Here is a 56,632-nt window from a genome sequence, read left to right as displayed (position 1 = left end):
ATTTAGCTGCCATTGAATTTGGGGTTTAAAGGTGAAATCCTAAAGAAAACCCTTTTAAAGGTTCTCAGTGGTGTTTGTAGCATCAAGGTGGGGTTTAGGTGCCACTAAATTTGGGGTTTAAAGGACAAATCCTAAAGAAAACCCTTTCAAAGGTTCTCAGTGGTGTTTTAGTGCTCCTTCCAACATCAAAGTGGGGTTTAGGACCTTTAGCTGCCATTGAATTTGGGGTTTAAAGGCCAAATCCCAAAAGCCAGCCGGGCAGAGCCTCCCTGGACGCAGAAGGAAACGCCGAGAGCGGGAACTGAAAATCGTGCAAAACGTTCTGCACCCAGGAGAAGGGACCCGAACCCCTCTGCCGAGGACGGGCTGGGGACCCCAAAACGCCTGAACGACCCCCGCAGAGCGGGGAGAGCCCCCCAAAACTCCGGATTTGAGGAGAAAAGGTGGCAAAAAGGGGGTGCCATGCACCAAAGGGGGCGGCACACCCCAAACTCTGCAGGGCGAGGAGGGACACGAAGAGGAGGTGGCAGCGTCAGGATGGGGACACAGAGGGGACACCAGGGCTGATGGAATCCACAGCTGGTCCAAGGGTGGTGACAGCAGGGCACCGGCAGCACCAGGAATGTCCCCTCAGTGCCACCAGGGTCACCCTGGGGACGCTCCTGGGCGTCGCCACCGTGCTCCAGGTCCCGGGTGAGCCCTTCCAGGTGACACGGAGGGGCTGGGACACGGCAGGGCAGGTCCAGGAGGGCGACCCCAATGTCCCCAAGGTCACCCCAGCCCTGAGGTGACACCAAATCCAGGCACCGGCAGCACCAGGAATGTCCCCTCAGTGCCACCAGGGTCACACTGGGGACGCTCCCGGGCGTCGCCACCGTGCTCCAGGTCCCGGGTGACACGGAGGGGCTGGGACACAGCAGGGCAGGTCCAGGAGGGCGACCCCAATGGCCCCAAGGTCACCCCAGCCCTGAAGTGACACCAAATCCAGGCCCCGCAGAGGTCAGGGCAGCACCTCCAGCGACACCAGCGAAGGTGACAGCAGGGTGGCGACGAGGTGACACCGCCAGCCACCCCCAGAGTGGCTTCACCCCCTCGTACCCCATTCCAAAGCCAGCCCCAAAATCGTCACCCGGCACGACACGAGGCAGAGCTCAGCTTCACAACAACACCAACACCACCAATAATAATAATAATATAATAATAATAATAATAATAATTTAAAAAAACCAGAAAAACTCACAAGCTTGCACCAGCTTTAGAAAAGGCACCTGGGGCGCCGCCACGGCTCAGAGCGGCGCCCGAAATTTTTAATTTTGGATTTTCTGGAGGTTTTGTTTTTTTAAAAAATATAAATAGCTCTTCATCTTAAAAATAGATCCTCAGCTCGAGGTATTACAGTAGCCTGTGTCTCGGCAGTGTAAGGACAAGGAGGAGATTTTTTTTTTGGTTTTTTTGGTTGGTTTTTTTGTCGTGTTTTTTTTTGATTTTTTTTTTGGTCTTTTTTTCTCTTTTTTAACTGGAGACAGTCATGATGTAGTTTTTGGAAGGGCTGCTACGGCCCAGCATCATCTGGTTCTTGCAGGTCAGCATGCCCCCGTAGGAGCTGGCGGCGGCGGCGGTGGCTTTGGTGGCCTCGTAGAGGACGCAGATGGAGCCGTCCTCGCCGATGCGGTAGGAGACCTCGTAGGGATCCACCCAGAGCGTCAGCTCGCGGGGCAGCAGCTGGTACAGCTGGGGCACGCTCAGCCCCACGTGCCCCCCTGCCCGGCTGATCAGCGGGTCCATCCTCTGGTTGATGCGGATGCAGCGGTAGCCGGAGCCTTTGGAGGGTTTCTCGGGGAACCAGTGGTGTCTGTAGTGCTCTGGGGAGGGAAAAACGCAGTGAGAAAGGGGCTTGGGGGGCTTCAGATGCCATTAAATTCAGAGTTTAAAGGTGAAATCCTAAAGAACGCCCTTTGAAGGGCTTCTCGGGGAACCAGTGGTGTTTGCAGTGCTCCATCCCCACAGGCAGGTGGGGTTTAGGTGCCACTAAATTCAGAGTTTAAAGATGAAATCCTAAAGAACACCATTTGGAGGGTTTCTCGGGGAACCAGTGGTGTCTGTAGTGCTCTGGGGAGGGAAAAACGCAGTGAGAAAGGGGTTTGGGGGCTTTAGGTGCCAATGAATTTGGGGTTTAAAGTCAAATCCTCAAGAAAAGCCTTTGAAGGGTATCTCAGTGCTCTGGGGAGGGAGAAACAGCAGTGAGAAAGGGGTTTGGGGGCTTCAGATGCCACTAAATTCGGGGTTTAGAAGTCAAATCCTAAAGAAAATCCTTTTTTCTCAGCATTTGTAGTGCTCTGGGGAGGGAAAAGAGCAGTGAGAAAGAGGTTTGGGGGCTTCAGATGCCATTAAATTCAGAGTTTAGAGGTCAAATCCTAAAGAACGCCCTTTGGAGGGTTTCTCGGGGAACCAGTGGTGTCTGTAGTGCTCTGGGGAGGGAAAAACACTGTGAGAAAGGGGTTTGGGGGCTTTAGATGCCAATGAATTTGGGGTTTAAAGTCAAATCCTAAAGAAAACCTTTTTTTCTCAGTGTTTGGAGTGCTCTGGGGAGGAAAAAACACAGTGAGAAAGGACATCCCAAAAGTAGGTGGGGTTTAGGTGCCACTAAATTCAGAGTTTAAAGGTGAAATCCTAAAGAACGCCCTTTGGAGGGTTTCTTGGGGAACCAGTGGTGTTGGCAGTGCTCCATCCCCACAGGCAGGTGGGGTTTAGGTGCCTCTAAATTCAGAGTTTGAAGGTGAAATCCTAAAGAACACCCTTTGAAGGGTTTCTCAGGGAACCAGTGGTGTTGGCAGTGCTCTGGGGCAGGGAAAAACACAGTGAGAAAGGGGTTTAGGGCCCTTAGCTCCCACTACATTCAGAGTTTAAAGGCCAAATCCTAAAAACCCTTTTGTCTCAGTGGTGTTTGCAGTGCTCCATCCCCACAGGCAGGTGGGGTTTAGGTGCCACTGAATTCAGAGTTTGAAGGTGAAATCCTAAAGAACACCCTTTAAAAATGGTTTCTCGGGGAACCAGTGGTGGTTGCAGTGCTCCATCCCCACAGGCAGGTGGGGTTCAGGCCCTTTAGCTGCCACTGAATTCAGAGTTTAAAGGTAAAATCCTAAAGAAAACCCTTTTTTCTCGGTGTTTGGAGTGCTCCAGGGAGGGAAAAGAGCAGTGAGAAAGGGGTTTGGGGGCTTCAGATGCCAATGAATTTGGGGTTTAAAGTCAAATCCTAAAGAAAACCCCTTTTTTCTCAGTGATTGGAGTGCTCTGGGGAGGAAAAAACACAGTGAGAAAGGATATCCCAAAAGTAGGTGGGGTTTAGGTGCCACTAAATTCAGAGTTTAAAGGTGAAATCCTAAAGAACACCCTTTGAAGGGTTTCTCAGGGAACCAGTGGTGTTGGCAGTGCTCTGGGGCAGGGAAAAACACAGTGAGAAAGGGGTTTAGGGCCCTTAGCTCCCACTACATTCAGAGTTTAAAGGCCAAATCCTAAAAACCCTTTTGTCTCAGTGGTGTTTGCAGTGCTCCATCCCCGCAGGCAGGTGGGGTTTAGGTGCCACTAAATTCAGAGTTTGAAGGTGAAATCCTAAAGAACACCCTTTAAAAATGGTTTCTCGGGGAACCAGTGGTGTTTGCAGTGCTCCATCCCCACAGGCAGGTGGGGTTCAGGCCCTTTGGCTGCCAATGAATTCAGGGTTTAAAAGTCAAATCCTAAAGAAAAGCCTTTTTTCTCAGCATTTGTAGTGCTCTGGGGAGGGAAAAGGAGCTGTGAGAAAGGGGTTTGGGGGCTTTAGGTGCCACTAAATTTGGGGCTTAAAGGTGAAACACTAAAGAACACCCTTTGAAGGGTTTCTCGGGGGACCAGTGGTGTTTGCAGTGCTCCATCCCTGCAGGCAGGTGGGGTTTAGGTGCCACTGAATTCAGAGTTTGAAGGTGAAATCCCAAAGAACACCCTTTAAAGGGTTTTTCAGGGAACCAGTGGTGTTTGCAGTGCTCCATCCCCGCATCTGGGGGGGTTCAGGCCCTTCGGCTGCCGCTGAATTCGGGGTTTAAAGGCCAAATCCCACCCCAGAGCCGGGCAGAGCCTCCCTGAGCGCCGGGAGCACCGAAGGAAACGGGGAGAGCACAGGAGCAGGAGCGACCCCAAAGCTCTGCAGCAACGAGACAGGGCCCAAACCCCTTCCAAGGGGGACAGGGAGGTGCTGGGAGGCCACCCCAAAAGGCGTCCCCTCCGTCCCGAACCCCCCGCGCCAGGGGCTGCGGGGTGGCGGGGGCAGATAGGGCACCCCAAAGCTGCCCCCCCTTATCAGAGCCCGGCCACCCCGCCCCGGAGCTGATAACAGCCCGGCCTGGGAGGGACCCCCGAACCGCCCGGAGCGCGGCAGGGCGCGGGGACACCGGCACCGGGGGACACCGGCACCGGGGGACACCGCGGGGACAGGCGGGCACACAAAGGGACAGCCGGCACCAGGATGGCACGGGACAGCCCCGAGGGGTGCCCGACCCCAGGGGACACGGGGCGCACCCCCGAGGGGACACGGGGGGAGTGCCCGAGGGGACACCCGGTCCTGGAGGGGGACATGGGAGGGGACATCAAGTCCTGGAGGGGGACACGGGGGCACTCCGGAGGGGACACCCGGTCCTGGAGGGGACACGGGGAGGGGACATCAAGTCCTGGAGGGGACACGGGGAGCACGCCCGAGGGGACAGCCGGTCCTGGAGGGGGACACGGGAGAGCACCCCGAAGGGGACATCAGGCTGCAACAGGAACACAGGGGGCACCCCGGAGGGGACATCACGTCCCGGGAGCGACATCAGGTCCTGGAAGGAACATGGGGGGCAGCAAGGAGGGACAGCAGGTCCCGAAGGGGACACGGGGGCCACTCGGGAGGGGGCAGCAGGTGCCAACGGGGGCACTCCCGGGCAGGAGACAGCGGGTCCCGGAGGGGACACGGGAGGGGACAGCGGGTCCGGCAGCGATATGGGGGCCACTCGGGAGGGACAGCAGGTCCTGGAGGGAGCACAGAAGGCACTCGAGAGGACCACCAGGTCCTGGAAGGAGCACAGAAGGCTCTCGAGAGGACCACCAGGTCCTGGAAGGAGCACAGAAGGCTCTCGAGAGGACCACCAGGTCCTGGAAGGAGCACAGAAGGCTCTCGAGAGGACCACCAGGTCCTGGAAGGAGCACAGAAGGCTCTCGAGAGGACCACCAGGTCCTGGAAGGAGCACAGAAGGCTCTCGAGAGGACCACCAGGTCCTGGAAGGAGCACAGAGGGCTCTCGAGAGGACCACCAGGTCCTGGAAGGAGCACAGAGGGCTCTCGAGAGGACCACCAGGTCCTCGCATCACCATGGGGGGCACTCGAGAGGACCACCAGGTCCTGGAAGGAGCACAGAGGGCACTCAAAAGGCCACCAGGTCCTGGAAGGAGCACAGAAGGGGAAGCACTCCAGCGGACGCCCGGCCCCGAGGGCCACCGGAAGAGTCCAGCCCCGGGCGGGCTGCCGTCGCCGCGCTCGTCGTCGCCCCGAGCTCACCTGTGAGCGCCTCCCGCAGCGCCCCGCTGAAGACCTGCAGCTGCTGCTCGCTGACGCAGCCCCGCGTCCGCAGCAGGCCGGACACGAAGCCCACGGCGGCGGCGATCTCGGGCACCATGTCGGCCCGCGGGCCGCGGCGCTGGCTGTGGCTGTGGCTCATCCCGGATGGCGGCGACACCCGCGACACCCGCGACCTCCCGGCGGCGCTGCGCCCCCCGCCCCGCGCGCCGCCTATATGGAGCGGCTGCCGGGTGACGTCACGGCGCGGCCGCGGCGTTCCATTGGCCGCGCCGCATGCAAATGAGGGAATGCAAATCCGCCGCGCGGTAATAGAGGCTGAGCTCAGCGCGGTGACGTCACAGCGCGGGGGAACGGGCGGGGGGGGGGGGCGGTTACCGGGGGAGGAGCGGGGGGACCTGGGGGGGACAGGGACATGGGGACAGGGGGACAGGGACACAGGGACAGGGGGACAGGGACACAGGGACAGGGATAGGGACAGGGATAGGGACAGGGGGACACAGGGACAGGGACAGGACAGGGATAGGGGAACAGGGACAGGGATAGGACAGGGATAGGGGGACAGGGACAGGGCAGGTACAGGGGGACAGGGACAGGGACAGGGACAGGGGTATAGGGACACAGGGACAGGGACACAGGGACAGGGACAGAGGGATAGGGACAGAGGGACAGGGATAGGGACACAGGGACGACACAGGGATAGGGACAGGGACAGAGGGACAGGACAGAGGGACAGGGACAGGGACACAGGGACACGAACTCTTTAATATACTTTCTATAAAGAACTTCTTGTTCTGTATTCTTTCATGGAAGAAGGGAAATTTGGCGGACTGTTGGTTTGTCCAGCGTCACTGGAGAGGTGGCACTGTCACCCTCCAATCCTCTGCCGCTTCTAGAAATTCACAAACGTCAGAGTCAGAAAAGAAACTTCCCTTTTTACCCCGAAAACGACAGTGTGTGTCACCTTACTTGTACCCCACAGTAACAGAGGAGTGACAGTGCCACCCCCCCCACCCGAGGAGCTTGGAGGGGACGGCTGAGACCTTCCAGCCCCACGCCAGGCTGGAGGAAGAGCGCCATGCAGGAGGAGGTGACACTGGGGACACGTCCCAGCCCAGGCTGGAGAAGAGCAGGAAGCAGCAGGAGGTGGCACCAGGGACATGTCCCAACCCAGGAAACAGCGAGGACAAGCCAAGGCAGGCAGGGATGGAGCAGAACACGGAGTCTCCAGGTGCTCCAGGCTGGAGGAAGAGTGGGATGCAGGAGGAGGTGGCACCAGGGACGTGTCCCAACCAGGCTGGAGGAAGAGCAGGGTGCTCCAGGCTGGAGGAAGAGCAGGGTGCAGCAGGAGGTGGCACCAGGGCCGTGTCCCACTCTAGGAGTCAAGGACAAGCCAAGGCAGACAGGGATGGAGCAGGACACGGATCTCCAGGTGCTTGGCTGGAGGAAGAGTGGGATCCAGGAGGTTGGACATGTCCCAACCCAGGCTGGAGAAGAGCAGGAAGAAGCAGGAGGTGGCACCAGGGACGTGTCCCAATGCAGGCTGGAGGAAGAGTGGGATTGGGATCCAGGAGGAGGTGGCACTGGGGACATGTCCCAACCCAGGCTGGAGGAAGAGCAGGGTGCAGCAGGAGGTGGCACCAGGGCCGTGTCCCACGCCAGGAATCAGCGAGGACAAGCCAAGGCAGGCAGGGATGGAGCAGAACACGGAGTCTCTAGGTGCTTGGCTGGAGGAAGAGTGGGATCCAGGAGGAGGTGGCACTGGGGACATGTCCCAGGCCAGGCTGGAGAAGAGCAGGAAGAAGCAGGAGGTGGCACCAGGGCCATGTCCCACGCCAGGAATCAGCGAGGACAAGCCAAGGCAGGCAGGGATGGAGCAGGACACGGATCTCCAGGTGCTTCCAGCCAGCCCAGCGGGAGGGAGAGGAGAAGCCCTGATGCTGTGGGAGATGAAGGAGCACCTGGAAGCCACCACAAGCCCGGAGCTGGCCCCAGAGAGCTCCTGCTGAAACTGGCCCCGAGCTAGAGAGCAGTGGGAGGCCGAGCTCTTGGCTTTGATCACCCATGAGAGAGCTCCTGAGGAGGCAGGACGGGATCCGGGGTGAATGCTCCCTGGCAGAGCACCAGCATGGTTCCAAAGCAGCCTCCTCCAGCACTGGGGGAGGACCTCAAGCCACAGCTCTGCTCTGATCCCCAGGAAAACGCCCTCTCCTCCTCGAATGAGGTGCCAGATGCTCACCTGGCATCTCCAGATCAACGGGGGGGGAACGGGCACGCTGGGGTGGGAGGTTTGTGGCGGAGTTTGGTGTTGAAGGTAGAGCTGGGAGATTAGATGAGGCTGTTCAGGGGTTTGTCTGGTTGGGGTTTGCGGATTTTCAAGGTTGGAGGTTGTAGGATTTTTTGGGGAACGGTTGTTTTTGAGAGGGGAAAGGTTTTCTTACATTCGGTCCGAACCTCTCATTTTCATTTGTGTTTTTTTATTGCTATACACGACAGCAGGGTTTGGGTTTTTTTGTTAAGCTCTTCACGGGTATTAAGTTTATTTTAGATATTCTTTTCGACAGAAGTGCTGAGAGCAGCTGGGATGAGGAATCCCACCTCTCTGGGGCTCCTCCTGAGCCCCTCAGGGTCCTGTCCCACAGGAAAATTCTCCTGGGCTTGCTGACCCTCGGGGTCCTGTTCCTCTGGAAATTATCCTGGTCTTGCTGATCCTTGGGGTCCTGTCCCACTGGAAAATTATTCTGGACTTGCTGGCCCTTTCCTGTCCCTCTGGAAATTCTTCTGGACTTGCTGATCCTTTCTTGTCCCTCTGGAAATTATCCTGGTCTTGCTGATCCTTGGGGTCCTGTCCCTGGAAATTATCCTGGGCTTGCTGACCCTTTCCTGTCCCTCTGGAAATTATCCTGGGCTTTCTGACCCTTTCCTGTCCCTCTGGAAATTATCCTGGAGCTGAGCAAGGGGCAGCATCACCCACTTGTACCCCTAAAAATGGGGATGGAACTGAGGTTTTCCAGGTCTCAAATCCCCAATATTTCCCAGGATTCTGGGCTGTCATGGGATTTTTTTGAGGCCTTTGCCTGCAGCTGGTTTTATTCCTGCTCTGCACAAGAGATTTCCCACCCAGGGCTGTGCAGAGCCCGGAACAGGAGCTGGGAATGGGACAGGAATGGGGGGGGGGAAGGAAAATGGCTTTGGAAGCTGTGGGAAAGGGGAATTCAGAGCTCCTGCCCCAGCAGGGCTCTACCCTGACCCCATTTCGTGCCCCGGGTGCAGCAGGCCCGGGGCAGGGCCAGGTTTGAGAGGAGACACAGCCGAGTGTCCCCAAATCCTCCCCTCCCCATCTGCCACGCCGTTCATCCCCAGAGCAGAAGAAATCAGGCAAATCTCTTGCCACAAACCAGATTTGCCTTTGTAAGCTGTGAAATAAACCCAAGGATTAAAGTCGAAGGACTTTTTTTTTCCTTCCTATTTTTTTTTTTTAATTTTTTTAATTTTTTTTTTAAGTCAGCCCCACAGATGAAAGAGGCCCGGGAGAGCCCAGCACGCTGCAGGGGGAGGGGGTTGGATATTCCAGAGGCCCCTGGAAGAGGCTGGATAAACATCCAGAGCTCTGAACACACCTGGGGCAGCCACGCTCAGGCCACGTGGCTCAGCAGGAAAAATGGGAACCCAGCAAAACCACCCCGGTGGGAAACATTCCCCCATGTGCAAAACCAGCCAGAAAAAAACAAATTAAAAAAAAAATCATTTGATTTCGCTGAGCTGAGCTTGGCCATCCCAGCTGGGAGCGGGGCTGGTCTCCCTCAGCCTGAGGAATTTTGGGATGGAATCCTCCAGCCCTGAGTCACTGGGTTGGAGCAGGAGGTCTGCTGCAGCCTAGCCTCCAATAGCTCTAATAACCAGGGCTATTAATTAGCCATTAGGGGCTAACTGTGCTCATTAGGCACTGATGATGATGAGGAGGATGATGAGGATGAGCCAACCCCACCGGGCAGGTTCCCCTGGTCCCCCCAGGATGGGGTCAGTGGTGGCACCATTCCCCAAATTCCCATTTATTCCTGCTCAGCTCCGTGTCCATCCCGCTCCTCAATCAGCTTGGCCCCGTTAAGCCCTTCCTAGAGGAGATTTCCTGTGGGGCTCGGGGCCCTCTAAGCGGGTTACGTGTCCCCAGTTTCTGCCCTTGGGGTTTTTAAGGCAGAGCTGGAGCTCAGTGCAGCCTTTCGAAGAGCTCCGAGGAGTTCCAGAGCAAAGAAACCATCAGAAAATCAAATTTGGTTTCAGAAGAGAGCTGAGTTTGAGGCTGTTCTGGCTGGGTTAGTTTTCTACCCTGCATTTAGCTGAGAGCATTTCGATTTCTATTAAAAAAACAAAACAAACCAAGAAGCCAAACTCAATAAATTTGTGCTCAGGGATTGGCCAGGCTGGGGCTGGAACTGGTCTGACAGGAACCAGGAGTTCAGATAGGCTCCCCAACCCTCCTGGCTATCCAAACGAGGCTCCAAACCAGTCGAGCCGGAAATTTTACACTAAAATAAAAATGAAAAAAAAAAAAATTTAAATAATTTTTTTTTTTTCTTAAAGGGAGAACATTTGGCATTCAACCAAGGGTTAAAACCCGAGCTGCTCACAGGGACTGAGGTTTGCAAGTCAGCAGCTTGGGGTGTTTCATGTTCACCCAAAAGGCAGCAGTTCCCACGCCACCCTTGGACTCGTTGTGGTTTTGGTTTGTTGTTTTTTTTTTCCAGGGTGACGACACCCTGCAGCCTGCAGTTTATAGGGCATGAGGCACAAAACCCCGACCCCAAACTGTCCTGCAATCCCAGCAGAGCCAGCTGCCCACGCAGCCAGACTCCGCACCCCCTTCCCCCGGCAGGAAAACAGCCCCAGAATTAAGAATTAACATTCAAATCCTGCTCGCCAGCCGTGTGCCACTTGCTGAATCAGCTGTCACCTCCCCAGGAGGTCCCTGCAGCCGCCCCAAGCTTTGGGGAGGATTTAAAGTCCATTTGAGCAGCCAAGGGCTGCTTTTCTTTACGTTTGGGGGGGGACAAAGTCGCTGGGAATGATCCAGAGCTGTAAAAATAATGGATGTATCGGCCTGGCTTAAATCTCATTATGGGCCTGTGGCGGAGGAGGGACAGAGGGACGGACAGCTGTGCTGGCAGCCACCCGGCTGGGGACACCAGTGGAGCACAATCAGTGGGAATTGAAGGGGGAGAAGGCCAGGGGTACGGCGGGTTTCAGATGTTTCATCCCAGCTGTCATTGGTAACCGGGGGGTGACCCCAGCAAGGGGCCTGGCGGGCAGGGCGAACAAGGCCCGGCTTAAAGCCCAGCCTAGACTGAGATTTGGGCTTCCCAAGTTGGGTTGAGCGACGAGGGGACCCGCGTGTGAGACGGGACAGGGACACCAGAGCAGCCCTGGGACCGTGTCCCAGCATTCCAGGGAATTCCTGGAGTTCATCCCCACCCCAGCTCTGCTCCTCCACCCCCATTCTGGGGGCTTTGTCAGCCCCACCCTTGGTTTGTCACCTTTAAATCCATCTTGGGGACTTGGGGGTGGTGTGTGGACAGGACATGCCCGGACACATTTGGGGCATGTCCAGGCAGCTTCCCTCATCCCAGGAAGGAGATTGAAATATTCCCCAGCAGCTCCTGGCTGCATTTGTGTGGCTGGGGGCTGGATTTCCACACACAGGAAATGCTGGACTCCCAAAATTTGGATTTTTGGTCCCTCCCCGTGCTCCTCTTCCCTTCCTCCATGCCCCGTTCCCTCCTGTCAATGTCCCATCTGCTCTGGGGTATTTTGGGAAGCAAAAATCAGTTTATCTTCAGCAGGCAAGAAAAAGAATATTAGAAATATATTATAATAGTATATTATATTATAGCAAGGTAGTCTATATTGTTCTAATAATGTATAATAATAATATAATATTATAAATAATGTTCTTATGGGAACAATGGTGGACCTAAGACCTGCTTGGCCTTTAGGAATCCTCTCTCACCCGTTGGTGAAGAAGGGACCAATCTCGTAAACTCTGTCGAGCAGGGATTGCCTGCCAGGTGTGGAGATGGAGAGAATAAACATTTCAATTCCTTCTGTGAGCTTTCTCCCAGCTCCCCGGGATCCTGCCGTGCCTCTGTGATTACCACAGATGGGACAGAGGGACACTGCCAGCAGCCAGCCCTGTCCTTGTCACACCTGGGGATAACCAAAGGGGCATCAGGGGCAGCCAGAGGTGATACAGAGACTTTATCTTCAGAAGGCAAGAAAAAGAATATTAGAAATATATTATAATAATATAATATATTATAGTAGGGTATTCTATATTGTTCTAATCATGTATAATATTATATAATATTATTATAATGTTCTTATGGAAACAATGGTGCACCTAAGACCTGCTTGGCCTTTAGGAATCCTCTGTCACCCGTTGGTCAGAAGGGACCAATCTCGTAAACTCTGTCGAGCAGCGATTGCCTGCCAGGTGTGGAGATGGAGAGAATAAACATTTCAATTCTTTCTGTGAGCTTTCTCCCAGCTCCCCGGGATCCTGGCGTGCCTCTGCCCCACAGGGGACAGAGGGGACGTGGAGCAGAGCTGCTTGCACGGGCAGCTCCAGGGAAAGCTGGCAAACTGCAGCAGCAGCGTCGCTCGAGGAGATAAAAGCCCTGGGAGCAGAGCAGGGACCGAGGTGAGACGTGCCCTGCTGCCCCACCCCAAAGGCTGCTGATAAAATCTGCCCCGGCCCAGGGTAAACAGCACGTGGGGACACAGCCGGGCACAGGCAAATCGCCCCTCGGTAATTCCTCCTTATCGGGGTGGGGCCGCCCAGCCAGGCCTTGCTCTTTCCCCTCTGGAAACTCCCAGGATAAACACAGAGCGCAGTCAAAACAGCCACTCCCTGCTGCACACACCTGGGGACAGGTGGCGGTGACGCCGAGCCCTGGGCACCGCCACGGCCACGCCCACAGGCAGCAATCCATGGAAAATCTGGGGGTCCAGGATGGAGAAAACCAAGCCTGGGAGATGCCACCTCCTGTTCCAAGCCAAAAATAATCAAGGACACAGCACTGGTGGGACAAGGGACACACCAAGGCCTTGTCACCATCACAGACAGGAATCCGTGGAAAATTTGAGGGTCCAGGATGGAGAAAACCAAACCTGGGAGATGCCACCTCCTGTTCCAAGCCAAAAATAATCAAGGACACAGCACTGGTGGGATAAGGGACACACCAAGGCCTTGTCACCATCATAGAGAGGAATCCATGGAAAATTTGGGGGTCCAGGATGGAGAAAACCAAGCCTGGGAGATGCCACCTCCTGTTCCAAGCCAAAAATAATCAAGGACACAGCACTGGTGGGATTAGGGACACACCAAGGCCTTGTCACCATCACAGAGACACCCACAGGCAAGAATCCATGGAAAATTTGGGGGTCCAGGATGGAGAAAACCAAACCTGGGAGATGCCACCTCCTGTTCCAAGCCAAAAAAAACCAATCAGGACACAGGAGGAATGTGCAGGAGCAAAATTCCTCCCCTTTCCCTGAATTTTTATGGCCAAAAAACCAATCAGAACCCTGCACTGGTGGGATAAGGGACACACCAAGTCCTTGTCACCATCATAGAGAGGAATCCATGGAAAATTTGGGGGTCCAGGATGGAGAAAACCAAGCCTGGGAGATGCCACCTCCTGTTCCAAGCCAAAAATAATCAAGGACCCTGCACTGGTGGGATAAGGGACTAAAATTCCTCCCCTCTCCCTGAATTTTTTAGGCCAAAAACCAATCAGGACACAGGAGGAATGTGCAGGACCAAAATTCCTCCCCTCTCCCTGGATTTTCCAGGCCAGAAATCAATCATGACACAGCACTGGTGGGATAAGGAACTAAAATTCCTCCCCTCTCCCTGAATTTTTTAGGCCAGAAACCAATCAGGACACAGCACTGGTGGGATAAAGGACACACCAAGTCCTTGTCACCATCACCCACAGGAATCCATGGAAAATTTGGGGGTCCAGGATGGAGAAAACCAAGCCTGGGAGATGCCACCTCCTGTTCCAAGCCAAAAATAATCAAGGACCCTGCACTGGTGGGATAAGGGACTAAAATTCCTCCCCTCTCCCTGAATTTTTTAGGCCAAAAACCAATCAGGACACAGGAGGAATGTGCAGGACCAAAATTCCTCCCCTCTCCCTGAATTTTCCAGGCCAGAAATCAATCACGACACAGCACTGGTGGGATAAGGAACTAAAATTCCTCCCCTCTCCCTGAATTTTTTAGGCCAGAAACCAATCAGGACACAGCACTGGTGGGATAAAGGACACACCAAGTCCTTGTCACCATCACCCACAGGAATCCATGGAAAATTTGGGGGTCCAGGATGGAGAAAACCAAGCCTGGGAGATGCCACCTCCTGTTCCAAGCCAAAAAAAAAATCAAGGACACAGCACTGGTAGAATAAGGGACTAAAATTCCTCCCCGCTCCCTGAATTTTTTAGGCCAAAAACCAATCAGGACACAGGAGGAATGTGCAGGACCAAAATTCCTCCCCTCTCCCTGAATTTTCCAGGCCAAAAACCAATCAGGAACAGCAATGGTGGGATAAGGGACCAAAATTCCTCCTTTCTCCCTGAATTGTTCAGGCCAAAACCAATCAAGACCCTGCACTGATGGGATAAGGGATCAAAATTCCTCCCCTCTCCCTGAGTTGTTCAGGCCAGACCTCCCTCCTCGGGTCCGTCTCACACCTTTCCTTCTAAGGCAGCCTGGAGGGGTGGATTGAAGGATTTCCCCCTTCCCTGCTGCCACACAGCTACGAAAAAGGGATTTTTTTTTCTTTTCTTAGAAACGAGAAGTACAAAAAAAAAAAAAAAAAACCAACAAAGAAAAAAAACCCCCAGACCTCTTTGGCTGAAACCACAAGACAGGAATTTTAGTTTTTATATATATTTTTTTTTTAAGGTGCTGAAAATGTAACTGGGCTGCCAAAGTGCAGCTCAGCCAGGCTGGGAGGAGCTGCCAGGGCAGCACATTGCCCAAAATCTGCATTTTTTTGCCCGTTTGGAAGAGAGGGGAGCGTGTGGTGCAGCTCCATGGCAACCCCAATCCCTCCCATCAAAACAAGGCCAAGAGCACCAAAGCTGGGGCAGCTGGGAAGGGAATTTCCTGACCCTGCTGGGCTTGAAGGTGATTTTTTAAAAGGTTGTGGAAAGCAGTTTATTCTCCCCGTTTCAGAGGGGAAAAGCTGGAGACGGCCACAGATGAAAGGATTTTTATTGGGGCAGCACCAAACTGAGCTGCTGCCCAGGCCTGCGGGGTTCTGTGGGATCCACGGTGTCCATATGGGATTTTTGGGGATGTTCTGGCCTTTCCCACAAGGCTGAGGGGATCAAGGCAGTCCCAGCTGTGGCAGGTGCTGATCAGGAGGCTCCAGACTCCAGATTTGGGGCAAATTGACCCATGCAGGCCTGATCCCAGACCTCATTCCCTCCACAGGCCCTGGATCTGTCCAGGTGGATCCACCAGCCCCTTTCTTCCTCCACTTCATTTTCTTCATGCAATTCATCCAGGGCTTCCTTTCCCTGCCATCCCTGCTCAGGGGTTGTTCCCGTTTGGGATCAGGGACACTGGGGATGGGAATGGCCCAGCAGAGCAGGGGAAAATAAAAATCCCCCATAAATAAAGGGCTCTGAGGCCCCTGATCCTGAGCTGAGGATCTCACAAATCACAAAAATCCCCCGTAAAGGGCTCTGAGGCCCCTGATCCCTGCTCAGGGGTTGTTCCCATTTGGGATCAGGGACACTGGGGATGGGAATGGCCCCGCAGAGCAGGGGAAAATAAAAATCCCCCATAAATAAAGGGCTCTGAGGCCCCTGATCCCTGCTCAGGGGTTATTCCCATTTGGGATCAGGGACACTGGGGATGGGAATGGCCCCGCAGAGTAGGGGAAATAAAAATCCCCCATCAAGGGCTCTGAGGCCCCTGATCTCGAGCTGAGCCACCAAAATCCTTCCTGAGGAGCTGCTCCATCACTAAAAACACTGATAAAGAAATTCCGTGAAGAGGGATGGACGGGGAAAGGGAGCATTGAATGGACTGCATGAAGAAAATAAAGTGGAGGAAGAAAGGGGCTGGTGGAACAGCCCAGCAGAGCAGGGGAAAATAAAAATCCCCCATAAATAAAGGGCTCTGAGGCCCCTGATCTTGAGCTGAGGATCTCATAAATCACAAAAATCCCCCATAAAGGGCTCTGCGGCCCCTGATCCCTGCTCAGGGGTTGTTCCCATTTGGGATCAGGGACACTGGGGATGGGAATGGCCCAGCAGAGTAGGGGAAAATAAAAATCCCCCATAAATAAAGGGCTCTGAGGCCCCTGATCCCTGCTCAGGGGTTATTCCCATTTGGGATCAGGGACACTGGGGATGGGAATGGCCCCGCAGAGTAGGGGAAATAAAAATCCCCCATCAAGGGCTCTGAGGCCCCTGATCTCGAGCTGAGCCACCAAAATCCTTCCTGAGGAGCTGCTCCATCACTAAAAACACTGATAAAGAAATTCCGTGAAGAGGGATGGACGGGGAAAGGGAGCATTGAATGGATTGCATGAAGAAAATAAAGTGGAGGAAGAAAGGGGCTGGTGGAACAGCCCAGCAGAGCAGGGGAAAATAAAAATCCCCCATAAATAAAGGGCTCTGAGGCCCCTGATCTTGAGCTGAGGATCTCATAAATCCCAAAAATCCCCCATAAAGGGCTCTGCGGCCCCTGATCCCTGCTCAGGGGTTGTTCCCATTTGGGATCAGGGACGCTGGGGATGGGAATGGCCCAGCAGAGCAGGGGAAAATAAAAATCCCCCATAAATAAAGGGCTCTGAGGCTCTCCCCTCCCTCTTCCCTTCCCAAGATAACCCCACGGCCGTGCCCTTGGAGCCTGCAGAGGCTGGAAGAGCAAACAGAGCTGAACAAGGGTCTCAAATTCCAGCTTCCCTCCTCCTCCTCATCCTCAGGAGAGCTCCTGAGCTGCTCTCACAGGCCCCAGGGCAAGCCAAGGCCTCTGGAGGAGAAAAAAAACCAGCTAAAAATATCTGCTACCCCCTCACCCTGCCGGATCCAGAGCCCTGGAGGGTTTTCCTTGGCCTCTGGCCACGTTTGTCGGCCATAAATGGGATTTTTTCTCTTTATTCCAGCAAGGCCGTGTTGGAATTCCAGCTCTGAGCTCCTCAAATCTCCCTCTTTTTGAGGCCTTTTTTTGAGGCCTTTTTTGCCCCCTGTGAGGGGTGAGGGTTCATTGAGGGAAGGTTTTGGGCGAGGAAAAAGCTGGGAATAAGAATATGAATTTATTAATGTTATAATAATGGGAAATATTGATATTTTGATCATGGAAATATTAATTTATTCCCATTCTTAATGGGAATCAGCCGCTGCTGATCCACAGCAAAGCCTGAAATGCAGGAATCAGCTGGGGGAAGAAGGGAATAAGGAAAAAAAGCCAGGTTTGATTTGCTTCAGGGCTGAAACGAGAGACAAAATTCCTTTTTTATTTTTAAAACAAGAAGGAAGGGGAAAATTGGGGAATTGGAGCTGTTCTCCTCCAGCCCCGTCCCAACAGCAGCAGCACAACAAGGTCCACTTCAAAGGTGTCACCTGAGCCACACCTGACCTGAGAAAATCATCAGCAGGGCCACCTTGGGCTCTCAAAACGCCCCTGGGGATGCTAAAAATTGCCCCCAATTACTCCGTGGGCTGCTAAAATTCGGCATAATTGCCTTCATTACACCTGATGACACCTGGGCTATGCAAAGAAAGGCAGCACACGTGGGATAAAAAAAGGCTCTGACCACATCTGGCCCAGGGTGAGGAGCTCCTGCTGGCCCCACCGTGCTCCTGGCCCGGCCCAGCAGGTTCCCAGCTCCTCGAGAAGATGAAAGCTCTGGGTGTGATCCTCCCTTCTGGCTCTCTCCAGCTCGGGATAAAGGGATTTTCCAGCCAGGCAGCATCTCCCAGTGGCCCTGTCCTTCAGCTGGGGCCAGCTCCTCCTCTTGCCTCTGTAATCTGATTTTTTTCCCCCGCTGATTTCTTTATTTTCTGCTGATTTATTCGTTTTTTAGAGCAGGGCTCGCCTTATCTCCCCAGCACCCACACCAGAGGAGGGACTGTGCAGCCGGGTCAGGGAAAAGGGGCCTTGCCTTGGATTTGGGGTTTTTCCAGGAGCTGAGGAGGAGTCAGGTGGGGATTCGACTTCAGCCGGGCTGAGAGGCTTCTTGTCAACTGCTCACACTGCAAATATTTGTGCATTTGTGTAAAATTTATCCTTTTGGGATAACACACCACCGCCAGCATGCTCTGATTTTATCCCCAATTTTTTGTCCCCCTTTTTTTTCTCTGTCCCCTTTTTTTATCCCTCTATTCTTAACCCCTTTTAATTCCTCTTTATTTTTACCCCCTTTAGCTTTAGCCCCATTTTCTTGTCCCACTCTTTTTTATTCCCCCTTTTTTACCCCCCTTTATTTTTACACCTCTTTTTATAATCAACCTCTTCCTTAACCCCTTTTAATTCCCATTTATTTTTACCCCTTTTTTATCCCCTTATTTTATCCCCCTTTATTTTTTATCCCCCTTTATTTTTTATCCCCTTTTATTACCCCCTTTATTTTTTATTCCCCCTTTTTTACCCCCCTTTTACTTTTACACCTCTTTTTATAACCAACCTCTTCCTTAACCCCTTTTCATTCCCATTTATTTTTATCCCCCTTTATTTTTACCCCTTTTTTTATCCCCTTATTTTATCCCCCTTTATTTTTTATCCCCTTTTTATCCCCTTTTTATTCCCCCTTTTTTACCCCCCTTTATTTTTACACCTCTTTTTATAATCAACCTCTTTTTTAACCCCTTTTAATTCCCATTTATTTTATCCCCCTTTATTTTTAACCCCTTTTTATCCCCTTTTTTTCCCTTTATTTTTTACCTCCCTTTTTATCCCTCTTTATTTTTTATCCCCCGTTTTATCCCCGTTTTTTTATCCCCTTTATTTTTTTACCTCAATTTTTATCCCCCTTTATTTTTTACCTCCCTTTTTATCCCCCTTTTTTTATCCTCCTATTTTTCAATCCCCCTTTCCCAGGCATTTGAAGTCCCCAATTCTCCTTTACTCCCCCCCAAACCTTCTGAACCGCCCCGAAAAGTGCCCCAGTTCTGCCTCAGGACTCGAAACTCCCACTTTTTTTTTTTTGGGGAGCCAAAGGATCTTTTCCCTTTCCAAAGGGGTCACAGCTGCTTTGGAGAGGCTGGAACGGGGGAGGAAAAAAACCAAATTTAAAAAATATTCCGGCGAAGAATTCCACCCTCGGCAGCGAAACGCTTCCTAAAGAGAAAGGAAAATATTGTGCACAGAGAGGGGGGGAAAAAAAAAAAGCTCTGGAGTGTTTATCCCTGGAGCTCAGAGTGCTGAACTGCTGACAGAGCCCAGCTGTTCCCAAATCCCAAATTCCCAAAAAAGGGCCGCGCTTCCCTCGCCGGCGCCTGACGCGGCCCCACGGACGTCAGCGGGAGCAGCAGGAAGCTCCAAAACAGGGGAACGGGACAAGGGACAAAACAAGTGACGTGGGAGGCAGAAGAGATCCCGTGGAGGGCTCTGGAGCTCGGCCACGCTTCCAAAGATGGAGATTCCCCCCAGGAGAGCCCCGGGAATGTCGGGGGGCTGCTGGAGATGGGCCGGGGGTCGTAGGGGTTGAAGGGGTCCCAGGGAGAGGAAGAGCCTGGGAGAGGGGGGTGAATCCAGGCTGGAAGTGGGGAAGGAGTGGGAGAGATTCAGTCCAGGGAATTGGGGAAAAACTAGGGAATATCTGGCAGAAAATAGGGAATTTTCAATAGGAAAACAGATCCCGTTCCGTGCCCCACTTATGTTTTGTTTCCTGTGGGAGAAATAAAGGATTGGGAAAGAGGAGAGAAGAACGTCAGGGATGTGTGGAAGAGGGGGGTGAATCGAGGCTGGAAGTGGGGAAGGAGTGGGAGAGATTCAGTCCAAGGAATTTGGGAAAAAAACAGGGAATATCTGGCAGAAATTAGGGAATTGTCAGCGGGAAAACAGATCCCGTTCCGTGTCCCAGGAATGGACAGAAGCAGGGGGTGGGAGAAGTAAAGGATTGGGAAATAGAGGAGAGAAGAATGTCAGGGATGTGTGGAAGAGGGGAAGGAGTGGGAGAGATCCAATTCCAGGTATCGGGGAAAAAACAGGGAATATCTGGCAGAAATTAGGGAATTGTCAGCGGGAAAACAGATCCTGTTCTGTGTCCCAGTAATGGACAGAACCAGGACCTTATAACAAAAAACAGTTAACCGTTTTTACCTTACTAATTAAAAAATGAGAAAACTCATCGTTAAAGGACTGTTTCACTAATAAAAAATGATCAACACCTCAATGCAAACATGAGCTACCATCCCAAATACCTTCAATCCCAACCTCAACAAACGAATACACCCTCAAGAGCCATGATCCCGAAAAACCCTCCCCTCAAAATATTCCCAATTTCTGGTTCACTTCCCTATTTTTCACTCGCTATTAAAAAATGATAAACACCTCAATGCAAACATAAACTACCATCTCAAATACCTTCAATCCCAACCTCAACAAACTAATAAAAGCCATGATCCCGAAAAACCATCCCCTCAAAATATTCCCAGTTTCTGGTTCACTTCCCTATTTCCCATTCAGGTTTTTAGGCTCGCCCCTCTCTGCTGACCTAAGCGCTGCTGAGGGAACGGGAAATGCTGTCCCAAAAAATAAAACCCTTGAGGGGGATAAAAGGGTGGGAGATAAACCCCATCCAGCGAGATTTGGAAGGAAAATTTTTGTCCTTTCCAAACAAGGCCGAGTGGCTGGCACAGCGTGGGGACAGAGGTAATGTCCCTGCCCAAACGAAGGTCACACTAAACCCCGCTCAGGAAAGCTGAACTGGGGGCTCAGCCTGACTCCAGAGCTATTTTAAGCCCAGGGAGGTTGAAGGGCACCTGCTCCAGCAGGGAATGTTTTATTTAAAGGCTATTTGGTTGCTCAAGCTGGCCCCAAAATATCATTAAATTATTAAAAATCCTTTATTTTAACGAGCAGGAATTTGCGGATGGGAATGAGAGGAGCTCACACCCGGGGCTGGGGGGGTTCTGATGATCCACACCCATTTTTAAACCCTTTTATTTTATTTTTGGGGGTTTTTTTTTGCTGGAAATGTGGGATCAGCTGGGTTGTCTCAGCAACATGTGGCTGTAAATGTTTCATGGGAAGCTGATCCAGCTTCCCTGCCCAGATGGTTCCAGTTCTGGGGCTGGGGACAGGGATTAGGGGGCACAGGCAGATGTTGCCTCAGCACAAGGGTTTAAGCTGGAATTAGATCAGCTGGGATGGGGCTGGGGGGGCAGAGCATCCTAGGAGGCGTTCAGGGGGATTCCTCTCCCTAAAGGAACCAAAAAAAGACTATTCTGGAAAGATAAAATATATAGAAGTATAAAAGATATATATTCTAAAGTATAAAAAATTTAGGTTTTGTCTCTTTACGTTGTCAGTAAGAAAGAAAAGGTTTTGGGGGAAGAGAAGAGGTTTGTTCTAATTCTTATTACTCTTTCTTTTAGTTACTGTTAATAAATTTTTGTTCTAATTCTGGAGCGACGGGAAAAGGGGGAGGGCCTGAGGAGGAAGGAGGGCAGGGTTAGATGGCATACTAGGGAGAAATTCTTCCCTGTGAGGGTGGGAAAGCCCTGGAACAGAATTCCCAGAGAAGCTGTGGCTGCCTCTGGATCCATGGAAGTGTCCAAGGCCAGGTTTGGAGCGCCTCGGGACAGGGGAATGTGTCCCTGCCATGGCAGGGGGGTTTTGGGATGAGCTTTAGGGTGTCTTCTAACCCAGCCCACTCTGGGATTCCATGATTCCATGCCTCCCGCAGGCTTTAAAACCCCGGAGAAACAAACTGCCTTTATCCTGGGGGGGGTTTAACCTACCAAAGTGCTCCATTTCTATAAAAAACTGCTAAAAAAAATTCCTCTTCACCTCAGATCTCGATTTGCGACCGAAAAAAGAGGAACAACAACTCTGCTCTCTGGCCTGCAACCGCTTTTCTTCTCCAAATGTTGCTGGAAAATCTCCCCACGGCTGGCAAGAGCAGGCAACGTTGACACCTGCCGTCGGGAGTTTGAACAGCCACGCGCTCCAGGATTCCCGGAGAGCCAAGAGCATGAAAACATCCCCCCCAGAAAAAAAAAAAAGAAGTTGCAACAGAGAGGATTGCTTTCAGGAAGCTTTATTTAATCATCGTTATTGCACACAATTAAATCCGAGGGATGGATTGCCTGGAAAAGGGTTGGGATCACTGGGGCCAGTTGCAGCAGGAGCAGGTGGGGTCGAAGACCAGCCCCTCCTCGCAGCTCTGCACGAAGGTCTGGCCGTTCAGGCAGCTGTAGAAGTTCCTCTTGTTGTTGGGGTCCGCGTAGATCCCGTTGGGTTTCCCGGCGCAGAATCCGGAGCCGCCAGAGCCGCCGGAGCCGCCGGAGCCGCCGCCGGGGGTGGTGGGAGCCTCGGTAATGGGAGGCAGAGGCTCAGCGGGGGGGAACGCAGTCTGGAATTCAAGAATTCAAGCAGGAGAAGGTTTATTTTCATGCTCCCGGTGTCTCATCCCTCCCGTGCCTCCACAGGAAGGTTGGGGGTCTCCATGAAGGAGCTGCTCCTGCTGGTGGTGGTGGTGGTGGGAGCCTCAAATGGCAGGAAGGGGGAACACAGTCTAGAATTTAGGCAGGAAAAGGTTGAAAGTGTTTGGTTCCTCCCCATCCTTCATGGGGAGCTTGGGAATCTCCATGAAGGAGCTGCTCCTGCTGCTGGTGGTGGTGGGACTCTCAGAGGGGGGAGCACAGTCAGGAATTCAGGTGGGAAAAGGGTTGAAAATGTTTCATCCCTCCCACACCCCCACAGGAATTTTGGGAGTCTCCATCAAGGAGCTGCTCCTGCTCTCCTGGAGCCACTCACCGCCGCTCTGCAGCCCCAGGCCCTTCTTCAGGCTGGAGATCAGCGGGTATTTGCCTTCCTTGCAGAAATCCCCAGTGAAGTCATCCATGTCCAGGGCCCACACCATGGCTCCTCCAAAGCTGTTCTTCTTCAGCCAGTCCACCTGTGGGGAGGAAAGTCCCGCTGAGCCCCAGGAACTGATCCCGCACGAGGCTCCAGCCCCGTCCCAGCACGGCCCCGCTGCCCCCAGACCTTGAGGCCGAAGCTCTTGACGTTGTCATAGCCGACCCATTCGCTGCCCTTGTAGGCGTAGGGGACATCCTGGGGTTCATCCCAAGCCTGGGTGGCTCCGGAGCTCAGGAGAGAGCAGATCTAAGGAGAAGGAAGCAGGAATGTTATCCACAAAAAGGGAAAAGCCCAGGCTCTGCCCTTGCCTTGGCTTCATCCTCTGGTTTTGTGCTGCTTCCCCGTTCCCTGAGTGCACAACTCCTCCCTGGTGAATCCATGGCTAGCTCTGTGCCTGAGCCATGCAGAGAACTCCATGGGAGCTTCCTGATCAATTCCTTGAAATGATTTGAGCAAGGAACGTGACGGGAACATCCATACCTCGTAGTAAGCCAGAGTTCCAGCCTCCCTGGTGTAGGGCCCAGCGGGGCCAGGGCCGGATGCTGGAGCTCCAACAGAGGTGTCAGATGGGTTCTGCAGGGTGAAGCTCTTTCCATAGGTCGGGAATCCCACAAGGAGCTTCTCAGCTGGGGCACCATTGCTCTTCCAATAATTCATGGCGTATTCCTGCAAGGAACCATTCCCGCTCGAGTCTTTGCCGGGATTTGTAGGATGAATTCCTCAAAATCTCACCAAGGACGCGAGAGCCGCGAGCGTCCCACAGAAGCACTCACAACGTTGAAGTATTTGTAGTCGCCGCTGTCAGCAGGGCCGGCGTACAGGGGGCTGTTCTCGCCGGTGTTCCTCTCCCAGGAGCCGTGGAAGTCGTAGGTCATGACGTGGATGTAGTCCAGGTACCTGCGGGGAGCCACGCTGTGTCCTCACCTGAGGAGCTGGGGCTGCCCATCACCCCCCCCTCAGGGGCTCTTTCTCTTCAGTGCTTGCAGGAAACCCCTCAAATCCCACCAGGGACCCCAGGGTGCTCACTCACTTGCCAATCTCAGCGATCTCGTAGCCAGCCTGGATGGTGGAAAGTCCGGCAGCGACAGCGGCGGTGACCATGAGCCGGGGCTGGTTGGTCTGTTTGGCTTCCTGCTCGAAGGCTTCCAGCATTTCCTGAGGGATCCAAGGGACAGGAATCACCCGGGGGCTCTCGGATGGGGCTCTGCAGCCACCCAGGGCTCACGGGCCAGAGCTGTGGCCAGCAGAGCCTGGAGCCAGGCCCACCTTAACCAGGACGGTGAAGAGAGACTTGTCCTGGGCAGGGCTGCCCCTGGAGCCGGGGTATTCCCAGTCCAGGTCCAGCCCGTCAAACTGATACTGGCGCAGGAATTTGATGACAGACTTGATGAAGGTCTGGCGGTTCTGGGGTGTGGAGACCATGGTGGTGAACCTGGGCAAGCAGAGCAGGACCAAGGTGGGGTTGGAATCCAGCCTCTGCCTGCTTTTCCTCCCTCTCCCAGGAGTCATTATGGGAAAGAGCTGGTTTGAACTCACTTCTGTGTGCCAAAATTCCATCCTCCAATGGCCAGCAGGGTCTTCAGATCTTTGTTCCTGTAAGGGAAGAGGCAGGACCCTGAGTTATTGCATGTCCACAGCACCCCGAGCAGCTGTCCCCGAGCTCAGAGGACGGAGCTGTCCCCATGTCCTGCCTTGGCTGTGTCTCTGTCCCTGTTCACTCAGCATCCTTGTCACCGAGCTGAGAGTGAACCAGAGGGAAGGGCTGGGAGGGAACAGAGAAGGGAACAGGAGGGAGCAGAGAAGGGCAAAGGAGGGAGCAGAGAAGGGCACAGAAGGACAGGGAGGGAGCAGAGCCCTGCTGAGGCTCCCGGCACTCACTGGTTCTTGAGGCCATTGAAGGACTTGTAGAGGGTCTCGTCGTTCCACTCGTAGGTGGTGATCTCGTTGTTGTTCATGCCGGCGAAGGCGTAGATCAGGTGGTTGCACAGGCAAGGGTCGACATTTTCGGGGGTGAACTTACCCAGACCGGGCCGGTACTGGGCCCAGTTGGTGAAGTAACAGGTCAGCACATAGGCAGTGCCTGCGGGCAGACAGCGGCCATGGAGGGGCTGCGGTGCCCGGGCACAGCGCGGCCCCTGGGCACGGCCGGGCCCCGGGCACGGCATCCATCCCCCCGCTGCTGCCGGGCCGGCGCGGCCGCAGCTCCCCGTGCGGGCCGGCGGCTCCGGGAAAGGCAGCGGGGGAAGCGGCACCTACCGAGCTGGGCGTTCAGCAGCAGCGCCAGGCCTGCCAGGGCACAAGGAAACAACACAGGGTCACTGCTGGCTCGCACGAACGCAAACCCCTGCGGCAAGGAGCTGCTCCCAAGCTCAGGCAGAGGAGATCCTCTACGATTTCGCCAAGCACTTCCAGGAAAATTTGGCAAACGATTTCAGGCAAAAGCACAGAGAAGAACCCAAACAGGTGCCAAAGGAATCATCTGGTTTTTACATGCCAAAGGAATCATCTGGTTTTTACATGCCAAAGGAATCTCATGGATTTTAGATGCCAAAGGAATCTTTTTGCTTTTCGGAATCATTTTGCTTTTAGGTTCAAGTTGTTGAAAGCACATTCCAGTTGCAGCCTGCAACGAACTCAGCCCATGTCCAAAGCAGAACACATCCCCAACCGCAGCAGCGCCAAAGGAGAGACATTTCCCTCCCCAAAGGAAATTGAGCAATCTTTGAGAGAAAAGAGAGAGCAGCATTTTCATCCCTGCAGCCCCCCGGACAGGCAGCAGAGCGGCAGTGCCAGAGCCTCCAGCCCTGCTCAGGAGGGCAGAGAGCTCCAGCCCAGCAGCACTCACCGGTGAGCAGAGTGAGCTTGGCCATCTTGGACCAGACTGATGTGCTCGGGCTCTCTCCCACTTTTATACCCTGCTTCTCTCTGCTGCCAACGTGGGATCAACAGCGATGGACAAACATTACGAAACCTGGCAGAGAGCAGCGTCACCAAATCCAACACCAGCACAATGGGCCTGGGCACTCCAGCTGGAGGGGTCACTGCCGTGGGGCTGTGCCACGTCCTGGTGCTGCAAGGGCAGATAAAGAACGGGATTAGATTGCTGGGATTGTTCAAATGTTGTTTTAACAACACCTTTGTGTCCCCGCTGGCCGCTGCGCGGGGACCGATGGCTGCAGGCCGTGACCTTGTGCTGTCCTTGAGCCCTTCCCAGGGGCTGGCGCTGCCAAAGCCAAGCTTTGGCCTTTGCCTGCCTTGGGTGTCCCTGGTGCGAGCGGCCCAAGGCAGGACTGAGGGGCTCTGGCTCCAGCTCTGGCCCTGCTGGAGGCTCCGGGCTCACTCGCTGTGGCACACAGGCCCCTCGGTGCTCTGAGCTGTGTCTGGCCCCCCAGCTGAGCTGGGCTCTCCTCGGGAAGCACACAGGAGGAGTCCCATCACTAGAGAAAAACCACATCGGTTTTACTGAGTCATTCTCCACCGGAGAAAGAAAAATCCTTCTGTAGCAAGCGTTGTTTTTGTCATCTTCTTTCCCTCATCTCCTGACACCCATGGTCACAAGAACAAGTGGGAGGACAACGCAGCAAAGCTGACTCTGATTCACTTTGTTTCCACCAACCCTTGTGTAATTTCCAGTGTTGATGATCCCAGCTGACATGGAATTGGCAGGGTGAGAGTTGTAGAGGGGAGATGAAGAAGCCCAGAGTGGTAAAATCTCTCTGCAACCCAACCCTGGAATAGATGGTAGGTCCCTGTCTGCTCTTTTTAATGGGAATTCTTTCAGCAAGGATCAATTTTTGTACTGTTTGTTACCTCCCAGCACTCCCAGGGAACCCACGGCAAACCACCTTCATTAGAACAGGAAAAGTCCTGAAGGAAATCTCCAGGATTTGTTACCCCCACATGAAAACAAATCAGTGTCCTTGAGCCTGCCCCAAATGTTCTCATTTCCACACCCAAACGCCTTCCCTGGATAACGGAGCTGAAAATGCTCCAGAGGTCACTGAGGGTGGGATTTTCCAGATCCATCCTGGTTGAATTTGTACCTTGGGACTTTATCAACCAAGAAAAACATTGGAAAAATACTCCTTGAGGATGTTGTCCTGTTATCAGCCATATCCCACCCCGTGCCTGCACCAAGTCCCAAAGCTCAGGCTGGCACATTTTGATCTGCAGCTCAGCCAGCATCTGATACCAGGCTGTTTTCCAGGCTTCAATCATCCAAGGCTGGGTGACCTCCTGGAAAGTCACCTTCATGTCACCCCACAAGGAATGAAACCTCCCAGTGCAGGGACACAGCAGTGTCACCATTCCTGAGCGGGGAAAAGGGAAGGAATCCCCAGTTTCCTCACACAGGGGGAGAGCTTGGAGTCTCCACCAGGACAGAAGATGGAAATGAAATGTGGAAAGGATATTTTGAGGTATTCAGCTGGTGGGGCTTCACTCAGGGAGAACTGGGAATGCTCAGCAACACGGAGGTGTCTCAGTTTGGGAAAGAGCTGGGCAGGAAGAGGAGGGGAGAGATGAGAGAGGAAAATTAACTGGCCTCACCGTCCGGGGTGCCCCTTGTGGAGTTAAACCTCAAAGAAATAAAGAAACTTCCTCTGCTCCCCTGGGGAGACCCGAGCTCAGCTCAGAGCACCAAGGCGCCTCTGCGTTGTCCTCCCACTTGTTCTTGTGACCATGGGTGTCAGGAGATGAGGGAAAGAAGATGACAAAAACAACGCTTGCTACAGAAGGATTTTTCTTTCTCCGGTGGAGAATGACTCAGTAAAACCGATGTGGTTTTTCTCTAGTGATGGGACTCCTCCTGTGTGCTTCCCGAGGAGAGCCCAGCTCACCTGGGGGGCCAGACACAGCTCAGAGCACCGAGGGGCCTGTGTGCCACAGCGAGTGAGCCCGGAGCCTCCAGCAGGGCCAGAGCTGGAGCCAGAGCCCCTCAGTCCTGCCTTGGGCCGCTCACACCAGGGACACCCAAGGCAGGCAAAGGCCAAAGCTTGGCTTTGGCAGCGCCAGCCCCTGGGAAGGGCTCAAGGACAGCACAAGGTCACGGCCTGCAGCCATCGGTCCCCGCGCAGCGGCCAGCGGGGACACAAAGGTGTTGTTAAAACAACATTTGAACAATCCCAGCAATCTAATCCCGTTCTTTATCTGCCCTTGCAGCACCAGGACGTGGCACAGCCCCACGGCAGTGACCCCTCCAGCTGGAGTGCCCAGGCCCATTGTGCTGGTGTTGGATTTGGTGACGCTGCTCTCTGCCAGGTTTCGTAATGTTTGTCCATCGCTGTTGATCCCACGTTGGCAGCAGAGAGGAGCAGGGTATAAAAGTGGGAGAGAGCCCGAGCACATCAGTCTGGTCCAAGATGGCCAAGCTCACTCTGCTCACCGGTGAGTGCTGCTGGGCTGGAGCTCTCTGCCCTCCTGAGCAGGGCTGGAGGCTCTGGCACTGCCGCTCTGCTGCCTGTCCGGGGGGCTGCAGGGATGAAAATGCTGCTCTCTCTTTTCTCTCAAAGATTGCTCAATTTCCTTTGGGGAGGGAAATGTCTCTCCTTTGGCGCTGCTGCGGTTGGGGATGTGTTCTGCTTTGGACATGGGCTGAGTTCGTTGCAGGCTGCAACTGGAATGTGCTTTCAACAACTTGAACCTAAAAGCAAAATGAATCCGAAAAGCAAAAAGATTCCTTTGGCATCTAAAACCCATGAGATTCCTTTGGCATGTAAAAACCAGATGATTCCTTTGGCACCTGTTTGGGTTCTTCTCTGTGCTTTTGCCTGAAATCGTTTGCCAAATTTTCCTGGAAGTGCTTGGAGAAATCATAGAGGATCTCCTCTGCCTGAGCTTGGGAGCAGCTCCTTGCCGCAGGGGTTTGCGTTCGTGCGAGCCAGCAGTGACCCTGTGTTGTTTCCTTGTGCCCTGGCAGGCCTGGCGCTGCTGCTGAACGCCCAGCTCGGTAGGTGCCGCTTCCCCGCTGCCTTTCCCGGAGCCGCCGGCCCGCACGGGGAGCTGCGGCCGCGCCGGCCCGGCAGCAGCGGGGGGATGGATGCCGTGCCCGGGGCCCGGCCGTGCCCAGGGGCCGCGCTGTGCCCGGGCACCGCAGCCCCTCCATGGCCGCTGTCTGCCCGCAGGCACTGCCTATGTGCTGACCTGTTACTTCACCAACTGGGCCCAGTACCGGCCCGGCGAGGGCAGATACACCCCTGAGAACATCGACCCCAACCTGTGCAGCCACCTGATCTACGCCTTCGCCGGCATGAACAACAACGAGATCACCACCTACGAGTGGAACGACGAGACCCTCTACAAGTCCTTCAATGGCCTCAAGAACCAGTGAGTGCCGGGAGCCTCAGCAGGGCTCTGCTCCCTCCCTGCCCTTCTCTGCCCTTCTCTGCTCCCTCCTTTGCCCTTCTCTGCTCCCTCGCCGTCCTTTCCTCTCAGCTCGGTGACAAGGATGCTGAGTGAACAGGGACAGAGACACAGCCAAGGCAGGACATGGGGACAGCTCCATCCCCTGAACTTGGGGAGAGCAGCTCCAGGCGCTGTCCATTGCCCTTTCCCACCAATGGGATCCAGGCTGTAAAGGCCACGGTGACACCAAACCCTTGAGGTCAGTCTGGTTCCTGTCCTTTCCTTTCAGGAACAGGAACCTGAAGACCCTGCTGGCCATTGGAGGATGGAATTTCGGCACACAGAAGTGAGTTCAAAGCAGCTCTTTCCGCTAATGACTCCTGGGAGAGGGAGGAAAAGCAGGCAGAGGCTGGATTCCAACCCCACCTTGGTCCTGCTCTGCTTGCCCAGGTTCACCACCATGGTCTCCACACCCCAGAACCGCCAGACCTTCATCAACTCCGTGGTCAGGTTCCTGCGCCAGTACGGATTCGACGGGCTGGACCTGGACTGGGAATACCCCGGCTCCAGGGGCAGCCCTGCCCAGGACAAGTCTCTCTTCACCGTCCTGGTTAAGGTGGGCCTGGCTCCAGGCTCTGCTGGCCACAGCTCTGGCCCGTGAGCCCTGGGTGGCTGCAGAGCCCCATCCGAGAGCCCCCGGGTGATTCCTGTCCCTTGGATCCCTCAGGAACTGGTGGCAGCCTTCGAGCAGGAAGCCAGACAGAGCAACAGGCCCCGGCTCATGGTCACCGCCGCTGTGGCCGGAGGACTTTCCACCATCCAGGCTGGCTACGAGATCGCTGAGCTGGGCAAGTGAGTGAGCACCCTGGGGTCCCTGGTGGCACTGGGGTGGGCTCCGTGCAGTGACAGCTGCAGAAAGCTGAGGGAGCCCAGCTCCAGGGGCTGTGGGGGTGATGGGCAGCCCCAGCTCCTCAGGTGAGGACACAGCCCGGCTCCCCGCAGGTACCTGGACTACATCCACGTCATGACCTACGACTTCCACGGGCCCTGGGACGGCTCCACGGGCGAGAACAGCCCCCTGTTCAGCAGCGGCAGCACCCTCAGTGTTGTGAGTGCCTTTGGGGCCTCTGGCCTGGGCTCCCTTTGCCACAGCACAGCCTGAACCGAGCTGCCCTTTCCAGGAATACGCCATGAACTACTGGAAGAACAACGGCGCCCCGGCTCAGAAGCTGCTGGTGGGATTCCCGACCTATGGAAAGAGCTTCACCCTGCAGAGCCCATCCAACACCGGCATCGGAGCCCCCAGCTCCGGCCCTGGCCCCGCAGGACCCTACACCAGGGAGGCCGGGCTCCTGGCTTACTATGAGGTGTGTGAGGGACTCCCCCGTGGTCTGCAGGGACAGCCTGGACACTGCTGGCACTGCCAGGACAGCCTGGACACTGCTGGCACTTCCCAGCACGGAGTTCCTAACGTGGCTCACGTTCCCACTGCTCTCTCTCCCAGATCTGCACCTTCCTGAGCTCCGGAGCCACCCAGGCTTGGGATGCCCCCGAGGATGTCCCCTACGCCTACAAGGGCAGCGAATGGGTCGGCTATGACAACGTCAAGAGCTTCGGCCTCAAGGTCTGGGGGCAGCGGGGCCGTGCTGGGACGGGGCTGGAGCCTCGTGCGGGATCAGTTCCTGGGGCTCAGCGGGACTTTCCTCCCCACAGGTGGACTGGCTGAAGAAGAACAACTTTGGAGGAGCCATGGTGTGGACCATCGACCTGGATGACTTCACCGGCAACTTCTGCCACGAGGGCAAATACCCGCTGATCTCCACCCTGAAGAGGGGCCTGGGGCTGTGACCGTGCCGTGAGTGACGGGGAGGGACACGGGCTGGGGGCCCCAAGGGACACGGTGAGGGGTGCAAGGGGGCATTGCAAACATCATCCCTTCCCCAGTGTGGAAAACAATACTCACTTCCCAGAAAATTTGAAAGTTTTATCAAAACCTTATCAAAAATAGAACACAAAGATTGAATAGAGAAAATATTAAAGGCTTTTTTCCCCAGCATGTGCTCATCTACACAATGGAGGTTTCACCTTTTAACCCTTTAGTCCTTCCCAAGGTTCTGTCCATGGACTCCTCCTTCCCTGTCCAGTGGTGGGGATCACTTCCTTAAATCTCGATTGGAGGTCAGCTGTTGCCATAGTAACAATCCCACCCTCCCAAATGTCCCAAACCCAGGCCACCCCATAACAACACCACCAGGGGAGGGGAGTAAAACACACCTATAAATCTGTGAAACTTCTGACAGATACACGTGATATTTGCCTTTTAATTGTGAGAGTCAGCCGTGGCTTTACTCGTCTGTCAGACCAAGGAAAATCCTGTTTGCTTTTCAGGCTGCACAGCACAGTCCGCACCTCGCTGCGGCTGCTGGAGGTGCAGGAGGAGCTGCAGTGCCAGTGACAGACCCCGATCCTGATCCTGATCCTGATCCTGATCCTGATCCTGATCCAGATCCCGATCCAGCCCAATGATCCCTCTGATCCCATTGCACACAATGACAATGATTCAATAAAGCCTCACCCAAAACCAACAACTTCCTGTTTCAACTTTGTATTTTGTCACTTCCTGATTCTCTCAGGAGAATCTTTTCACGCCTCGGTGTGAAAAACACCTTCAGTCCTCTGTGAAAAGGTGAACAGCTTAATGAGGGACAGGAGGAGACAAGGACTGCAGAGCAAAGGTGTGAAGAACATGGTCACGCTCCTGGGGAAAGGTTAAAAGTTTAATAAAGGACAATGGGAGACAAGGACTGTGGAGCAAAAGTGTGACAAACACTTTCACTCTCCTGTGGAAAGGTAAAAAGATTAATAAAGGACAATGGGAGACAAGGACTGTGGAGCAAAGGTGTGAAGAACATGTCTTATCTATAACACATATCAGTCATTTCACCACTGTGTCTAAGCTTAATTAACAACAGAAATAAAAACTTTATAACAAAGTTACTTTAACATCACACATATGAAATCAATTTTAATATTTTCAGAAAGTCAATATGACAATATGTATCTAGAACACGTATCAGTCATTTCACCACTATGTCTAAGTTTAATTTACAACAGAAATGAAAATTGTATTTTTATAACAAAGTTACTTCAACATCACACCTATAGAATCCACTTTAATATTTTCAGAAAGCCAATATTATGTATCTATAACACATATCAGCCATTTCACCACTGTGTCTAAGCTTAATTTACAACCAAAATAAAAACTATATTTTTATAACAAAGTTACTTTAACCTCACACATATAAAATCCACTTTAATACTGTCAAAAAGCCAATATTATAATGTGTATCTATAACCCATACTTATATCAGCTATTTCACTACTATGTGTAAGTTTAATTAACAACTGAAATTAAAATTATATTTTTACAACAAAGTTACTTCAACATCACACCTATAGAATCCACTTTAATATTTTCAGAAAGGCAATATTATGTATCTATAACACATATCAGCCATTTCACCACTGTGTCTAAGCTTAATTTACAGCTGAAATAAAAACTTTATAACAAAGTTACTTTAACCTCACACAAATAGAATCCACTTTAAAATTTGCCAAAAGCCAATTTTACAGTGCGTTTTCTACCCTTCACACTCGTGCTGAGGGAAGGGCTTGGATTTCATCCCAGCCGGGGATTTTTTGCTGCCCCACCCCGGCGGTGACATGGAAACCGGGACACAGGAGCTGCTGTCCCATCGCCAGGGCTGTGAGCTCACAAGGCACATTCCAGGGGGAAATGCCCAATGCTGGCCTTCTCCCGCTCCCTGCCCCTGCTGCCACCCCCCGTGTGCCAGGCCAGGATGGCAGCGCGGCACGACCCCAAAGGTGAGAGCTGGGGGCACCCGGGGGCTGGGGTTCCTTCTCCTTCACCCCCCATCAGCTTCTCCAGGATCTTCTCAGATCCCAATTCCCTGCTCAGGATTCCCTGCTCGGGCTGGGGAAAACCAGCCCTGGCGCGAAAATGAATCCGCAAACAGCAGAGGTTTGTGTGCCAAGAGGAGACAGAGGAGCCCTTTTGCTTTATCCCAATAAAGGGAGCGGCCCTGGCGCGTTCCCCTGGGGGCTCTCCAACTTTTGGAGGGCGCAGCCTCCTTTTTATCCCAATTTCCCTCTCTCTTCCCCCATTTCTGAGGTACTTCAGAGGTACAGACTTCCCAAAACGCCTGACACCAAAGATTCCCCTCTAATGCACAACCCTCCCTTTTCATTTGTAATTCTCATGGAACTTTGGGTTTTCCCCCCGTTGTTTCTTTCACCTTCCAACATCCAATTTCATCTACCAGCAAACCCACAGCTTATTTGTGAAGACAAATCTCTTTCTTTTTCCCCTTCATCATCCAATCCATGGTTGGATTTCCTTCCATGGGAATCCTTCCCGTCGTTTCTTGTCTCTCCCGGTGCTGGTCTCACCCACCAGCAGCCCCACAGCTTGTTTGGAAAGACCAATCCCTCCTTCCCCTCAGCCCCTCGTGGCTTTGAAGAGGCAGAGGCAAAGGGCAGAGACCCCCCCAAATATCCGGGGCAAAGACAAATCTGCCATTCCTCGGGAAAGACAAATCTGCCATTCCTTGGGAAAGACAAATCTGCCATTCCTCGGGAAAGACAAATCCATTTGGAAAGACAAACCCCTCCTTCCTCTCAAACATCCCTCCCAAACGCCCAGGACCAGGGCGATGAAGGCACGGAGCAGCTCGTGGTCACCCTTTTTCCTCTTTTCTCTCTTTTTTTCCTTGCTGGTCTCTCTGCTGGCGTTTCCCTGTGCCCGTCCCCCAGCCGGGGCCAAGCTCATCTCCTTTGGGACGACTCAAGAACGGAAAATGTTCCCCTACGGCTACGCCCCAGACAGGCTGGGCATCGAGGTGCTGGGGGTGAGGGGCAGCCCTTCCCTGGGGCCAGGCTCCTACCTGGGGCCAGAGGTGAGCTCCTCCTTCGCTTCGGGCTCTTTTGTAGCAGGGACGGGAGTTATGGGGACACTCCTGCCCGGAAAACCCGCTGGAAGATGCCCCACATCCTCCTGGAAAAAGGAATTTTCTCCTTTCCCAACCGATCCTTGAGGTTCTGGAATAGTCAGAAATTAAAGGAATAATTAGGAATAAGTTTATTAGGAATCGTACCAAGCACTCCTGCCCTGCAAACCCACTGCAGGATGTCCCACATCCTCCTGGAAAAAGGAATTCTCTCCTTTTCCAACCAGTCCTCGAGGCTCGGCAGTAGTGACAAATGAAGGGAATTATTGGAAATAACCCTATTAGGAATAACCCTATTAGGAAGAACATTTGCTGCTCAGATAATTCTGCCCTGCCAACCCACTGGAAGATCCCACATCCTCCTGGAAAAAGGAATTCTCTCCTTTTCCAACCAGTCCTCAAGGCTCTGGAATAGTGAGAAATTAAGGGAATTATTGGGAATAAGTTTAATAGGAATCGTACCAAGCACTCCTGCCCTGCAAACCCACTGCAGGATGTCCCACATCCTCCTGGAAAAAGGAATTCTCTCCTTTTCCAACCAGTCCTAAAGGCTCTGGAATAGTCAGAAATGAAGGGAATTATTAGGAATAACCCTGTTAGGAATAACTTTCGCGGCTCAGGTGGCTCTGCGCTGCTCACGATGCCTTTGGAGAATGTCATGGGTGGTTTTTGCGTGCAGAGTCGCGCCCTGCAGCCCGGGAGCAGCCGGCCCGTGAGCACCTTGGGCTACGCGATGGGAGCCAGGACGGCCCCGCGCTTCCAGCGGACGGCCCAGGTGAGGGGAGCGCCAGAAAACGGGAAAAGCAGCAAAAAAACCCAAAAAAAACCAGGGAAAAGCAGTAAAAAACCAGGGAAAAGCAGGGGGAAAAAAGGGAAAAGCAGCAAAAAAACAGGGAAAAGCAGCAAAAAAAAACCCCCAGGGTAAAAGCAGCCAAAAAAGAGGAAAAAGGAGAAAAAAATAAGAGGGGGAAAAGGACCCCAAAAGCAGGGAAGAAGCAGAAAAGAACAGGGAAAAAGCAGCAAAAAAAAAGAGGGAAAAAGTGGGGAAAAGCCGCCAAAAAAAAGAGCGGAAAAGCAGCCATGCCCTGGCTGCTGCCACGGGAACGTGGAATTTTGGGGGTGGGAATGTAGAATTTGGGCTGTGAATGCAGAATTCTGGGTGGGAATGTGGATTTTTGGGTGGGAATGTGGAATTTCGGGTGGGAATGTAGATTTTGGGGGTGAATGCGGAATTTTGGGAGTGAATGCAGAATTTCGGGTGGGAATGGGGAATTCTGGGTGGGAATGTGGATTTTGGGGGTGAATGTGGATTTTTGGGAGTGAATGCAGAGTTTTGGGGGTGAATGTGGAACTCTGGGTGGAAATGTGGATTTTTTTAGGTGGGAATGTGGAATTCTGGGTGGGCATGTGGAATTTCAGGTGGAAATGTGGATTTTTCGGGTGGGAATGTGGATTTTTCGGTGGGAATGCAGAATTTCAGGTGGGAATGTGGAATTCTGGGTGGGAATGCGAATTTCGGGTGAATGCGGAATTTCGGGTGGGAATGCAGAATTTCGGGTGAATGCGGATTTCGGGTGAATGTGGAATTTCGGCTGGCAATCCCGGGAATTCCCCGCAGCCCGAGACCCCCGGCCCCGCCGCCTACGGGCCCTTCCCGGAGCCGCGGCGCCCCCGGCCCGGCCCGGCCCCGTTCGGCTCCAGCAGCCCCCGGTTCCCGCGGCGCATCCCGGACCAGGAGCGCTTCCCCGGGTGAGGGAAATTCTGCACTCCTTAAAAAATAAATAAATTTTAAAAAAATCGGGGTTTATCTCCAAAAAGATGATTTTTATCTCCGAAAAAAAAAAAAAAAAATTATGTCCCAAAAAAGAAGATTTTTATCTCTGAAAATAATTTTTTTTATGTCCCAAAAAAGAAGATTTTTATCTCCGAAAATAATTTTTTTATGTCTCAAAACAGAAGATTTTTATCTCCGAAAATAATTTTTTTATGTCTCAAAAAAGAAGATTTTTATCCTCCAGAAAAGAAGCTTTCTAGCTCAAAAAATATTGGTTCGTATCGGAAGATTTTGGATAATTTGGGGACTGGGATATTTTGGATAATATTGGAATATTTAGGTTAACATTGGGACATTTTGATTAATATTGGAATATTTAGGTTAACATTGGGATATTTAGGTTAACCTTGGAATATTTTGGTTAACACTGGAATATTTTGGACAATATTGGAATATTTCAATTAACACTGGGATATTTAGGTTAATATTGGAATATTTTGGTTAACATCAGGATATTTAGGTTAACATTGGGATATTTTGGTTAATATTGGAATATTTTGGTTAACATTGGGACATTTTGGTTAACATTGGAATATTTTGGATAACATTGGAATATTTTGGATAATATTGGAATATTTTTGATAATAATATTGGAATATTTTGATTAACATTGGAATATTTTGGTTAACATTGGAACATTTTAATTAATATTGGAATATTTAGGTTAACATTGGGACATTTTGGATAACATTGGAATATTTTGGATAATAACATTGGAACATTTTGATTAACATTGGGATATTTCAATTAACATTGGGACATTTTGGTTAACATTGGAATATTTTGATTAATATTGGGATATTTTGCATAATGTTGGGATATTTCGATTAACATTGGGATATTTTGATTAATATTGGATTATTTTGCATAATATTGGAATATTTTGCATAATATTGGGATATTTCGATTAACATTGGGATATTTCAGTTAACATTGGAATATTTTGATTAATATTGGAATATTTCAATTAATATTGGGATATTTCGATTAACATTGGGATATTTTGATTGATATTGGAATATTTTGCATAATATTGGGATATTTCGATTAACATTGGAATATTTCGATTAACATCGGGATATTTCGATTGATATTGGAATATTTTGCTTACCATCGGACCATTTCCATGACCATCGGCCTATTTTGGACAATATCCCCACACTTTTCTCCCCACCGGCGCGTCGCGTTTCCGCCGGGCCGTGTTAACCGCGGGTCGCTCCGTTCCCCCCGGCTGGTTCCGATCATCCCAGCCCCAGCCCCAAACGCTGTAAACCCCCCCTGTCCCCAGGCCTGGCACCTACGATCCACAGGAGCCCGTGCCCAGGGGGGTCTCGTGGCCCGGCCGCTTCGGGGCCCCCGAGCCAGGGGCGCTGCCGCGGCCGCCGCCGAGGATGCTGAGGATGCAGGTGCAGAAGGTGAGGAAGGCCCAGGGGTTCAGAGACTGCCATTCCTTTTGTTCTTCCTCTTTTATTCTCCTTTCCTGCTTTTCAGGCAAGAAATTTCCATATTTTCCCTGTTTCGTTTTCCTTTCCTGCTCCTGAGACAGGAAATTTCCTTTTCACTCCAAATTTTCACTATTTTCTTGTTCTTTCCTGCTCCTGAGACTGGAAATTTCCTTTTCACTTCCCATTTTCACTGTTTTGTTTTCCTTTTTTGCCTCATTTTCCTTTTCACTCCATATTTTCACTATTTTCTTGTTGTTTCTTGCTTCTGAGACAGGAAATTTCCTTTTTATTTCCCATTTCCTCCACATTTTTTCCCCTTTCCTGCCTCAAAGCTTCTGAGAGAAATAAAAATTCCCTTTTTACTTCCCATTTTCCCTGTTTTATTTTCCTTTCCTGCTCCTGAGACAGGAAATTTCCTTTTTTCCCTTCCAGTTTTCCCTGTTTTATTTTCCTTTCTTGCTTCTGAGAGAGGAAATTTCCTTTTAACTTCATATTCTCACCATTTCATTATCCTTTTTTGCCTCAATATTCTGAGAGAGGGAACTTCCTAATTCCCTTTCTACTCCATATTTTCCCTGTTTTGTTTTCCTTTCCTGCTCCTGAGACAGGAAATTTCCTTTTTTCCCTTCCCATTTTCACTGTTTTGTTTTCCTTTTTTGCCTCATTTTCCTTTTTACTTCATGTTTTCCGTGTTTTATTTTCCTTTCTTGCTTTTCAGACAGGAATTTTCCTTTTCACTCCATATTTTCACCATTTTCTTGTCCTCTCCTGCTTCTGAGACAGGAAATTTCCTTTTTATTTCCCATTTCCTCTACATTTTTTCCCCTTTCCTGCCTCAAAGCTTCTGCGAGAAATTAAAATTCCCTTTTCACTTCCCATTTTCCCTGTTTCGTTTTCCTTTCCTGCTCCTGAGACAGGAAATTTCCTTTTCACTCCATATTTTCACTATTTTCTTGTTCTTTCCGCCTTCTGAGACAGGAAATTTCCTTTTCACTTCCCATTTTCACTGTTTTGTTTTCCTTTTTTGCCTCATTTTCCTTTTCACTCCAAATTTTCACCATTTTCTTGCTCTTTCCTGCTTCTGAGACAGGAATTTTCCTTTTTTCCCTTCCCATTTTCACTGTTTTATTTTCCTTTCCTGCTCCTGAGACAGGAAATTTCCTTTTCACTCCAAATTTTCACTATTTTCTTGTTCTTTCCTGCTCCTGAGACAGGAAATTTCCTTTTTTCCCTTCCCATTTTCCCTTTTTTGTTGTCCTCTCCTGCTTCTGAGACAGGAAATTTCCTTTTTATTTCCCTTTTCCTCCTTCCCTGCCTCAAACCTTCAGCGAGAAAAAAAAATTTCCCTTTTCCCTTCCCATTTTCCCTCTTTTTATATTTTTCCCCACTCCCGAGAGAGAAAATTTCCTTTTTTTCCCTTCCCATTCCCACAATTTCCTGCTGTTTTCCCCTGCCTGGGGCACAAACCCCAAACTTCTTTTCTCTCCAACAAAAAAAACCCCCTTGAATTCAGAATTTTCCCCAATTTCCACCCCAAAACGAGCCCAGCGGGGCCTCCCCTGCCTCGAGGGGCTCTGCTGGCTTAAAAATCTCATTGAAATCCTAATTTTAGGTCTCGTTTCTGGTGTGTTTTTAATGCAAATTTGGGGTTTTTTTTTAGATGACTGTGGATAAAAAATTCCAGAAAAACCAGGGCAGGGAGGCGTACCTGAAGCTGTACCACGGCTGAGGAGAAATAGCTTTATTTGGAGCCCCTCAGCTGCAGCACCAGGCTGAATAAATGGAATATTTTCAATCTTTTTAAGTGGTTTTCATTCGCTCTGCTCCTTCTCAGCCTCTTGGGAAGGAATTTGAATGCCCAGAATTCATTTGAAAAGAGTTTTTAAATGTTTTAAAGCATTTGAAGAGGTTTTAAAATGATTTTGTGGTTATTAAATTGAAATTTATGACATTTTTAATTCGATTAAGAAATGAATATCATAATACTGAACGCCTTTATTTAATAATAATAATAATAATAATAATAATAATAATAATAATTATTATTATTATTATTATTATTATTATTATTATTATTATTATTATTATTATTATTATTCCTCTCTTCTGAGCACCAAAAAAATCCCAATTTGCTCACGAGGACATAAAATTTCTTTTATTATCAACATAAAAACTGCAATTTTCATTCCATTTTTTTTTTATTTTAATTGATTTTTTGTCCCCTACCCAGCCAGGGATTTTTCTCCTTGCGGAAAACAAAAAAACAAAGTTAAAAAAAGATAAAATTCGGGATATTTACAAACATTTACAGCTCTGTACAAGCAAGGCACCAGCAGAGGGACGGCAGCACACGCAGGGGAGGAGGTGGAGATTTAATTTCAGATTTTTTTGGGCAGGAAATCATTGAAAAAAAATCATTTTTTAAATTCTTTTTGCCCTCCCCGGGTGATGGGGGAAGAGGAGGGATCCTTTGAGCAGCGTGGAGGGGAAACTGGAATTTTTGGAAGGTTGGATCAAACCTCAGGAGCCTTTGCTGGTGGAAATTGGAGCCTTTTTTTGTTTTTGGGGGTCAAAAGAAAACACAAATGGGTTTTCCCAAGAAACCTTTCTTTTGTTTTCTTTAACCACAAAAATAAAAAAGATTTTTCTTGTTTGTTTTACCCAAGAAAATGCTGAAGGGAAATGAAAGCAAAGCCCTCCAGAAGCAGGCAAGGAAAGAACGGAGGCATGGGAATGGGGGGGAGAGAGGGAATAAGGGGGGAAAAAGGGAATAAAGGGGGGAAATAAAAGGGGGAAATAAAGGGAATAAAGGGGGAATAAAGGGGGGAAATTAAGGGAATGAAGGGGGGAAATAAAGGGAATAAAGGGGGAATAAAGGGGGGAAATTAAGGGAATGAAGGGGGGAAATAAAGGGAATAAAGGGGGAAATTAAGGGGATAAAGAGAGGAAATAAAGGGAATAAAGAGAGGAAATACAGGGGGAAATTAAGGGAATAAAGGGAGGAAATTGAGGGAATAAAGGGGGAAATAAAGGGAATAAAGGGGGGAAATAAAGGGAATAAAGGGAGGAAATAAAGGGAATAAAGGGGGGAAATAAAGGGAATAAAGGGGGGAAATAAAAGGGGGAAACTGAGGGAATAAAGGGGGAAATAGAGGGGGGAATAAAGGGGGAAAATAAAGGAAATAAAAGGGGGAAATAAATGGAATAAAGGGGGGAAATAAAGGGAATAAAGGGAGGAAATAAAGGCTGGGTCCTCCAAATCCAAATCCAACCCAGGGTTCTCCAGATCCAACCCTGGGTTCTCCAAATCCAAATCCAAATCCAGCCCTGGGTTCTCCAGATCCAACCCTGGGTTCTCCAGATCCAAATCCAACCCTGGGTTCTCCAGATCCAACCCTGGGTTCTCCAAATCCAGCCCTGGGTTCTCCAAATCCAACCCTGGGTTCTCCAAATCCAGCCCTGGGTTCTCCAAATCCAACCCTGGGTTCTCCAGATCCAACCCTGGGTTCTCCAGATCCAGCCCTGGGTTCTCCAAATCCAACCCTGGGTTCTCCAGATCCAACCCTGGGTTCTCCAGATCCAAATCCAACCCTGGGTTCTCCAGCTCCAGCTCCAGCCCTGGGTTCTCCAGCTCCAGCCCTGGGTTCTCCAGCTCCAGCCCCTCCAAGCTCTGTCTCTCAGCTCTCCAGAAACTGAATCCCCCCAGAGTGGAAGCCAAACCCCAGAGATCTCCCCGGTGGTTTTCCCGGAGCACGGCGGAGAGCAGAGGGAAAGCAGGATGGGAGGGAGATCCCTCCTCAGCTGGGCTGCCTCTCCTGACCCCTGGGTGAAGCTCCCGGGGGAATTTCGGGTCCCCCCTCACTTCTTCCTGCGGATTTTGGGTTTCTTCACGGGCCTCAGGTAGGGGTTGTCGATGACGTTCTCCTCCCCGTTCCTGCTGCCTGCCAGGGAGCTGCTCTGCTGCAGCACTGAGCTGTTCTCCTTCTCGGGTCCTGCGTCATCCTGGCATGGAGAAAACAACCAAAAAAACCAAAATCAGGCTTGGAAATCCTTCTGCTCGCAGAATCCCTGGCTGCTCCATCCCTGGAAGTGTCCAAAGCCAGGCCGGAGCAGCCTGGGCTAGGGGAAGGTGTCCCTGCCCATGGGACAAGATCTTATGGGCCCCCAAACCATGGCAGGATTCCAAGGTCAGAGCCCAGAACCTGTGGGCTGGAGGGACAACCAAGCACACGAGGAGCTGCATTAGAGCTCTGTGAGAGAGGAAAATCCCTTGGGAAACTGAAAACTGGGAGCTCCTGCTCCAGCCTCGCTCTGCTCTGGACTCTGCAGGGAGCTGGAGAACCAGGACAGTGCTCAGCTCCACTTCCCAGGAGGCACAGCCAGGATTCCAAGCTCAAGAACCCTGACACTGCTCAGCTCCATCTCCCATTTCCCAGGAGGCAGAGCCAGAATTCCAAACTGGAGAACCCTGAAAAAAGTTCAGTTCCATTTCCCAGGAGGCAGAGCCAGGTTTTCCAAGCTGGAGAACCCTGACACTGCTCAGTTCCATTTCCCAGGAAAACAGGGCCAGAATTCCAAGCTCAAGAACCAGGACATTGTTCAGTTCCATTCCCCATCTCCCAGGAGCAGAGGCAGTTCCCAAGCTGGAGAACCCTGGCAATGTTCAGTTCCATTCCCCATTCCCCATCTCCCAGGAGCAGAGGCAGGTTCCCAAGCTCAGGAGCCCTGGCACTGCTCAGTTCCATTCCCCATTCCCCGTTTCCCATCTCCCAGGAGCAGAGGCAGGTTCCCAAGCTGGAGAACCCTGACACTGCTCAGTTCCATTCCCCATTCCCCGTTTCCCATCTCCCAGGAGCAGAGGCAGGTTCCCAAGCTGGAGAACCCTGGCAATGTTCAGTTCCATTCCCCATTCCCCATCTCCCAGGAGCAGAGGCAGGTTCCCAAGCTCAGGAACCCTGACACTGCTCAGTTCCATTCCCCATTCCCCATTCCCCATCTCCCAGGAGCAGAGGCAGTTCCCAAGCTGCAGGAGCCCTGACACTGCTCAGTTCCATTCCCCATTCCCCATTCCCCATCTCCCAGGAGCAGAGGCAGGTTCCCAAGCTCAGGAGTGGCCCCCGGGAGCCCCCAGCGTGGCCCCACCGTGCTCATGTGCAGCGGGAGGTTCTCGGTGTCCGTCTGCTCGTCCTGCTCCGAGGAATCCGTCTCCTCCATCTGCTGCATCTCCAGCTCAGAGGGGAGCAGGGCTGTCAGGTAGGGCACAGTGAAAGGCCTGGCAGCAATCACTGGCAGCAGGGAAAAGAGCAGACACAGTCAGGGAGCTGGGAGAAATTCCTGCCCTCAGAAATTAAGGATAAAGTTACAGAGATCAAACATTTCGCCGGTTCTGGGTTTGGATACATTTCCTTTTCCTTTCCCTTTTTTGGATATTTTTCCTTTTCCTTACATTTCCTAAGGATCAGGAAGGAAATGTTGATCCTTAAAAGATGGCAGTCTCTACAGCTTCCCAATTTTCTGATCCCTAAAAGATGGCAGTCTCTCCTCCCAATTTTCTGATCCCTGAAGGATGGCACTCTCTACTGCTTCCCAATTTTCTGATCCCTAAAGGATGGCACTCTCTACTGCTTCCCAATTTTCTGATCCCTAAAGGATGGCACTCTCTACTGCTTCCCAATTTTCTGATCCCTAAAGGATGGCACTCTCTACTTCCCAATTTTCTGATCCCTGAATCCTCATCACTGCTCTGCAGGCAGAGACAGGAAAATTTCCAGCAGCAGCAAAATGTCAGGGAGAAGAAATTCCTTGGTGAAGTTAGAATAGAATAATAAAGAATAATAAAGAATAATAAAGAAGAATAATAAAGAATAATAAAGAATAATAAAGAATAATAAAGAATAATAAAGCACTGGAATGCTCTTCCCAGGGAGGTGGCAGAATCACCATCTCTGGATGTGTTTAAAAAAGGACCTGACGTGGCACTTGGTGCTGTAGCCTGGTTGAGGTGTTGGGGCAAAGGTTGGACTCGATGATCTTAGAGGTCTCTTCCAACCTTATGATTCTGGGATTGTGATTCTGAGACTCTGGGATTCTGATTCTGGGACTCTGGGATTCTGATTCTGGGATTCTGTGATTCTGTGATTGTGATTCTGTTATTCTGTTATTCTGTTATTCTGGGATTCTGTGACTCTGATTATGGGGTTCTGGGACTCTGTGATTCTGGGACTCTGGGATTCTGTGATTCTGTTATTCTGTGATTCTGGGTTTCTGTGTTTCTGGGATTCTGTGTTTCTGGGATTCTGTTCTTCTGTGATTGTGATTCTGTGATCCTGTTATTCTGGGATTCTGGGATTCTGATTCTGGGATTCTGTTACAGGGGTAGAGCCAGGATTGGGATGAGATTTGGATTTAGGCCTTCTCCACCAGGAGAAAAAAGGAAGCCTTGTGGAGTTTAGGAGCTGCTCTCTGCTTTTTCTCCCCATTTTAACCCCAAACCCCTCCTTTCCAAACCTTCCACCGTGGCAATCCTTAAACCCTTTCCCCAAACCCTCTGGCTGTAAGGATTCCCACGCCCAGCGCCAACACCAGGCACGGGATGACTCCCACAGTGAAACCATGGAATGACTGACGTGGGAATGTGCTGACATCGTCCTTGAAGAGGCTCTGGGTCTCTCCAGTCTTGGCCATGAAGCGGGTGAGGGCCCTCTCCACGTCCCTGCGCTGCGACGCCGCCTTCTCCCGCAGCACCTGGTAGTCGGACACCGGCTCCCGGTAGGTCTGGGCAGGAAGGACAGGGGGGAGAGACGTGGGGCAGCTGCAGTCCCAAAACTCCACAGGGATGGAGCAGCTCCAGTCCCAGGGATGGAGCAGCTCCAGTCCCAAACATCCCAGAGATGGAGCAGCTCCAGTCCCAAAACCTTCACAGGGATGGAGCAGCTCCAGTCCCAAACATCCCAGAGATGGAGCAGCTCCAGTCCCAAAACTTCACAGGGATGGAGCAGCTCCACTCCCAAACATCCCAGAGATGGAGCAGCTCCAGTCCCAAAAACTTCACAGGGATGGAGCAGCTCCACTCCCAAAAACTCCACAGGGATGGAGCAGCTCAGTCCCAAAACTTCACAGGGATGCAGCAGCTCCAGTCACAAAAACTTCACAGGGATGGAGCAGCTCCAGTCCCAAAAACTTCACAGGGATGGAGCAGCTCCAGTCTCAAATATCCCAGAGATGGAGCAGCTGCAGTCCCAAAAACTCCACAGGGATGGAGCAGCTCCAGTCCCAAAACTTCCCAGGGATGGAGCAGCTCCAGTCCCAAACATCCCAGAGATGGAGCAGCTCCACTCCCAAAAACTTCACAGGGATGCAGCAGCTCCACTCCCAAAAACTCCACAGGGATGGAGCAGCTCCACTCCCAAACTTCCCAGGGATGGAGCAGCTCCAGTCCCAAAAACTCCACAGGGATGGAGGAGCTGTGGAGCAGTTTCACCTCTAAACATCCCAGGGATGGAGCAGCTCCCAAAAAAACTTCACAGGGATAGAGCAGCTCCACTCCCAAACTTTACAGGGATGGAGGAGTTGTGGAGCAGCTCCAGTCCCAAACATTCCAGGGATGGAGGAGTTCTGGAGCAGTTTCACCTCCAAACTTCCCAGGGATGGAGCAGCTCCACTCCCAAACAAACATCCCATGGAGCAGCTCCACTCCCAAAAACTTCACAGGGATGGAGCAGCTGCAGGCTCTGCTTTCCAGTGTCCACAGGGTTTTGGAGAGCTCCAGGGGTCCAGCAGGCAGAAATCCAGGGATTCTGCACTGGGAATGGCCTGGAAGGATCCCATCCCAAGGGATGTCCACAACCCTCAAACGAGGAATATTCAAAGCCAGGAAAAACAATACTTGGGATAAATAGCACCAGCAGTGGAGTACAAAAAAAACACTTCTGGGGTTCTGGACTTCAAACAGATCCCAGCCAGCACAAAAATGAGAAATCCAGGGATTCTGGCTGATTTCTGGATGGCAAGGGAGGTCCAGAACCCACAAAGAAGGAATGCATAGGGTCAGGAGGAATATTTGGGATAAATGGCAGCAGCCCTGCAGTAAAACCACCCCAACTCCTGGAATTCAAACAGAGCCCAAACAGCACAAAAAGCCCCAAAAATGTCACTCACCGGAGTCTTGATGTAGGTGTGGGGATCTGGGAACTCTGGGAAATGGCCAGGAATGTGCGGGGGGTGAGGCTTGTTCTGCCCAGCTGTCAGGGCTTTGGGGGTCACAGGCTGGTTTGTCACTGGAGCTGCAGGGGGGAACAGCACAGGGGTCAGGGGAACAGGAAAATCAGGGGAAACAACACCACAGGAATCAGGGGAAACATGAAAATCAGGGGAAACAACACCACAGGAATCAGGGGAAACATGAAAATCAGGGGAAACAAACACAGGAGTCAGGGAAACACGAAAATCAGGGGAAACATGAAAATCAGGGGAAACAGCACCACAGGAATCAGGGGAAACAGGGAAACAAACACAGGAATCAGGGAAAACACAAAAATCAAGGGAAACACAAAAATCAGGGGAAACAACACAGGAATCAGGGGAAACATCACACGAATCAGGGGAAACATAAAAATCAGGGAAAAGACCACAGGAATCAGGGAAAAGTACAAAGGAATCACGGAAAACACAGGAATCCTCCTGCCCAGGGTCCCCCCAAAGCTCTGGCCCCATCCCTGGCCCCATGCCATGACCTTGGGATTGGATCCCAGAACTGATCCCTGCAGACAAACCCCCCCGGGGGCTCTCCCGAGTGCCCCAGGTCCCTTCACCCCAACCCAGAACCCCCCGAATTCCTGGGATCGTCCCACAGGAAGCTGATCAGGAGGTCCCTGGAGGGCAGCAGGAGGAATCCCAGGCTGTCCCCAGCCCCCTGGAGCCCAGCAGAGGTGCCCCACGCACGGGCAGTGATCACCATCCTCTGGGAGCGCTTGGCGTAGGCGGGAAGGGTTTCCACGTTGAAGCCTGGAACGCAAAAGGGGAAAACGGGAATGGATCCTGTCAAAATCCAGATTTATTTTTTCCCCCAAAATGAAACAAGGATGGGATGGGCCAGGGGGCAGAGCCAGGAAAGGCATCGGCTGCAGGGGGAACCTCCCGAACCGCAGATTTCGGGGCGGATTTCCCAATCCAGAGGTGGAAAGGGTGGTGAAGGAACCCGTGGGTCTCGGGCTGTAAATCCCCCCTGGCTAGTTTGGGATTTAGCCCACACGGATCCTACGTGGACGAAGTAAAGGACGAGAGGCGCTCTTTCTCCACGTGGCTCTGATGTCCTGTTTATTGGCTGGAAGGGGACATCTGCATCTGTCCTGTTTATTGGCTGGAAGGGGACATCTGCATCTGTCCTGTTTATTGGCTGGAAGGGGACATCTGGATCGTAGGGTTTCCAGGTGAATAAAGAGGAGGAGCCCCAAACCCAAGGGACATTTATACCCGTGGAACGGGAGTGGGGACAGAGGGCCACAGCCAAGGGGACACCAGTGAGGAGGGACAAAGGGAGGAGCTACAAGGGACAAATCACCTTACCAGGGGGTACCATGGGAACAGATCACCCAGTGCAGAACATCTAAATACCTATATAGTGCATCACAACAGTGCAGGAACCCGTGGGTCTCGGGCTGTAAATCCCCCCGGTTAGTTTGGGATCTAAGCCCGCACGGATCCTACATGGACGAAGTAAGGGACGAGAAGAGCTCTTTCTCTGTGTGGTTCTGATGTCCTGTTTATTGGCTGGAAGGGGACATCTGCATCTGTCCTGTTTATTGGCTGGAAGGGGACATCTGCACCGTAGGGTTTCCAGGTGAATAAAGAGGAGGAGCCCCAAACCCAAGGGACATTTATACCCGCGGAACGGGAGCGGGGACGGAAGGCCGCAGCCAAGGGGACACCAGTGAGGAGGGACAAAGGGAGGGACTACAAGGGACAGATCACCTTGATACCATGGGACAGATCACCAGGGGGTACCACGGGAGCAGTTCACGCAGTGCAGAGCATCTAAACACCCACACAGTGCATCACAACAGGGTGGGAAGAAGGAGCCGCTCACCCATCTCCACGAGGGTCACCACGATGTCGGAGAGCGTGGGCTGGGTCCTGGCCGTGTGCTCGCAGTAGGATTTGGCGCTCCGGCCGATTTCGGAAATGTCTGCAGCACAAAACCAGCAGGGGTCTCGTTCCCACCACGGCCAGGGCGGGGGCAGCCCCAGGGAATGGGAATTTTCGAGTTTTCCGTTTGCAACCGAGTGCTCAGGGCGGGGATCGGGCACAGCTGGGGCTCAGTGATCCCAGAGGGATTTTCCAGCCTTGATAATTCCATGATTTTGTGAGCGCATGAATCCAGTTTGAAAGGGGCAGAATTTAGGAGCGAAGCCCTGCTGACCCCTCGTGCCCATCCCTGTTCCATGAGGGGTCCCAGCTGGAACTAAGATTCCATTTCTGCACAGGTACAGAGAGTGGGGCTGATTGTTGGGATTTGTGCCTTGGGTTTGGGGCTGATTCCAGGGATTTGGGGCTGATTTTTGGGATTTGTGCCTTGGATTGGGGCTGATTCCAGGGATTGGGGGCTGATTGTTGGGATTTGTGCCTTGGATTGGGGCTGATTCCAGGGATTTGGGGCTGATTGTTGGGATTTGTGCCTTGGGTTCGGGGCTGATTCCAGGGATTTGGAGCTGATTTTTGGGATTTGTGCCTTGGATTGGGGCTGATTCCAGGGATTGGGGGCTGATTTTTGGGATTTGTGCCTTGGATTGGGGCTGATTCCAGGGATTTGGGGCTGATTTTTGGGATTGGTGCCTTGGCTTGGGGCTGATTCCAGGGATTGGGGCTGGTTTTTGGGATTAGTGCCCTGGATTTGGGGCTGATTGCAGGGATTTGGGGCTGGTTTTTGGGGGTGGTGCCTTGCACTGGGGCTGATTTTTGGGCTTTGTCTCAGTTGTCAGGGCCGGGCTGCACTCCACGATCTGGGAGCTCCCTCCCCTCCCCGTCACGGTGTGCAAAGCAGGATGGCACCCCCTGGGCACAGAGGGCACCCCGTGGGCACAGAGGGCACCCCGTGGGCACAGAGGGCACTCTGGGTGAGCAGGGGACACTCTGGGTGAGCAGGGGACACTCTGGGTGGGCAGGGGACACTCTGGGTGAGTGAGGGCACTCCGGGTGAGCAGGGGACACTCTGGGTGGGCAGGGGACACTCCGGGTGAGCAGGGGACACTCTGGGTGAGCACTCTGGGTGAGCAGGGGACACTCCAGGTGAGCAGGGGACACTCTGGGTGAGCACTCTGGGTGAGCAGGGACACTCTGGGTGAGCACTCCGGGTGAGCAGGGGACACTCCAGGTGAGCAGGGGACACTCTGGGTGAGTGAGGGCACTCTGGGTGAGCAAGGGACACTCTGGGTGAGCAGGGGACACTCTGGGTGAGCACTCTGGGTGAGTGAGGGCACTCCGGGTGAGTGAGGACACTCTGGGTGAGCACTCTGGGTGGGCAGGGACACTCCAGGTGAGCAGGAGACACTCCGGGTGAGTGATGGCACTCCGGGTGAGCAGGGGACACTCCGGGTGAGCACTCTGGGTGGGCAGGGACACTCCAGGTGAGCAGGGGACACTCCAGGTGAGCAGGGGACACTCCAGGTGAGTGATGGCACTCCGGGTGAGCAGGGGACACTCCGGGTGAGCACTCTGGGTGGGCAGGGACACTCCGGGTGAGTGAGGGCACTCCGGGTGAGCAGGGGACACTCCGGGTGAGCACTCTGGGTGGGCAGGGACACTCCGGGTGAGCGGGGCACTCACAGCTCTGGATCATCTCGGTGAGCGTCTCCACCGCCGCCTTCTCGGCGCTCTCGAAGCCGGCCTCGGTCAGCAGCGAGCTCACCACCACCTGCAGCGTGCGGCGCCGCGCCAGCTGGTAATTGTCCGCCGGGGTGCCCGCCTGCTTGGTGCCTGCCCGCTGCAGGGAACAGAGCCAGTTATCCATGGGATCATTGGGAATTGTCCGCCGGGGTGCCCGCCTGCTTGGTGCCTGCCCGCTGCCAGGGAACAGAGCCAGTTATCCATGGGATCATTGGGAATTGTCCGCCAGGGTGCCCGCCTGCTTGGAGCCTGCCCGCTGCCAGGGAACAGAGTGTGGGAATGGGGGAGATCATGGGATGGGATGGCATCCATGGGATGGGATCCACGGGATGGGATGGGATCCATGTGGGATGGGATGGGATCCATGGGATGGGATGGGATCCATGGGCTGGGATCCATGGGATGGGATGGGATGGGATGGGATCCATGGGCTGGGATCCATGGGATGGGATGGGATCCATGGGATGGGACGCATGGGATGGGATGGGATGGGATGGGATCCATGGGATGGGATGGGATGGGATCCATGGGCTGGGATCCATGGGATGGGATGGGATCCATGGGATGGGACGCATGGGATGGGATGGGATGGGATCCATGGGATGGGATGGGATCCATGGGATGGGATGGGATGGGATCCATGGGCTGGTATCCATGGGATGGGATGGGATGGGATGGGATCCATGGGATGGGACACATGGGATGGGATGGGATGGCATGGCATGGGATGGGATGGGATGGGATGGGGCAGGGAGCAGGTAATGGAAGGGCTTGGGAGCAGGGACGTGGGAGCAGGGAAGGGTCACAGAGCAGGTGGAAGGCCCATGGAGCAGGGACTGGGAAGGGACATGGAGCAAGGATTGGAAAAGGTTTGGGAGCAGGGAATGGGAAGGGTGACACAGCAGGAACACAGGCACACACACACACACGTGTGTCCTATACACTCAGATACACATGTCTGTGTATACATATGTATATAAAATATAAACATTTATATAAATATATATATTTGCACACGCGTCCTTACAGAACCTCCCAGACACTTTTGGGACGCGGCCCCTTTAAGGACACCCCACACAAGCCCCGCCCCGTCCCCCGCCAGCCAATTGGAGCGCGCCATCTTCAGCCAATCAAACCCCGCCTCCCCTCAGGCCCTCCAGCCAATCAGCGCCTCCCTCTCTCCACCGGCCGCCTCCACGCTCCGCGGCCTGGCCGCGGCCTCCTCCGCGTCCCGGAGGGATCGGGCGCTGCCGCCCCGCCCGACCCCGCCGGGGACCCGCCGGGAACCCGCCCTCGCGGCCCCGCGCCCCGGGGATTCGCCGCCGTTACCGTGCCGGAGCCCCCGGACGCTGTGTCAGCCATCTTGGAGCCATATGGAGCTGTGCGCATGCGCCAGGTGCGGGCGGGGCGGCGGGCGGGAGCGCAGGGTGTTGTGGGAGTTGTAGTGCGGATGAGGGGCAACATCTGGATGCCTCCCTTCCCCCCGCACATCTGGATCCCGAGGGGCTGGAACGAGATGAGATCGACGGTCCCGCCCATCCCAAACCGGTCTGGGCTTGCACAGGACACAAGGGCCGTGAGGATTTTGCCGAGTCAGCAAAGTCTCCATTGAAAGCTGATTTATCACATCCCAATTGATGACATCCTGATTTATCACATCCCAATTGATGACATCCTGATTTATGACATCCCGATTTATGGCATCCCGACTTATGGCATCCTTAATTCCGGGCTGTCCTTGAGCCAGGGATGAAGCTTTGCCTGCTGCACTAATTAACTCTCCTATCTTGCTGATCAGGCTGGAAAGTGATCGAAGACCATCCTGATTTGAGATAATCGAGATTTATCCCACATTTTGATCGTGATTTATTGTGATTTGATATTGGAAATGGAAATAATCAGTTCCAGTCTGGTTTAATGGAAATAACCAACCCCAGACTGGTTTAGAAATGGGAATAACCAATCCCAGAGTGGTTTAATGGAAATAACCAACCCCAGACTGGTTTAGAAATGGGAATAACCAATCCCAGAGTGGTTTAATGGAAATAACCAACCCCAGACTGGTTTAGAAATGGAAATAACCAATCCCAGACTGAATTAATGGAAATAACCAATCCCAGACTGGTTTGGGACTGGTTTAATGGAAATAACCAATCCCAGACTGGCTTGGAAATGGAAACAACCAATCCCAGACTGTTTTGATGGAAATAACCAACCCCAGAGTGGTTTAATGGGAATAACCAACCCCAGACTGGTTTGGGACTGGTTTAATGGAAATAACCAATCCCAGACTGGCTTGGAAATGGAAATAACCAATCCCAGACTGCTTTAACGGATATAACCAATCCCAGACTGCTTTAATGGAAATAACCAATCCCAGAGTGGTTTCAGACTGCTTTAATGGAAATAACCAATCCCAGAGTGGTTTAATAGAAATAACCCACCCCAGACTGATTTAGAAATGGAAATAACCAACCCCAGAGTGGTTTAATGGAAATAACCAACCCCAGAGTGGTTTAATGGAAATAACCAACCCCAGAGCGGTTTAATGGAAATAACCAACCCCAGAGCGGTTTGGGTAGGAAAGGGCTTTTCCAGCCTCGATAATTCCATGTTTTTGTGACCCCATGAATCCAGTTTGACAGGGGCAGAGTTCAGAGCAAAGCCCTGCTGACCCCTCGTGCCCATCCCTGTTCCACGAGGGGCCCCGCTTCCGCTGGAATGGAATTTGAATTCCGTTTTCCCAAAGACGCCGCCGGCACAGAGAGGGGGGAAAAGTCTCCAGGAGGCAGAAGAAGCCTCTGAGGGGGAGGAATCTTCCAGAGGAAAAGCTGGAGCTGTTTGATCTCCTGTCCCTGAGATCCCCAGAAACCCCCGGGATCGCGCGGTGCCAGCCCCGCTGCCAGCAGAGGGCACGTTGGCACCGGGACACTCGGGTTGTTTCCTCAGTCACGAACCAAACCGGCGGCGCTGAAGGAATTCATGGCGGTTTTCACAGCCCTCAGCCGTGAAAATACCTAAAGAATCCATAATATAATATAATATAATATAATATAATATAATATAATATAATATAATATAATATAATATAATATAATATAATATAATACAATCTAATTAAATATAATATAATTAATATCATATATGATACAATATAAAATAATATTATATCATGTAATATAACATTATAATATAATATAATATAATATAAGTAATATAATATAATACAATATAATATAATACTATAGAATATCATATCATATAATACAACATAATATAATATAATATAATATAATATAATATAATATAATATAATATAATATAATATAATATAATATAATATAATATAATATAATATAATATAATATAATATAATATAATATAATATAATACAATATAATATAATACAATATAATACAATCTAATTCAATATAATATAATACAATATAATATAATTAATATCATATATGATACAATATAAGATACTATTATGTAATATAATATAACATTATAATATAATATAATATAATATAATATAATATAATATAATATAATATAATATAATATAATATAATACAATACAATACAATATAATATAATATAATATAATATAATATAATATAATATAATATATGTCATAAAATAATAAATCAGCCTTCTGAAACACGGAGTTCCGATTCTCCCCTCTCCCCTTGTCGGGGTTGCCGGCAAATTCCACATTCCCAAATACCCAGCTCTGCTGGAAAACCCTTGGGAGAGCTGGAATTCATCTTGGAATTCTCCTTGGAATTCTCCTTGGAATTCATCTTGGAGGGGACAGTCCCTGATAAAGTCCCCATGGATGGCAGCCCCAAGGAGGGGACAGTCAGTGATAAAGTCCCCATGGATGGCAGCCCCAGAGGAGGGGACAGTCCCTGATAAAGTCCCCAGGGATGGCAGCCCCAAATAAAGGACAGTCCCTGATAAAGTCCCCAGGGATGGCAGCCCCAGAGCCACAGCTGGAGCTGCAGCAGCAGCTGGGAGGCCACGATAGCTCTGTGCTGTCCCCTCCCTGTCCCTCAGGACAGAGGCCGTGTCCTCCCCGCTCCAGCTCCTCCTCTCCCAGCTGGAGCTGTCTCCATCGTTCCTTCTGGAAGGTTCTGCCGTGGCTGCCCTCCTTGTCCCTCCTGTGCAGCTCCCTGGGGACTTCGAGGGTCCCACCTGGGGACTTCGAGGGTCCCACCTCGGCCCGGGGGGGTCGGTTGGGATCCTTCTCGTGCAGGAAATGCAATTTGGGAGAGGGGAAAAAGAAGTGAAGGAAATATTTGTGCTTGAAATCTCGACCCTGGCTCACATCCCTGGGCAAAATTCCCCTCGGGATGTGTTCCTGGGGTGGGGCGGGAGGAATTCCATCAGGTTTTGGCACCCCAAAAACTGATCTGAGCAGGTTTTCAGGTGGGCAGGAAGGGAAAGAGGGTTTGTATCTCCATTTTTTGGGGTGTTTTGGGGTTTTTTTTTGTTGTTTTGTTTTTTGGGGGTTTTTTTAGGGAATTTTTTTGGGGATCCCTGCGCTTGGGTGTGAGGAATTCCTTCAGGGCAGGTTTTGGCACCCCAAAAACTGATCTGAGCAGGTTTTTCCCTCTCCAAGTGAGCAGGAAGGGAAAGAGGGTTTGTATCCCCATTTTCCAATTTTTTGGGGCTTTTGTTGTTTTTTTTGGGGCGGGTGGGTGTTGGGGTTTCTTTTGTTTGTTTGTGTGGTTTGGTTTTTTTGGAGTATTTTTATTTTTGGTTTTGTTGTTTTTGTTTTGGTTTTTTGGGGTTTTTTTTGGGGTTTTTTTTTGTTTTTTCATTTTATTTTGGGGATTTTTGTCAGGATTTGGGGAAGAGCAGAGGGGGTTCAGCAGGAAGAGGCTCAGGAATTCCGAACCTTCCCCTGATTTCAGCGGGAGCGACGGACGAGGGGCCTTCCCCTCGGCGCTGTTTCGGGGGGAAATATTCAAATGTTGGTGAAACGATTTCCCACGGGCCCCGCAGCGGCTCGGGGGCACCCGGGGGGTGACAGGCCACGCTTCACGTGCACACAACTGTCACCTCGTGCCACTCGGGGCTGGCGCCTCTCTTGTGTGACACGGGAGGACCCCACAGCTGGCGGCGGCCGTTGGGATTGGGGCGAGACTGAATCACAGCCAGGGACAGATGGGGGACAGGGACACAGGGGACAGACAGGGACAGACAGGGGACAGACAGGGGGACAGGGACAGACAGGGACAGGCAGGGGGACAGGGACAGACAGGGGGACAGGGACACACAGGGGGACAGGGACAGACAGGGGGACAGGGACACACAGGGGACGCACAGGGGACAGGGACACACAGGGACACACAGGGACAGACAGGGGGACAGGGACAGACAGGGGGACAGGGACACACAGGGACACACAGGGACAGACAGGGGGACAGGGACAGACGGGGGACAGGGACACACACAGGGGACAGGGACACACAGGGGACAGGGACACACACAGGGGACAGGGACAGACGGGGGACAGGGACACACAGGGGACAGACAGGGGGACAGGGACACACAAGGACAGACGGGGGACAGGGACACACAGGGGACACACAGGGACAGACAGGGGGACAGGGGACAGACGGGGGCAGGGACACACAGGGACAGACAGGGGGACAGGGACAGACAGGGGGACAGGGACACACAGGGACAGACAGGGGGACAGGGACACACAGGGGACAGGGACAGACAGGGGACACACAGGGACAGACAGGGACAGACGGGACAGGGACACACAGGGGACAGGGACACACAGGGGACACATAGGGACAGACAGGGACAGACAGGGGACAGGGACACACAGGGGACACACAGGGACAGACAGGGACAGACAGGGGGACAGGGACACACAGGGGACAGGGACACACAGGGACAGACAGGGGGACAGGGACACACAGGGGGACAGGGACACACAGGGGACACACAGGGACAGACAGGGACAGACAGGGGACAGACAGGGACACACAAGGACACACGGGGACAGACAGAGGGACAGGGACACACAGGGACAGACAGGGGACAGACGGGGGACAGGGACACACAGGGGACAGACAGGGGGACAGGGACACACAAGGACAGACGGGGGACAGGGACACACAGGGGACACACAGGGACAGACAGGGGGACAGGGACAGACAGGGGGTGACACAGAGGGGGTGACAGATGGGGTGACAAGCAGGAAATGGGAAAAACCCCAAACTGCCCCATTTAGTGCATTGGGGTGCCCCAAACCCTTTATCGAGGCAGGGAAAGAAATCCCAACATCGGGGGTGCCCCAGATCTTTTATTGAGGCAGGGAAAGGTACAACCCCAAAATCTTTGGGATGCCCCAGATGCCACCCCAACATTTGGGGTGTCCCAATCCCAGGTGCGCAGAGCTGGAGGCGCCTCAGGGCAGCAGCGGCTGCAGAGATGTGACAGCAGCTCCTGCTCCTGTGACACTGCCACCCCCAAACCCCCGGGCCACGCTTCAAACCCCTCTCGCCCCCTTTAAACCCCGAAACCCTTCAAACCCCTGAAACCCTTCAAACCCCTGAAACCCTTCAAACCCCTGAAACCCTTTAAACCCGATAACCCTTCAAACCTCTCTTGCCCCCTTTAAACCCCCGTAACCCTTCAAACCCCCAAAACCCTTCAAACCCCCAAAACCCTTCAAACCCCTCTCGCCCCCTTTAAACCCCAAAACCCTTTAAACCCCTCTCGCCCTCTTTAAACCCCAAAACCCTTTAAACCCCTCTTGCACCCTTTAAACCCCTCTCGCCCCCTTTAAACCCCTGTAACCCTTCAAACCCCCATAACCCTTTAAACCCCCGAAACCCTTTAACCCCCAAAACCCTTTAAACCCCATAACCCTTTAAACCCCCAAAACCCTTTAACCCCCAAAACCCTTTAAACCCCATAACCCTTTAAACCCCCGTAACCCTTCAAACCCCTCTTGCACCCTTTAAACCCCTCTCGCACCCTTCAAACCCCCGTAACCCTTCAAACCCCTCTTGCACCCTTTAAACCCCCGAAACCCTTCAAACCCCGAAACCCTTCAAACCCCTGTAACCCTTTAAACCCCTCTTGCACCCTTTAAACCCCCGTTACCCTTTAAACCCCTGTAACCCTCTTGCACCCTTTAAACCCCGAAACCCTTCAAACCCCTCTCGCACCCTTTTAACCCCATAACCCTTTAAACCCCGAGCTTTGCAGAGCTCAGCCTCGAGCTCAGCCTCCCCCCAGCACCATCTCCGCTCCCCGAGCTCCACTCTCCCCCCGAACCCCCCAGAGCCGGCCGGGGCCGCAGCTGCGGGGCTCACAGGGGATTTTTGGGGCGCACAAACCGCTCCGGGGGCACCCCGGGGGTCTCGGCCCCGCAGGTGAGCAGA

The 56,632-nt window shown here is 52.1% G+C and overlaps 5 protein-coding genes across 5 annotated transcripts; 2 read left to right on the top strand and 3 right to left on the bottom strand.

The window, feature by feature from the left end:
* Positions 1–1,181: 1,181 nt before the first annotated feature.
* BTG2 (BTG anti-proliferation factor 2) lies at positions 1,182–5,817 on the bottom strand. Its single transcript, XM_038162766.1, has 2 exons — positions 5,560–5,817; positions 1,182–1,862 (listed from the first exon to the last, which is right to left on the bottom strand). The coding sequence occupies exons 1-2, from the start codon at positions 5,717–5,719 to the stop codon at positions 1,513–1,515; spliced, it is 510 nt and encodes a 169-aa protein (XP_038018694.1). The 5' UTR covers positions 5,720–5,817; the 3' UTR covers positions 1,182–1,512.
* Positions 5,818–21,789: 15,972 nt separating this feature from the next.
* On the bottom strand, positions 21,790–25,646 carry CHIA (chitinase acidic). The gene is given in 12 exon segments (XM_038162392.1): positions 21,790–22,165; positions 22,167–22,174; positions 22,579–22,720; positions 22,810–22,929; positions 23,164–23,349; positions 23,457–23,580; positions 23,714–23,838; positions 23,950–24,115; positions 24,220–24,276; positions 24,562–24,763; positions 24,940–24,969; positions 25,529–25,646. Coding segments are annotated over 12 exon segments (1,518 nt in total). The 3' UTR covers positions 21,790–21,925.
* Positions 25,647–27,963: 2,317 nt separating this feature from the next.
* Positions 27,964–31,604, top strand: LOC119711823 (acidic mammalian chitinase-like). Its single transcript, XM_038162418.1, has 11 exons — positions 27,964–28,068; positions 28,601–28,630; positions 28,806–29,007; positions 29,315–29,371; positions 29,476–29,641; positions 29,753–29,877; positions 30,028–30,133; positions 30,207–30,392; positions 30,530–30,649; positions 30,739–30,880; positions 31,414–31,604. The coding sequence occupies exons 1-10, from the start codon at positions 28,044–28,046 to the stop codon at positions 30,871–30,873; spliced, it is 1,152 nt and encodes a 383-aa protein (XP_038018346.1). The 5' UTR covers positions 27,964–28,043; the 3' UTR covers positions 30,874–30,880; positions 31,414–31,604.
* A 1,180-nt stretch (positions 31,605–32,784) lies between these two features.
* PIFO (primary cilia formation) lies at positions 32,785–39,115 on the top strand. Its single transcript, XM_038162567.1, has 6 exons — positions 32,785–32,913; positions 33,862–34,004; positions 34,735–34,830; positions 35,674–35,804; positions 37,178–37,304; positions 38,995–39,115. Exons 1-6 carry the CDS (start codon positions 32,832–32,834, stop codon positions 39,061–39,063), a joined length of 648 nt encoding a protein of 215 aa, XP_038018495.1. The 5' UTR covers positions 32,785–32,831; the 3' UTR covers positions 39,064–39,115.
* A 1,803-nt stretch (positions 39,116–40,918) lies between these two features.
* Positions 40,919–51,062, bottom strand: TAF8 (TATA-box binding protein associated factor 8). Its single transcript, XM_038162781.1, has 8 exons — positions 50,544–51,062; positions 49,155–49,311; positions 47,419–47,517; positions 46,275–46,337; positions 45,492–45,616; positions 43,961–44,108; positions 42,477–42,619; positions 40,919–41,336 (listed from the first exon to the last, which is right to left on the bottom strand). Exons 1-8 carry the CDS (start codon positions 50,751–50,753, stop codon positions 41,193–41,195), a joined length of 1,089 nt encoding a protein of 362 aa, XP_038018709.1. The 5' UTR covers positions 50,754–51,062; the 3' UTR covers positions 40,919–41,192.
* Positions 51,063–56,632: the final 5,570 nt, after the last annotated feature.

Source organism: Motacilla alba, chromosome 26, assembly GCF_015832195.1.
Source record: "Motacilla alba alba isolate MOTALB_02 chromosome 26, Motacilla_alba_V1.0_pri, whole genome shotgun sequence".
Lineage (NCBI taxonomy): Eukaryota > Metazoa > Chordata > Aves > Passeriformes > Motacillidae > Motacilla > Motacilla alba.
The sequence above is the reverse complement of the archived record's forward strand: the minus strand, read 5'-3'. Positions and strand labels throughout refer to the sequence as shown.

What these genes read in the sequence shown, in the direction of transcription:
- LOC119711823 (XM_038162418.1), top strand. Translation starts at nt 28,044, where the DNA reads ATGGCCAAGCTCACTCTGCTCACCG. An exon ending in GCTGCTGAACGCCCAGCTCG is followed by an intron (nt 28,631 to 28,805) that starts GTAGGTGCCGCT and finishes GTCTGCCCGCAG; the next exon opens with GCACTGCCTATGTGCTGACC. An exon ending in GAGATCGCTGAGCTGGGCAA is followed by an intron (nt 29,878 to 30,027) that starts GTGAGTGAGCAC and finishes GGCTCCCCGCAG; the next exon opens with GTACCTGGACTACATCCACG.
- PIFO (XM_038162567.1), top strand. Translation starts at nt 32,832, where the DNA reads ATGCTGGCCTTCTCCCGCTCCCTGCCCCTGCTGCCACCCCCCGTGTGC. An exon ending in AGCGCGGCACGACCCCAAAG is followed by an intron (nt 32,914 to 33,861) that starts GTGAGAGCTGGG and finishes CCCGTCCCCCAG; the next exon opens with CCGGGGCCAAGCTCATCTCC. An exon ending in TGAGGATGCAGGTGCAGAAG is followed by an intron (nt 37,305 to 38,994) that starts GTGAGGAAGGCC and finishes GTTTTTTTTTAG; the next exon opens with ATGACTGTGGATAAAAAATT.
- BTG2 (XM_038162766.1), bottom strand. Translation starts at nt 5,719, where the DNA reads ATGAGCCACAGCCACAGCCAGCGCCGCGGCCCGCGGGCCGACATGGTG. An exon ending in GCTGCGGGAGGCGCTCACAG is followed by an intron (nt 1,863 to 5,559) that starts GTGAGCTCGGGG and finishes TTCCCTCCCCAG; the next exon opens with AGCACTACAGACACCACTGG.
- TAF8 (XM_038162781.1), bottom strand. Translation starts at nt 50,753, where the DNA reads ATGGGCGGGACCGTCGATCTCATCTCGTTCCAGCCCCTCGGGATCCAG. An exon ending in ACACCTACATCAAGACTCCG is followed by an intron (nt 44,109 to 45,491) that starts GTGAGTGACATT and finishes CTTCCTGCCCAG; the next exon opens with ACCTACCGGGAGCCGGTGTC. An exon ending in CGATGTCAGCACATTCCCAC is followed by an intron (nt 42,620 to 43,960) that starts GTCAGTCATTCC and finishes CCCTGCTGCCAG; the next exon opens with TGATTGCTGCCAGGCCTTTC.